The sequence below is a fragment of the Onychostruthus taczanowskii genome, unplaced genomic scaffold, assembly GCF_017590055.1.
Source record: "Onychostruthus taczanowskii isolate IOZ18803 unplaced genomic scaffold, ASM1759005v1 scaffold8, whole genome shotgun sequence".
Classification (NCBI taxonomy): domain Eukaryota; kingdom Metazoa; phylum Chordata; class Aves; order Passeriformes; family Passeridae; genus Onychostruthus; species Onychostruthus taczanowskii.
Window position 1 is genome coordinate 8191565 of NW_024505892.1, and position 60948 is coordinate 8252512.

Consider the following 60948-nt stretch of genomic DNA (forward strand, 5'->3'; position numbering starts at 1 on the left):
AGATGCTTGGATGGTCTGTCTTCCTAGCATCAGCAAGATGCTCAAAGGCCCCACCTGGGGAGTCTGCATGAATCCCATTTGCCACGTTACTCTACTACCTTTGAAAACCAAGCCTACACAGGCCCTAAAATGACCTCTGCCTGCACTCTCTTGCAAGTCTCCTTGAAATCAGTATTAAAGTATTAAACCTAGCTCAAAGGTTGGACTTGATATCAGGTCTTGCATGTATTTTCCAACCTTAGATTCTATAATAGTGAGTAAAAAAATGTATTTCTATTGAAGATAAATGGGGAAATAGTTGGGCTATCCAACCTTTTATTTTCAGCTGCTGTTTAGTAAAGAAATGCAAAAGAAAGAATGGGTTTCACAGTTGCAAGCCTCCATCTACACTTTGTTGTTCCCATTTTTCTCTCATTTTTATTATGTATTGCATCCTCAAATAATATTGTAATATCTCAGTGCTGAGATTTCAACATGTCTGGATTCCCATACTATGGTAGTCAATATACAGAGATTTCTTAAATCTGGACCTAGTGCTGGGCTCAAATCCCACTTCTGTTCAGATGGGCCTTTCTGCAGATGTTAACCCTGTGTGCACAGGAGCGGAACACATTCTTACAGGTGTATGCAGGGTGAAAATGGCAGGCACAGCTTTTCTGTGCCTGTCTCAGTGGCTGCTGTGCTTTCCTGTAGAAAGGGTAGAGCGAGGTATGCCAGCAACTAGATTAAAAGTCATGATTCCCTTAAAATAGCATTTTTGAGAGAGACAGGGTAACTGGTACAAACAGAGGAGAAAAGTGGGTAGAAATTAGTAATGTCACAGTCTGGCTACCCACAGCAAGGAACTCTGCCTGATATTAGGAAGCAGTGCAGATCTGTAGGAGTCAAGTGCGGTGTACTTCTTTAAGAGCCTATGAAGAAGAGAAAGCTCAAGGGAAGTGTTCTGGCTGTCTGCCACTGCCTCATCTGAGAAGACAGAACACATGAGAAATTTCTGTTAGATATCAGTAAAACATTTTTTGGTGTGAGGGTGGTCCAATAGTAGAACAGGGCCCAGGGACATTAAAGAACCCCCATCCTTGGATGACCTGACTGGACACAACCCTTGGGAAAGGTAATCTGACTAGACCTCAAGCAGAAGGTCAGAGGAGAATGGACCTTAGGAGATGCCTTTCCACCTAAATTATTCTGTGATTTTTCTGAGTCTGTTTCAAGACACACAGAGCCTGTCAGGGATAAACCTTCATTCTTCTGTCATGAATTGTTTTGATCTCTTTCTGAGTAACCTGGTCCAGTTGGTGTCCCTGCCCATGGCAGGGGAGTTGAAACTAGGTGATCTGCAAGGTCCTGTCCAACCCAAACCATTCCATGATTCCATGATTCCTTGATGTACTGAACACACATCACCTTCAGCGTCCACACATACAAGTGGACAATCTAGACAAGGTCATGTTTTATTTTCTTTGAATATGTTCAGTGGAATCAATCAGAAAAAAATTAATTTCTGGATTTCTGTGCAGTACTCCTGCAGATAATAGTGGAATGTTGATCCAGGCTTTTTGAAGGTTAAAAAAATAAAATTATATTCCAAGTCTGGATTTCCAAGATGAGACTTGGAGCCTGATAGAGACCTCACTAATTCCAAAATATGAGTTATCATAGTTTTCAATGGTTTTTTGACTGAAGAATTTGTGGAGGTAATTTCCACACAGATTACTAAATTTGTTGTTGGAACATTAGTACATTATGGATGAACTCCTCCAATGCCCATTGCCATTTACATGCAAAGGAGTAGGATTTTGCCTGTTTTGCGTGTTATTTGTAGGTACTTACTGGAAGCCTACAGAAAATAAATTATCTGAACATGATTAAACAGTCACACTTTTGAAGTCTGCCCATTGTTCATACAGGCATGCTGCAAAAATCTGATACAGAAGTAGACATCAGTTCAGAGGAGGCTGATATTAATTTCTCCTACAGCCTGCAGCAAGAAGGAACCTTTGCCCCGAAAGCTTGTGGTTCCTGGTGGTCTCTCTTCAAGCTTATGAGCCGTGCCTGAGCTGATGCAGACACACAAACTTCATATTCTCATCTGTTCCCAATCTAAATTAATAAAGCCTTAATTATACCAGCAGAGGAACAGAAACTATTTTTGAACAAATTAAAATACTCCATCATGTGCTTTGTGCTTTTTTCTAAGCAATAGGGGTTTTTTTTCCCTCCTCATTAATGCTTTTCACTGACTATGCTAATGACTCACTCAGCAACAATGCCATTGCTTTTATTTAATCAGTGAGTTAGCAGCCACTGCCGGTGTCAAAAGGAAACCAACCTCCCTGTCTCCCATTGAGAACAATTCACACTGTGAATGTTAAGCAGTGGAAACATTCACAACAAAACTTGTGTTGCAAGGTGCCTTTTACCACATACTTTTCTGTTGCAACTATCAAGCCAAACTCATCTGGAACTATTAATATTTGTTCTCAGTAAGAATAAATTCCTCTGCATTTTCTTCTCATCTGTAGAGGGAAACATTTACACAAATAGAAAGGAGTCAACCCCTCTATAAAATGGAAATAAAAAGTTTTCAGCTGAATAATTTCTCTAAAAATTATTTAATACATGCAAGGAAACAGGAAACAGTAGAAACTTTTGAAAATTGTGCATTTACATATTGGTATTGTCAAACTTTGACAGCTGGAACTAAGGATAAAGAACTTCACAGAACCACAGAATCAAAGAATTGGAAGGTTGGAGGAGACCTTTAAGATCATCAAGTACAACCCATGCACTGACCAACTCAACCATGGCACCAAGACCATTCCAGTACTTTATCACTCTTTCTGTAAAAAACTTTTTCCTAATATCCAACCTAAATTTCCCTTGGGGCAGCTTGAGCCTGTGTCCTCTGGTTCTGTCAGAGAACCTGTCCTTGTTGCCTGGAGAAGTAGACCAACCCCCACCTGGCCCATCTGGTGCCATAGCTTTATGAACACCCAAGCAGCCCAGCAATTCTCTGACTGCCTCCTTCTGGATAACAGGATTCTGCTCTCCGGCACAATTTACTTGATACTCTCAGTTTTTTATTAAGGTATAGGTATCTATTTTTACAGTAATTTATCATTAATAAAGATGAGAAGAATACTGATTTCAGATTACAAAAAGCTTGAGTAACACTGGCAGATTATGGTGAGGACAATTGTCAGTACTGACTCCTTGTCTCACTATCAGGGCAGACAGAGAATATGAAGAAAAACCATGAATCATTGAGGAGTGGACTGAATTTTACCATTTGGTTCTCTTGTTATTACTTCTATAGGTAGATTGGCAAGAAATCATTGATAGCAGGACTCCCATTCAATGCTGAAAGTACAGAGACACCCTGCAACAGGTAGAAAATTAAATTAAGTGCTAGCCATAACACTGCTCTTGTGTTCCCCAAGCTCTGTGCTTTGCTCTTCAAGGGAAAGGATTAGATAGAGGGGTTGGAAGGATGTCTGGGAGGTTCAGGGCAGGAATCAAGGTCTTTGCAACCCCAGACCTCAGAGGTGCCTCAGAGGAAGGACTCCAAGTTGCTGTTCCTCTGGAAAGAGGGCACAAACACAGTCTGAGAAACACGCCCATATGTAGTTACACTCACAAGACACAGAAAGAGCTTTTGCTCTTGTAAGAAAGGCATGCACCAGAATTTCAGACAAGTGTGTTTCCAGTGTGTTCACAAAGCACACCAGGTATAAATGCTGACTGGTGGTGTTTTCCTTTTCTTGCGTTTTCTGAGTCATTTAAAACTGAACTCTAAAATTAGAAAAGTATTTATAGCTTGAAAAGTCAACCTTGCATCTTATACTAGGCTGGATTAATTTCAATCTCTTCTACTTTGCCTCCATGAATTTGCCATTCTAAGTACTGAGTACTGCTCATTAGTGGTTGCTTATTCCAGATTTTATTTTAGATTTTACCCTACATTACTGTAATTTGGACACTTTGCTCTGGACTTCTCACATGTGTCTTCTTCCATTAAAATCCCCTTCTCTGACCCCAGGCTGAGGCAGCCAGACAGATTGCCCATGAGTAAGGACTAGATTGGAGGGTACAGAAACTTTTGAGGATGCTTTTAATTCCAATCATTATCTCCTACCACAGCCAGTGGAAAGACTCCCATGAACAACAGACAACTAAAGTTCATCAGTAAAGAAGGCAATTTACAACTGATCTCAGGGGTATTGGGTAAACAAATATATTTGTGGTTATTGTTTGTAAGACAGCCCTAATTATTACTCAGTTCTGTCTGAACTTCCACAGAAAATCTTTTTCACAGCTAGCCTTTGTTCTTATTGAAACTTGCAAAACAAAAAAGGTAAAGCAACCAAGGGGATTGTTGACAGATCATCCACTCGAACAAGCAGAGCCTTTTGAACGGTCTTTAAAAATACATATATGCTCCTTGGGACAAAACAAGTCTTGTACATTACTGTGTACCTTTAGAATAGTCAAAAGTACCTATTTAGAAAGAAGAGCAATTATGAGGATTGTGCAGGACACATTTGTTATCAATTCCTTTTTCTTTATTGAGATGCAGTATCTATGGGAGCATTTGTGCCACAAAAGCTTTATCTCCCTAACATGTATTGTGTTTCTACACTCACACTTTCAAAGCTACCTGCCTTTGCTGGACCTTATAAACAAATAGGTGGAATTCTGCCCCTCTACAGCTTTGCAAGAAATGATTGCATGTTTCAAAAAGGAACTACACCATCAGAGCATTTGTCATCATGTCCCAAGCAGCCATAATAGCCTCATAGCTTTTTTCCACCATTAGACTGTGGTGCAGTTGGTCAGTCAGGCAACCTCTCTCTCTCTCTGTCAAGGCACAGGCTGTGAGTATTAGAACAATAACATAAAAGGTTTCTTCCTGACTTTGGCTTCTTGCGATATGACTGCTGATGAATACAAACTAGAAAATTCACCGCTAATCAACTCACTAGGTAGCTGCTTGTTACATAACTTTCTCTATTTGTGATCAAAATTATTTAAGGATAAAAATAAGGCTGTTCTTTTTTATAATTTTTTTAAAGCTGGATTGGCAGAAGTGCTGCTGTTGTTCTACTTCTCCATGTCAAAAGCCAAACAAAGGCCCCTACTGAAAAGATATTTCATCATAGAGGATGCTGTTTGGTAAAATGATCTTGCCAGGCAGGTTTAGGAGGGGCTGACCCTGATGAGGGAAAATGCACAGAAACCACTGCTAAAGAATGAGTCTTGTGCAAAAAGAAACTCTTCAGTGTGCTCTCAAGCTACATAGATAGTAACCATTGATTAGTCCAAGGATACGTATGCATTTTTGATGGTCAATTACTTAAGGAAAGACTCATGGGGAAGCATGGCAGGGTCAAAGCACAGGGAGGTATTGAGATCCAGAGGGCCAGGAGATCCAAACCAGGCTTTTTGGATTTTTTCAGAAAGGACAAGGAGTGAGCGTGGGTCAGGTGTATAAATGCAAGGGTTTAGGTCCACATGTGAACTGCAGAGACTACTGTCCTCCCCCACTCTTTGTAACAAACATCTTTAAATACACCAAAACAAGTATTTCCCTCTCAGATGAAAACAACCTAAACAAGTTGACGATTCATTCAAAAAAAACAAAATAAGTTGTGCACAATTAAACTCAGTTCAATTTTGTTTTTAATTTTGCTTCCTTTCTATATAAAAAACTGTTGCTTTGAATGAAACATCAAACCATTGTAGTTCAACATCATTAACATTAAACACTTTGACATTTTCATACCAATATTTTGTTTCCATGTCCTCCTTTTTTTATGTTGAAGGATTTTACAAGTCTATGTTGCGAGTAGAGTGAGTACAAGCAGAACTGACCTATATATATACACATACATACATATATATATATATAAAAATATATACATGAGTTTTCTGAGGTACTAGTATGCTATAGCACAGAAAGCTATATAAAATTGTATGTGTGTGATGTACAAATAGATTTAGCGGAATTAGACAAAAAATCATTGATCATTACTGTACAGGACCCTATAAACACCACTTTCAGCAGCAAATTCTTAAATCGCAGATTATGTTTTCATAGATTTATTATTACATGCATTGAGGTATGAAATAGTGCATATTAAATATGCAATTATTGAATTATTTAAATGTAAATATAAAATATTTTAACAGGATTTCAATTCTACTAAATTAATGATTTTTTTCCCTAGTCTGATAGAAGCCTACATTAAAACCTCTGACTTTGGTCCATATGTTGGTAGAGGGGAAGAAAAATCCTTCCAGAAATTACTTTTGCGAGTCTGGCACTCACAAAGACTCCACATGGTCCAGAATTTCTCTTGCCCTCCAATAGCTTTTCCATAATCAGCCTTCCACAGCTTTTCTATTGACAAGGGAAGTGTTTACAGAAATGGGAAATGTGCAGTGGCAGTGTAGCAGAAAAGGCTGCTGGTAAAGCCACATGGCATTTGTCAGAGCAAAAGGTGAATGTTCCTAGTTCGTATGAGGAAGATGTAAGCTGTGCTGGTTAAGCTCACACAGTTTGGCCATGCTGGGCATGGCGCTATGAGCTCACCCTTGGGCAGGACTGGGCAATGTGCCCTGTGGTCCCTGACCAGCCTGAAGTGTGGCAGGTCACAGGGATGTGACTAGACATGCCCACAGTGTTTGCTGCATTGCAGGTTTGTCCTCCCTGCTCTGCCACTTGTGACACCATGCTTAGGCTGCAAGGAGCAGCAGCACGGGCCACCAGCACCAATCTTGGCTCTTTTTTGGCCTCTCATCCCAGTTCTCCTGGAGCTATCTCACCAAGCTTGTCTTACCTGGGGAGAATGGGCATTGCCTGTCCCTCTACCTGTGCCACTCAGAGACAATGTCCTGCCACTAACAGCCCATTCAGCCTGAAAAAACTTTTAGGCAGACCAGCCAGTGGTCAGGAGACAACAGACTGTCCCAGAGAATCTCCAGTGCTCTGTTGGGTTTACTCTACTTACCTTGGTCTCCTGACCACCAGCCATCACAGGAAAACTCTCTGCTGAGCAAGAAAACAGAGCAGTACATCTTATCTTCCTTTCTGTTTTGTTTTAAACCACACTGACAAAGAACCACCTTCTGCTTTCCTTTTCATTTCCTTGCAATTCTACATCCTAATCAAAGCACTCATTAATCCCCCACTGTGCTACCACAGTGTTTATGAGTTGGAAAAATTGTAATAGTCTTTCCCTAGCTGAGAAGTAATGAAGGAACATCTCTGATCTTTATTGCTAAAATAAACCCAAGAAAAGAAACTGATGAGTATAAAATCTTGCATGTCATATACTTCCTTGCCTTAATGTGGGATTTGCATTTGTGTCACAATTTGACTGCTGTTCAACACATGTGTCTGACTTTTCTCCTTTCTGGAGGAAAACTGTGAGAACTGTGCTGTTTGAATAAACTCCAGAGTTTCATTTGCAACTTTTGTGAGTTTTTAAAAAATTTTCTGTAATGCACAAATTTATGATTCTGCATGTTACTGAGTACTTGCAACATTTCTACTTTGCTAAAACCAATGGTTTTGAAGCAAAACAAAGATTTATCAAGGTCAAGATTTATGTCCACAGCACTATTTTATACAAAAGCCAACACCCAAAACTGGATGAGTGATCTTTAGAATATATAAAATGAAAACATAACTAAATTGACATCTATAATTTGCTGGGAGTTTATATGACAAGGATAACATCTTGAAAGAGCATGCTTTCTGAAATGGACCATGTACCCAGTTTCATTCTTCAAAAATATTCTTAGTGAGGCAAAATCCATTTCCCCTGGAAATCAGGCTTTTTATTGAAGTGGCAGCATTATCATTATGATGAAGGTTGCTATGCCAGCATAAATACCTGGATTTAGTTCCCCCTCTTCTGGAAGCTATAGAATATCCTTCTAAATTTCAATTTATTGACTTGGTTTCAAGACTCTTAGCCAAAAGCATGAACAGCAGAGGACTATTTCATAGCATTCTCAGTAAGACAAGCAAGGCTTTTGAGAGGTGCTGTGCAGACATCTCAAGGAAAGGGAAATGTCAGAATCTGCATATTTCTACATCTTTGAAGATCTTAGGTTTTCAAGCACCTAATGCTACAGTATAGCTGTGCCTAAAAGCCCTGCTGAGGGCAATTAAAGCTCTGCTTTACAAGTTACTGAGAACAGATTCAATAAGAAAGAGAATTTCTGTCCCAGGGAACTTTAATCTCATATGTGATGAGACACAATGGACAAACACACTAAATATGTAGGGAATTTGGCCAATGTAAAATGATCATTTAGTATGAGCATCAATTGCAGTTGGAAGATAGTTTAATATCTCACTTGTAAGCTGAGGGGAATAGTAAAGCTGAGCATAATATTTCCATGTGACTACTGGGACTTCTAAAGCATCAGTATGCTGTCTGTCTTCCCTCACACACTCCTGAACCTCCACAAAATATTCATGTGACACCACTCAAAAGTTTTTCCCCTCCACTACCTGCTGATACGAACAATTGCTGTTTTGGAAGTTGCAACTTTGGCAAGGCTCTGCAGTACTCTGCAAATGAACTCTTCTTCTGAGTGTTCAGAAAAGTAATGGAAATGTCTTTGTTATGAAAGGGAGAGGAGGAAAGAGGGAGGAGGAGAGCTGGTAGGTTAGAAAAATTCTCTGCACTATAGTTTCTGACAACAAATTCTCATTGATACCTGTTTTTGAACAAAAGGTAACAGTGAGATGACAGAGTGTGGGGAAATCAAGTCTCAGCTCTTCATGTGATCAGAAATTATGCTCTTCAAGTCACTGTAGTCTTGCATATCTGCACGTGGGAAAACATGAGCTCTATCTGTGTAAGGGGTAAGAGGGAAGAAAAGGAGAAAAAGAAGGGAAAAGGAGAAGGTAAGTGTCTTAATCCCACCTTTCATTGAAGGGGTAATTAAGTGTTAGGCTTGACTTTTTTTTTTTTTTTTTCCTAACGCTCAGCTAGGAAATACTTGCCCAGAAAAAATGCTGGTTTGAGAAATAGAGACAGTGTAACCTAAAGCATGATCCCTGCTACCTCTTAGGCTCAGTTGGAGAAATCCTCCCTGAATTGCTTCTTCACCATGAGGAAACAAGGACTAATATTATCCATGAAAAAATCCATGTTGAGTTGAAAGAATAGTAGATATCCATACTGTCCAGTCCTGACTCACTTGGCAGCAGCCAGGGCCATCACACTGTCCCCAGCCTGACACCAGGCAGGGACTACAGAGAGATGTTAGTCACAGGCTGCTCATGCTCCCAGTTCATATCTGCCTGCTTGTTCATCCTGTTCACTGGACTCCTAGTAGTAACTCAGAAGTGCTGTTCACAGGGAAAGCAGCTTAATACAGAGCTGAGAAAATGATGAGTCCAACTTTTCCTCATTTGTAGCTGTACTGGTGCTTTACCAGTTTGTAAACAAGGAGGTTAAAGAAGCTTTAAAGCGCCTTGGCACAGCACATGGAAGCACAAGGACAGTGGAAGGACAAGGACAGCAACTTCATTGCAAGGTGGAAGAGTTTAACAAGGGGCATCATATATCATCCACTACATGAGCTATGGAGTTGCACCACTCCAACACACCAGCCTGGCCGAGCAGCACAAGCTCTAATATAAACAGGCTCTTCATTCTGTTCTGGACAAATTCCTTCTGACAGTTTCAAATGGAGGGGCTTGACTAAGCAAGACAGGGATAAATTTAATTGTTTGGTTGTAGAGAGGTTTTCAACAGTCTTCCCATTACATTACATACTGTCATTAATTTTTTTTGTCTTCTCTCTGTCACCTGGCTTCAGGATGAAAAGCTCAGGAGTGAGGGAGCCATCATGCATCTCCTCTGGCTGAGTGGGGTTCCTGGTCATGGCCTGAGGCTGGAGAGGGTGGGACATGTCCTGGGGGTGATAAATAGGATTGTGGACAGTGATTTCAGTGAGAAATGTCACTCACTTTGATGAACAAGGGGTGTGTGAAAAATACATAGAAGAAATACAATCCTGTCCTTTGAATGCTTATGTCCCTATCTGAAACTGCTTTTTCTACCCTTCTTCATTAAAGGAAAACACAACCCACCTCCATCTTGATGGTCATTTTAGATTATGCCCTACCTCAATTGTGGTAGATTCAGTTTGGGGCACTTAAGGATGATTTCAGATACCACAGACAACTGAAAATTTTCTCTAACAGGCAGAACCCAGGCAGCAGCTGACAGTGGCAGTGGTGACAGCACAGGAGCACAAATCTGAGAACCTCTGCAGAAGCTAAAGAGGACAGCATCAGGCTCAAGGGGAAGGATGCACTTAGCAGTTACTTCGTGATTTTTCCTGTTATTTCCCTATGGCCACCATATGGCCTGAATTACTGCTACGTACATTAATACTTCACAGCCTCCATGGCCCAACCAGGAGGTAGGGAAGCATCATTTGCCAAGTTTTAATAATGAATTCTAAAGCTTTGTTTAAGATCATTTGGGAAGACTGTGTCAGAGAAGGAGAACAAACCTGCAGCTCCTTCCCATACCTCAGCCATGAGGTTGTCAGCATTTTATACTTTAATTTCTCAAGTACTCCCACTCTGTAGTGTTTTATCCTAATGCTTTTTTAATGCTGTCCTACTTTTCTGCCTTTTAGTTTGTCTAATTTCAGGGAAAAATATAGACAACTGATGCCAAGGAAACATATAAATCACTTTATATAATTTGTAACACTACTGAAAAATCTGTTTGGGATTTATGTCACTGCAAATGAAATGTGCCATTTGCAAGCTGCCTTTTATAATTTATTAAGCATGCCGAAATGTTTGCTAAAACAAGCTTTGCTAGCATGTCATTTACTGGAGTAGAAGAAATATTTTGCTGACGGATCATAGAAATTGGATTTTTATTGTCCCCCATCGACTTCAAAGGGTTGTCTTTTCTCTGACAGGGTTGACACAGGATGCTACTTCAGAAGCATTGCATGTGCTCTAGGGGACCATCTCTGTTTTTAATTCATACAACAACCCATCCTGCATTTTCCTTGAGTTAGCTGAATGCTGTACATTCCAATACATTAATCTGGAAAAAATAGGTTTATAGAAACACAGGTTAAATGTTTTAGGCTGATGTAATGCACACTTTGAAAACTTTAAATCAATTATTTATGCCACATAACCTGCTTTGGGTCCTCACTCAATTGCAGGTAGCTGCTGAGCAACCCCAGCAGGCAAACCTAGTGACTGAGCGGTGTGTGCCAGACTGAGAAGGGCAAATCCCAGACCCAGATCCCAGTGAAGTGATGACATGATTTCCATGGGCTTCACCGAAGCTTGACAGAGAACCCAAAGGAACAGACATCTGATCAATCTCGTCACATCAAGACTTTCTTTCATGAGCCCAAACATTGAGGAGGTGACAGGACTGTCCTAGGGGCTGTACTGGTATTTTGGGATACAACATTAGAAAAGCCTCCTGCGCAGGACAACTTGAACACCCTGCATACAGTTTCCAATGTAAGGCCCTGACCAGGAATGTTCATAAATAGATGTGTTCCATAGCTTGCAGTGCTGCAGCTCCTGCTTGCACACTGGCTGGAAATGTGCTCAAGCCAACATCTTCTCCAGTGTTAATTCCACAGACTGAGAGAAAAAGAGGGTATACTACAGCACTCTGTTATTTTCACTTTGGTGAAGAGTGCTCATTTTGAAAAGAAGAAAGAAGTGGCCCAAACTGCCTCTGAGAGAGGTGAGAGCACCATCAATGCTCAATAAAACTCTTTGCAGGCTGGAGGTTGGACCGCTGCCACAGCTCATGTGGTGGCACATCTCCCAGAAAGCTATGGAAAATAAGATTAAATTGTGGCATTCCTTTCCAGGTGGCAAATATCCTGTTCCTACTCACATGTTTTGGTGACTGAGAGAGGAAAAAAACCAAAGAAATAAATAATTTCTGTTAAAGTTCCGTGCCAAATATGGGTCATTGCATTTTTCCAGAATTCTCAAGGGATTTTTGTACTTTCTCTGAAAATAATAAAGAGAAATTATAGTTAATGAATCTATTTTTTTCTTGATTGTTATAATTTCTCTTGTCCTCTTCTAAAGACAAAAAGTGTCAAGTCTTCACCAAAGGGTTACTACTATTTGCAATGTGTATGCTCAGCTCTTGGTTGACTCCCATGCTCACAAGGGTGAGCAGCTCAGAGCAGGGGGAGGTTGAATCCAGGGGAAGTTGTGGTTGCTGGCCACTGAGGTTCTGCAGAGGAAAGCTGTGATGACAGCAATGACAGTGGGAGCCTGGAAAAGTGAAAGAAATGGGATAATGTCAGCATGGAGGCTGTGGAAAACCGCGAGCCTGCATTGCAGTGGCTCATGCATTATAGGGCCACCATTCATGGGCTGCTCTGGAATCTCTCCAGTTGCTCACTGGGTGAGAGAGGAGAAAGCTCAGGGGTGCAGGATCCGAATGCAGGGGAGCCTGGGGAGGCAGGCATGGAAAGGTGTCCCTACTCCGCAGAGCCCTTCCCAGGTGTGCGTGCCCAGTTGTGCCCCACATCTGGGGCAGAGCTTCTCGCAAACACTGAAGCACAGGAATTTTTCTTTGATATGTAGCAATGCTATGGGGAGTCATGGAAGTCCTCTGGCCTTGATTTTGTGAATCTTTTCCTACAGAAAGTGCTGAGTGAAAAAATCAAGATAGGAAAATCCCCAAGGATATCTCAGAGGGAATCTGAAAGAGTTGCTAGAGTACAAGGGTGACAGACTTGTTATCTGTCAAGGGTTATCCATCTTATTAAAGCAAATGCCTAAATCTGCTGCAAAATGAAGCTGTTGAGGGAGAAAAAGAATAAGGGAAATGAGAAAAAAAAACCAAAAAAACTTGACCTAAATTATAAATAGCAACATGAATCACAACCTGTGAATGCATTTTTCCTTCAAAGATACTCAAGAGGTACTGCCCAGCATTGTATGTCATGGAAACATGTATTTCTTAAAATCTGCTAAAGTGGCATTTCAGTCATAAGACAGACTGCAAAAAGACAGTCTAAGAAAAGAGTAGAACAATTGCTACCCAGCAAAAAAGCTCAAGGAGAAGAAAGCAGTAGCAGCTGCTGCTGGGTTTGTGCTGGTTTTTCCTGTAGATGACAAAAACCCCCACATTCCTCCTTAGAGCAACTGCACCTCTGTTGCAGGTGTCAAAATGAGTGTCAAGCTGAAGCAGTGAGCTGGAGTAATTGGAGCTCCTCTTTCCAAGGGACAAGCAAACAGCGTCTCTAGCTTCTGTCAGACCAGCCTAGAAACACTTTTGCTCAGAGTGTGTGAGGCTGCAAGTGATTGAGTTGCCACTGCCTGTGACCTTTCTTCAAGGATGTTCATTCTTTTTGCGCAAAATAACCCCAGAGATTCATGGAAAATACGGAAAAACTCTCAGCCGCATTTTTTGTAGTGGGAGGAGAAGGAGTTTTTGTAAATATTTCTTTCAGGATTGACATTTTTTTTAATTTTCAGGATTGTCTTGGCTTTGAACTTAAGACAGGAGTTGATTGAGGAAGTGAGGGTGGGGGAATGGGGAAAATGAGAATTAGTTTTGCCCCGTGTTCAGGTCAATTGGGCCTTCCAGAGTATCTCATCTCACTCCTCTCTTTTGGCTTGTTTCTCCAAACCTCAAACCTCAAAGAAGACAAAAGCAGCTATTAACATATTTAGAACTGACTCTAAATATTAGAGAATGCATTTTTATTAAGAAAAAAGGAGAAGTTAAAATGAAATTACTATGGTGGCTGTTCTCTGCCCTCTGTAGTGTGGGAGTTTTACTTATCCTAGTGAATAAAGAGAGTTTAATGTTATCCACTTGAAGAATGGAGATAGCTGTGTGCCATAATATAATAATAATCTGATTTGAGGCTGCTTCTTCAGCTAGGTACAGCATATACAGTGCTTCTGACATATTAAATTTGAGGCCCACAGAACTCCAGACAACATCTGGGTGCTGCTCAGGCTGCCTTCAGTTGCTCCTTTAATTCTAAAGGTGGAAGGCTCAACAGGGCTTGGTAGTGCACTGTCGAAATTCAGCTTGACCTGCAACATGTGAGCCCTCAGCACCTTCCTCTCTGCTCCTCTGAGGGACAAGCAGGGCATGGGCCAACAGCCAGGAGGGAGCAGGAGAGGTGAAATCCATCCTGTCCTGTACTTGGGAAGGCCATGATATTTCCAAGGCATCACAAGTTTCAATCTGAGATCGTAGGTAGGAAAGAGGCAATAAAGACTTTGTTTTCAGCTTCTCCTAGAATTTCTCTGGAAAAAATCTGATTCACCAGGCAAGCTCTCATAAGGAAAACAGGCACAAAGCCATCAAAGAAGAGGAGGTGACATGGCTGATGTGTGACCTGCACTTCCAAAGCGTGGGCACGTGCAGGCTCAGGGACCCATTACCAGCGTGAGCTTGGTCCTCTGCAATTGCACCAGCACCAGCCTGTGCTGTGGCTTAGTTAGATCAGCAATGCTTCCTTTCCAACCTCACAGGGCTTCCCCCCCGCCACCATCCCTGCTAAAACTACTAAGTAGCCCAAAACATTCCTTGTCCACACCCAGGATATAGTCCTCCAGCAGCACCTTCATCGCATGCTGCACCTCCTGCAGCATGGAGGCTGGGAGATGCTCATGATGCTGCTCTTCCTCCAGGCCCTGGCGCTCATCCAGCCTCTCCCACACCAGATCCCAGAATCCAGGATTCACTCCCAAAAGAGAAAAGCAATTTAAATTTTCACAGGGTAGTTCTGCAATTAGAGAGGAGAAGAGTCACTGGAGGCACAAATGAATAGAATAGATGGGAAGGGAGAAGCAGAAGACAGTGCTGCTGCTGAACTCTTTTTATCATGTAGTTTAACATGGTTTCACCTACAGAACAATGCTAGTTCTGCAGTGGTAGAGAGGATACATTCCCTGACTTTCCTCTTTCTATCCACAGTCAGAGAACTGCTGCTGCTTAAGGCACTCAGTGCCTGCTGAAGGCAGATGACAATCTGCTCTGCTATCCTGCATGGAGTCAATCTACAGTTCTCTAGTCATTTAATCTAACCTTTTAAAGAAAGACAGAAAAAAAAAAAAAAAAGGAATTACCCCTCTCAGGGCCCTTAAAGGCTAGTTCAGCTGGGGCTTGATAATATGAACACACAACAGAAAAGATACTAATGTGATAAGCTACAGCCTTTCTTCTAAATTACATCTTAGCAGAACCAGAATCAAGCAAGGAGAGAACCTATGAGGATTTTTCTCAGAGAATTTAACCTCACAACTCTTCAGAGAACATTAACAGTTTTCCATTCCCATGTTCATCTCATCCTCACCTCTTAAGGCCTTTCTTCTTTTGCCAAACACCTCCATAAATTCATTCAAAAATATCACACATAGCACACATTTTGCAGCACTCACAGGAAAATTGATATTCTAATAGGAAACTCAACAAATTTTTATTTCCTCAAGTATATGATTTTTATCTTTCTGCACACTGTCATTTATAGGTTGAAAGTTCCCCAGGGCAGGGACTGGCTCATTCAGGACCTTGTCTAGTGCTCTTGACTTTGACATATTTACTAAATAATTGCATGCCTTGGGTTATAGCTGCAGTGGGAATTGCCACTGAATTTCTCAACTCCTCTCAAATCATACAGATAATGCTATGCTGTCATTTCATACAGAACATGCTAATTTTATTTTATGCAACTTTTAGTAGAACTGTACTAATTTTAAATATACCTGCTGTTGATGTCATGACAGATACAGTCTTCAAATGAGAGTGGAACAGGCCACCTCAGTACAAAAGTTATGCAGGACTGTCAGACTGCTTTCTGTCTGCTCACTTTTCACTGTAGCTGCCTGTCATCTGTTTATAATGATGTGAGACATAACTCCTTGACACTTGCATGTCCTCTCCTTGCTTGTTTTGCAGTATTTAACATGCCCTAGAGCTCACTAGATATTATATCCCATCAGCAGGACCATAAAAATATGAGGTGTATGAAAGTTGTTTTGTACATGTGAGGAAGGAATTGCACCTGAGACACAGTAACTGTGACAATGGCTCTTCTGGATGTGAAGGCTGATTTCACTGTAGGCTGAGCTGAGCTAAATCAATAATGGAATCCTACCTTAAATCTGGATCATCAAAGTTTCAATTTCTTTTTAGAACAACAATATGATCAGAGCCTCACACAACATGTAAATGACATACCTAGGAACTATTTAATAATAGTTTAATAATGGGGTTTTTTTTGCCTGCATGGCCTCTCTCAATCTCTCCTCCTTCGTGCAGTATTTTGAAGCCTTTTGATTCAAAGGTACCTGGGTTGCTTAAGAACTTCCCATGTAGCACTGATGTGGGGGCAGTTAGATGGAGGGACTTTTCAGCTTTTTAATTAAAAAGTAAACTGTGAAGCAGCCTGGGCCTGCTCAAGGCTGAAGCAGGGTTGGGACAGAACTATAGATCCTCTCCCTTTGATGGCTGACAGGAACCCACTGCGTTCCTCTCACCAGGGCACAGGATTCTATCACATTTCAGGAGAAAAATATTAGAAAGTGCTGGCTTACCTTTGAAACAACTCACTCCTATTGAATCTGACATCAGACACACACACCAAGTCGTAGAGCAGCCTCTGTGTGAAACACTAATGAGGTGAAAGACCAGACCTGAACAGCAACACAGCTCACAAGAGCTTATACAGAACAGATATATGGGGGAGGGAAAGGAAAAAAAAAAAGAAAAGGAAGAGAAAGCAAGGAAAAAAAAAGATCAACCTCACCTCCTCTGACAAACACCTTTCATAAAATTGAAATTATTATGAATGATTACATTATAAGAATGATTACATCAATATAAGAAATTCTTCCTTTCAGGAAAGGGAATGAAATCTTGAAATTGGAGGACAGAGTTGAACAAACACTACAGAAAGGAGACATGGTCCTTCAAAAATGAAATTGAAAAATCACAAAAATTTAAAATGGAGTGACTACAACCAATTGCACTGAGATGAAATGTGATGCAGGAAAAAGGAAAAAATGTGCCCAAATTATTCCCTTTGAAATCCCTAAAATCAGGAAAGAAAGAGAAACAAAGAGACAGAAGAGAAACAGAAGAATTGAAATTTCAAAAGGAAAAATAAACCAAAACCTGCTACTAGGTGACAACAAGAAAAGCCAATGGGATGATCTGAAGTGCAGGAATATGGCCCAAAGCTTGCCCAACTGATCCTCACAGAAGTCACAAGATCTCAATCCCTTTCCTGAAAGGAAATTCTTCCTTGTTTTGTATTTTAAATTGCAGGTAGCCAGTACGGAAGAGACATAATAGTACTAGACTTCCTCCATCCCATCTGACTCTTACAGAGTATTGATTAGGTAGGACTTGAAAGTATATCAAAACGCGACTGGCTTAAAAAAAATTAGGTCAGGAAAAATTCGAATTCCCTTTTTAGCCACCAGAGGGAGATTTCTGCAAAAAATATAATCTGGTCTTCAACTGTTTCTGAGTATAACACCATATTCTGAACACTCAGATCTTCTTTGGATCTACCAACATTTTTATCTAAGACTTGTCAACATTTAGGCCACATTACACTGTTGTCCTTAATGTTTGAAACATGTTTTGTTTATCTTCCTCAAAAGCTTGCTGAAGGACCCCAGAGAGCGATAGGATTTGCAAAATCTTCCAAACAAATTCAAAGATTTATAGTCTTTCAGAATTGCCTCAGATTTATTTTTTTAATAAAAGCCAATCACTTGATTCATTCAATGGCTACCAGATTTAATGAAAAAAAAAAAAAAAAACAAAAAACAAAAAAACCACCACCAACAACAACAAAAAGTGCCCCCATGTATTTTAGTTTGATTTTTAGCACGAAGGCTTTTTAGGAAATAAATGGATACCTTTGGTGTGGCAGGCTGTACCTGAAATCATGCAGCCTTTTCTGAAGGTGAACCAAACAGGGGTAATATCTCTGCAGCTCTAGAAGGTGTTGAATATTTTTGGCTTTCTCTGTGCCTTTGTTCCTTCAGCAAACACAAGCACAGTAGGGATTCTTTCTCTGGTTCAGGATCCAGAAAGCCAAGATGGAGAGGTTCCCATCCAACCCCACTATTTATTCACTTGTGCACCTGCTGTTAGCCACAATCAGAGAGACACCACTGTGCTTCTCCATCCATTCTTACAATCATTGTAAGATTTATTATTATAATCATAATATCATTCTTAATCATGATTTCTTTATTGATTATAAAAGTCAAACCCCGAACCTCAGACTTAGGTTACTCCTCACTACTCTCAACTACTTTGAGTTCAGCAGACTGACAAATTTTGCCTGACATATTTTGAATTTTAAACCCAAGCCGTATGACAGCCATAATCAATAACAAACATATGTCTGAAACTACACTGGAATTTTGTCTTGCTGTGCTAGCACTGAAGAAATTGGTTAGCTGGACTTTAAAGGGCAAGATGTTTAACTCAAATAGCAAGTGTCAATAAGAATTGATTTTTTACTGCTGCTGAAAATGCAAATGTAGATTATTGCAAAAGAGACACCTTATTCCAACTAGTGAGGGTTAACACCTTCAGAAACTTGGTGAGTTTTGCAGAGAAAAAGTGTGCATGCTAGGAAGAACAGATGGTCTTCCTTTGCATTTTGCAACATATAGAACATGTAAATGTAAATCCCTAATCCTACTAGGTGAGCAAGGATCCCAGTTCACAGCACTGTTAGTGGGATGCACAACCTTTAAGCTCTGGGACAAAAGTTAAAATATAGTCCAGTACTGATGAAACCCAGGTTTTTCATTGATTTGCCAGTGCCAGGCCAGTTGAGGCAAACCCCACTCCCATAGTGCCAGACCAGTGTTCCAAAGTCAGCTTAACATAACTGCATATGTGGCAAAGACAGAGCACAATGAGGGAGCTTTAAAAATTCTAACAGCTTTCAGGATTTGCTGCTGATGACAGGTACTCAACTTCCTCAGTACACCCTCGGAAATCCCTTTCTGAAAACAGGTGACTGAAAACAGGTGCTAGTTTAAATATTAAAAGGGATTCTCTGGGTGCCACATATAGCATGTAAACTATTTCAATATGAAATAAGACAACTCAGGAACATGCTCAGAAGAACAGTTAGAACATGGAATAGCAACAAAACTCTTTCTACAGGCTTTTTGATTCACGCGCTGTGAAAAGTTCTTGAGGAAGAAAAGTCTCACTGCCAACAGAAGTCTGCAAACCCAGAACCAAAATTTTGCTTCTTGGGTCTGCCTAGAAAACCTTTGGGAAAGCCTGCACAGAACAGTTCACTGGATTTTTGGAGACCAACTGTTCGACCAATTTGTGTCTTGTTATCAAAATGGAGCTCAATGGCACAAGAGCGACTTGACCCTGGAATGGAATACAAGATGTTTAAAAACAAACACTGAATCATGGAATTATTAAGGGGTGAAAAGCCCTTTAAGATCTTCTTCTTTGACCAAGCACTCTGTGCTCACCACTAAACCACATCCCCAAGTGCCACATCAATGAGCTTATTAAAACGCTTCCAGTGATGGTGATTCCACTTCAGTGACGTATTTCAGTGCATGAACAACCCTCCAGTGAAAGAATTTTTCCTAATATCAAATTTAAAACTTGAAACCTCTCCTGGCACAACTTGACACCATTTCCTCTTGTCTTGTCACTTGTTACTTGGGAGAAGAGACCAATCCCCACCACACTACAGCCTCCTTTCCAGCAGTTGTAGAGAGCCATGAGGTCCCCCCTGAGCCTCCTCTTGTCCAAGTTAACAACCCCATCTCCCTCAGCTGCTCTTTGCAAGACTCCAAACACTTCACCAGCTCCACTGCCCTTCTCTGGACACGATCCAGCACCTCAATGTCTGTGTTGTAGTGAGGGGCCCAGAATCAAACACAGATTTGAGCTGTGGCTTCCCCTGTGCTGAGTACTGCTGACACTGTAGTATCCCCTAGTATCCTGCTGCGTCCTGTGCAGGATACACTATTCCTGATCCAGGCCAGGATGCCATTGGCCTCCTTATCCTCCTGGGAACAGCTGGCTCATGTTCAGCTGCTGTCACCAGCACCCCCAGGTCCTTTTCTGCAGAGCAGCTTTCCAGCCACTCTGCCCCCAGCCTGTAGAAGCTATTGTTGTGACCCAAGTGCAGGATATGGCACTTGGCCTTCCTGAACCTCATACAGTTGACTTCAGACCACGGATCCAGCCTGCCCAGACCCCCCTGCAGAGCCTTCCTGCCCTCCAGAAGGTCAACATTGCTCTCTAACTTGGTGTCATCTGTGACCTGACTCAGGGTGGCCTCGATCTCTTTGTCCTTATTACTGATTACACCAAGCAGGACTGGCCCCAACAATGAGCCCTGGAGAATGCCACTTGTGACCGGCAAGGGTCAGCACAAATGTGGTTTTCTGTCAGACTGCAAGTTTATTAAAGAGCACTCACAGTTCTGTTACTCAAATTACTCTTGGCAGAATTTAGAGTCCAAGTACAAGAACAGCAAAAGAGCAGACTAAAGAAGTTCAACCCACCAAGTCACCAACTTCTTTCCATAACTGCTAAATTTTTAGAGAGATATAAATCAGATCAGTCCTGAGTTTATTAATCTGGACTCTATTTGTAACATGTGAAAACTGCCACTAATGAAAATCTGACAGAGAACTTTGGACATGGAAGTATTCTTGCTACGGTCAATCCTTATTTTTAAGGTAATGAGTATGGAAAAGAAATAAATTTAACAATACTAATATAGACTTTTAAAGTGTGGGGGTTTTTTTAATTACAAATTTGCCCAAAAAGATGAGTATTTACAAAACATCGAGCCTTTCAATTCTGTTTATCAAAACCTGATGAGCCCAGTACAGACAAACCCTAAAGCAGAATATTATACATATCCAAAATATAGTAAGATCAGTAAAATTGATGTAATTGATTTAGTAAAAACTACACCATTTCCAAAACAGGAAAGATCAAATATGAAACAGCACAGCTTGAAGTGAATATGCAGACTTCCAAAAGATACATTGGAAACAGCCTCCAGAGTGTAAGCCAACAGTCTAGAAACTGACACTACATCAAACCCATTGAGGTGTGTTTAATGAAATCTGTACACACAAAATTTACAAATATTTTCAAAGATTCATTCTTAGTCTTTGGAAAGATGTCATAATTAACTCAATTAAAATTGATGCAATCTCTCTGTCTAGGAGTGTTTCTGTGTAAGGGCTTAGATTGTCTGCCCAAAAGACAAAAAGGATTTAAATTCTCCTGTTGAATGAAAAAATAGAAATTTTTAGTAAGGCAGAACCAAATTTTAAAAGGCTGTTTTACACACACTGAGAGTCTTTTTATATCACAGGCAGAAAAAAGGAAAAATCCAGATGACTCAACCCAGGACAGGGAGAAGAATATGGTAAACTCTTCAGAAATCCATGTATTTGCTTGCAGAGGATCTTTACTCAGTGCTTTCAGAGAAAGGCAACATATCCCTTACCTAGTGTCTAGCATAAATAGCTAAGAAGACTGGCATGTACAGAGCTAGGCAGCTTCATGATACAAAAGGAATCAAAGCAGAAGTCTGTGTGTGGCTCTGTCCTTTTATAAAGCATCCGGATTTCAGATCAGATGCTGCTCCCCTTTGGTCAGTAGAGGAGGAAGCCCCCACACCAAGGTCAGCCCAGCACTTCATTTCACTGGGTTACTGGCAAGGCCACGTTGACGGGCACTTGGCTGGGCTGCTGAGCTGGGGACCCATTGCTGAGAGGCTGCTGTGAAACAGCAGCTGGCTCCATTTTGCTGATGTGTGTTATGAAGCGCAGACGAAGTTTCAAAGCTGGTCTTAAATTACAAATTATCTTCTCAACCTGTTTTAGAAATAGAAAAAAATGCATTAAGTAAAAAAAAGGGGTATTTTTACATGCCACTACTGTATACAAACATCACACTAGCACAACAGAAAATGGAAAAAGATATAGCAAATAGAGGTATTTACATAAATATTTAATTAACAATGCTAACTTTTGGACCTCTTCTGATAACTAATATTAAAAAAAATCCTTTCTGTTGTAAGAGTTGTTCACCAAAGCTTTGTAAAACAAGTCACACAACTCACACTTTTAAAAGTGAATTCTGTAATAAACTAGAGATAAATTGAGTGAATGATTTTTCACTGAACATGAATGAAGCTGTCCTTTTGTCACACGTCAAGTTACACTACTGAATAAGAAATTACATAAAATTTCAGTGAAATAGATTTAAATGAATAAAAGTTATGAAATATCCAATAGCTTTATTTCTAGCAATAGCTCTAATAACAATATTTAAAGCACCCTGAAGCTGTGTCTTAAATCAGACTACGTAAATTAATCTTGCACTCTGAGATATCCAATCTACTCCATCTGAAACTTCTCCTGCACCAGTTTCTTACTTTGCTTATGGAGACTAATCAACTGTTGAGCAACTTGTTGTACTGCTACCCATAGGGAGTTCACAAAATGATTAAATTATTAAATGGGAAGAAAGGTAACTGAAGTATCAATATCTACTGTTTACTTACTTGGTCTTTCACACTGTCACCTGTAAACATGTATTTCATATGATACAAGAAATCACAAATGGGATCCATGTAGTTCAGATGAGAGCTGTACCGATCTGCATTCAGGAGCATTTCATAAAATGCCACTCCAATCTGTTTACACAAAGAGCAACCCAAATGAAAACAGGTTTTAAAATGCTTTAGATTAGCTATATAATAAATATGTACTGCTTTTTAAGTAGCTGTGATTCCTAATAATTTACTTTCTTACACAGATGAATGGACAGATCTAAGTCAACCCATTATGCTTCACTAAATGATTCAGAAATTAAGCTCTTCTTTCTAGCAGGGTCTCTGATATCTGACATCTTTCAGCTAATCTGCCTCTTGATGAGCTCCATCTCTTCTTTCCTCCCCTAACCTTACCCACACTGATATGACTGTAAGAAACAGTTCATGTTCCCTCAGCCTCACAATTCACCTCTTGCATACAGGCACTAAGTCTGATGTATATTTTGCAAGTAGTTTGAGAGCCAAAGAAAACATCTATTGCTTGATATTTCTGCAGGTTTATTTCTTTTCTTGCTTGAAAAGAAATGCACTAGGTGTTTTATTCAACAAGATTCCAGTTAATGGGGAACAACTCAGTAACACAGGTCCTTGCTATTACTGTTTAATCTGTACAGAATTTAATTCTGAATAGCTATTACGGATTTCTATCCCATTCTGATTCACGAGTTAATTGCAAAGGTAAAATAATCCATACAGTATAAAGCGAACCGTGAGCCAGACTTTACCTCTATCATGCACCGTGTCCTCTCCTGCTGGAACCGCTGCAGGAAGGGGCCAACGAGGTGGTAAACGTAGAGCAACTGGAACTCTGTTTTCACAATGGGTATCAAAGCTTCCGTGAGGAACCTGCAGTATGTCAAGATGTGATGTACATCAGCTGTCTGGTTATTTGGGATTATTTCTTTCACCTGTACCAAATTCTAGCCAAAACATCACAATCTCTCTCACAGATTGAGACCTTTATTTCAGGAAAAACCAGTGTGCCTCTGGAAATATGAGCTATTTGAAATAGGGCAGCTCTAGAATTAAGAGTAATATTTACTGTTACAGTTACAGATGCTTTAGGAACATTCTACAGTCCATGCTTTAAGAAAAATTTAAATTAATGAAGCATAAAAGCTAATCTAGATTTAGCTAATCTAGAAAAAGGCTTATTAAAGGCTGTCACACCACATGACAATCCTAAAGCCTACAGACAACCAGAGTTCTGTCAATAGAAGAGGAAAAAATGTTGTGATCCATCTGGCAAGTCTTGAAGCTCCCCTGTACATATTTATTCGCTGGTAAAAGTGCTTTGTTATCTAAATTATGTGTGGAATTTAGAAGACAAATTACATTATCAAATATCATTGCACCTACTTAGGAATGAGAGAAAGCTGTCCAATGCTGGAATGATGCCAGACCGCATGTGCCAAAGCCAAAGTGTAGCTACAACTCATCTCGGAGTACGACTGGTGACACGCTGTGAAGTCAAACAGCTGGAATGGGTAACCAACCCACTCTGTCTCTGATGTCAAGCTGGGACTGTTGATGACATTCACAATGCAATCATGGAGAACAATCCAGTATGGCTCCTGGGGGAAAAAACCAAAACAAAAGAACAAACCCAAAAATTCAAGAATTGTTTATAAAAAGAACATCGCCTAAGACAATGTTTCCTCAGCTCCTTCTGCTATTATGGCATTTCTAAAACGTGTATATATAAATGTATATGTATATAGGAAACTGTTATAAATGACATATGGTATACAAATGGTAGTTGATAACCATAAAGATGAAAATTTAAGATGCACAGTACAGATAGCATCTATGTTAATGGGTATGGCACACTCAAGGGTGTGACATTATCAAGATATATCTCATGGATTTAATTATTTAATCACCTGATATAAAGTTCTCTAAAAGAAGCAAAGACAAGGCAAAAAGCCTTAGTGAAAGAGGTCTAAGAATTACCTAGTTTTCTGAGTGCAGGCACAAACAGACCAAAACAGATGAAGATGGAACAGGAGATGGAACAGGAAGAGTAAGTAGCATTATAAAAATAATAAGGATTAAATTCATGTTGGCTTCCCTCCAAGAAGAGGAACCATTTTATTGGGGAAGAGAGGTCACAAGGGAAGGACAGCTGTGACACACATAAGCAACACATATGGCAAGATCAAAATTACTCAGGCAGTCTTTGTCAAGTACCAAGAGTCAAGAAGACAAAAGTTTCTACTGATACACAAACTGCAGTACTGCAGACATTTCCTTTTGCAATCTCAGCTCAGCCACATCTCATTTACATGATTTAAGAAGTACAGGATGTGAAAGCACAAGCAATAATCAAAAAATAACTTTGCACGAGAACCTTTATAGATCATCTTATTACATAGCTTCAGTTCTCAATACTACACACATGGCATTTAATCATACATTTAAACAAGAGTGATTTACTTCTTTTCATCCCAGCCTCAAAACATAATAGAAAAATAAAACACCTGGTCAATTTTTCTATGCTGGAGGAGTAGATTTTTCTCTAATATGCACACAGCCTTGTGAATAGCTTGATGTGGAATCTACAGACATTGGCTGTAAGTTTTTACAATGTACTCTAGAAAGATGATAAATGTTTCATGGAAGAGTAATTTTTTTTATTTTAAAATACAACACATTGACTCACCGGTAAGGCTGTGATAATCAGTCCAATCGCATTCATCCAAGCTGTGATGTTCTCTCTTGGCACCAGAGGCTGACTAGAGACAGAGAAAAAGAAAACTAAAGCTCCAAAGTACACAACTGCAATTTGTGCTTCTCATGAGTCTGCAGACCAGCTGAACTTGCACTGAGAATGTCTGTCAATTTGAGAGAACTACAGAAACACACACAGGCCAGAAGTACAGAAACACATACAGAGCCAAAAGATGGTAAAAATGCTATTGGGATGTTGTGTGCAAAACTTTATGCAGGTGTGTTTTGCATTAGCAGCAGGTTTCGTTCAAAGGCTTCAAACTTCTTTCCTTAAGCTTTAGAGCCTAAGGGTTGTTTGTCCCTTTATTGACTCCTTACCCTCATATGCCCCAACAGAGCTAACAATAATATATTACCAAGCTGTACCCAAAGGTATTATAATATATTTGGGTACAGCCTCATAATATATTATTATGAGGCTGTACCCAAACAATTCCAGTTTGTCATTGCTCAGTGATATCAACTGAATGGCTACAAGAATACCAGGTCCTGTCTCTCACTGCAGTTTTTTCAGTGGTTGCTCAAGAAGCAGCTATGGGTCAAATTTAATGCATCATGACAAAAGGTCAGCCTTGGCACAGCACGGTTTCAAAGTACCTCTGATCTACATCAGCATCAGGAAGATTCAGAGTCCTGCCAATGATTCCTGTCTCCTTCTTTGCACCCAGAGATGCTGTGTTATCAACTGTCCTCCTTTCAGCACTGCTCAAAGTGTAACAGACTTTCTCCAGGCTTTCCTGCTGAGCCCAATGGAGAAGATCTCTGCCTGCATGATGTCTTCCAACTTTTATGGGCATCATGCCATGTCAACTGTTCCTGAAGCACACAATCCACTACATCACAGGAATCTAACACATGATTTTTCTTGTGTCACCTTGTTTGTCATCCAAAAATACTTTATATATAAAATGTTACCTATATATACATATTTTTTTAAAATAAGAAATTTAGTATCAGAGACTACCTTAGCAATCTCTAATTATGTATGATTATTGCAGAAAACCATTTCAGAAAGCCAACATACCTCTTCAGCACAACATTCAGCAGAGCATTGCCCACCTCCTTCCCTGGAACAGCCAGAGCCATGAGCTCAACACAGGTAACGTGCAGAGCATGGGCAGCTGGGTTAGGAAACTCATTGAATCTCCAGTCACAATTTGGAAATGGACCAGGTGATTTGCCTGCCATAGGTGCCAATGGTTAAGGAAAAAAAAAGCTGCCCCAACACAGACAAGCATAAGCAGCACAGTGATTAAAAACAGACACATATACCACATACTACATTGAACCAAAAATTATTGAAAACAAGTAGAACAATCACATTTCATTAAAAAGAAAGTCATACAGAAGTATGAATATATAAGATGCTGATAATCATTGAAGGACTGCATGAATACACAGATATAAATATAATACACATACACAAAGCCATGCAAAGGATAAACTTTCCTGATTAAGAGGTGGAAAAAACATCAACCATCTCATTCACTGTCTGCTTCCAAGAGGAGAAAATATAAATAATAGGAATTTTCTTTGTTCATATTCAGAAACCATTAATTTGCCTCTCTGTAAGATCTTCTAACAGACTTCTAGGGTGACAGTGTACGCAAAAGGAGCATCTGCTTAGTCTCTGAAAATATTCCACTTTTCCAAACAAGACTTACTTATTTGAAATACATACAGAAAAAAGTTCTCCAGAGTTAACATTTGCATCAAAGGAGGGGTTTATATAATTTTAGCTTTCTTTGGAGACACCAAATAGACTTCTTTCAAACTACACATTTAAGAAAGGGAAGTTCAGGAGAAGGAATGAAAAAATTTGTAACACCCTGAAGACTGGTCAACTCTTGTAAAGCTGCTCCAGAAAGAAGCCAAAGTCCCAGAAGATTCCTATTCTCTAATTTGCCAGCTTTTTCCAAATCTTAAATGTGGCACTGCTCTCAATATTTTATTCTCAGTAATACCAATCAATTAGAAAACAGTAATAGTAATCTCATTTTCAAAAAATTCTTTAAAAGTCACACTTTGCATCAAACTTATTTTTAGTGATGCTTAAACAGTGAAATACTTATGCAGCTGTACTGTACTTCACTTCCACCATATCATTTTAAGATGCCTACTAGGGCAGCACACCCCTGTTTAGAATAGCAAAGAAATGGAACTTCATAGTTTGATGAAATGAAACTGTAAGACATTGTCACAGCTTAATTGAAGCAAACTTTTACAAGGATATTGTCTACTAGTCTTCCAATAAGCTTGCAATAGTAAGCATCATCAGGAACCCAAGGATTCTCTTCTCGGGGATTCATGGCACATTTGAGGTAAGTATCACTCAGACACCAGCCTGGTGGGCGATTATCTTTGAGAGAGCCAATTATGGCATGAACAAGTTTTCTCTTGAGGTTTGTGCGCTCTCTCAGATGCCCCTCATAATAGTGAAGAGTGTTGTACAGGTAGGTCACTGGTCGGTCTGCCAAGGAGAAAGAGAAAACAATGAAAGCCAGAAATAACTTCCAGCATCACTCTCCGTGGCAAACAAAACTAAAATCAAGAGCTCTGCAAGACTAAGTTGCATTTATTTAGAAACACCATATATGGAATTGATTAATGCTCTTTATTTCAATATACTCTACAAAACTGATTTTCCTTTGTCTGGTACATGCTTTAGTGTTTGTGCAGAACAAAAGAAGTGGAACAAAGAAGATCAGTATTACTAACAGTTCACAACTTAATGGTAATATAAATATATTTGTAAGTAAACTGACTAAATCATCTCTTCATATACAAGGTATTAGGTAAGAAGATTCCAGGTATGAAGTCACAGTAAAGAAAGAGTATTATAAATTGTCTGAGCATAACATAGCAATGACACCTATACAAGAATTAATATAAAAGTGCATTTCTAAAAGTATTCAAGTATCAGGTCAGGTTATTTGAATCTTAAGTAAGGACAGAGAGAGGAACTTCTTTTCAATTGTTTCAGTCTTGGTAACAGAAAGTTTGTTAGCACACAGGTCCAAGTATTTACTACTAGAAGGGAACAGAAGGGAAAGGTGTTAAGGTAGCATGAATGAGCAAGAGATACCTGAATAAAAACAAGTTCACTGTTAGTAAGCTGAAATTCACTAAATAGGAAATGCACTTCTCTGTGTAAATGTACGCAGGGTTTAGAGAACAGGAAAGGAATAAGGCACAGCTGTGTTAATACATGAACATTATGAATGAAAGAGGTGAAGAGGACACAATGATCACAACAGAAATATATCCGACTGTATTCATGGGTAACTTACCATGGAATTTGTATAAACCTCCCAGATGATCCAATAAAGTTTCTAGTGATTTGGACACTGGAAGCAATTCCAGAAATCTATGAATTACAATGTCAAACACTGGCAAAAAGCGCAGGCATACATTTCCAAAATAAATTGGCAAGTACTGGGGCTGGATTTGAACTGGGGGATTCACTTGCTCTGCCAAGCCTTCAAAATACAGCTTTTCAGGGTATTTCTGGAAGGAAAGAAACCCACCAAAATCAAAATCTCTTTCTTCATAAGTAATGGATTAAACATTCAGCATCTACATTGCTTTGAAAAGACACTTCAGAACCCTCTTTATCACATTTGAATTCAGTGAAGCTTACTGTAAGCTTACTGAAGAAAACTGAACTCTGACTTAAATGGATTATTAAAATAGTAGATAACATCTTCAAAAAAAAAAAAAAAAAAAAAAACCAAACCAGAACCAAGTGTCACCACCACTCAAAATGGGCATAAGAGAACATTAAGAGCCCCAAAGCAAAGCTGAAAGCAGCCAGTGCTAAAGTGTCCTTTGTCATGAACTTGAAGAGAAAACCTAGAGGAAATAAGCACTAATGGAACTTTCTGCATCATATGCTAAATTAGAACACTAGAAATAGCATGAATGTAATAATTCCCTTGGAAAGAACTACAGTGTAGTCAAATAACAGATAGGTACTGCTGAGGACTGAACTTATGTTTTACCTGTGACTGAAATTTCTATATGCCAGGCTGGGTGCAGTGACTGTGCAGCCATGTCAGAGCACTTCCCAGACTCATTTGCTTCCCTGCTACCCTTACACTTTTAGTTAGGCACTGTCAAAGCATTGCACAGCCAAGTCAGAGGGCTAATATAGACCAAACAGCTCCAGGATCAAACTAGATGGCATGTATTGAGCTACATGACAGCTTGTTTGTATCTGTTCTATCTCACTGTTTATTTTTTGACAGAACAGCTCATTGGCACATCCTTTTCTAGTCAGCAGGAACCAGTATGTTTACAGGAGCATTAAAATCTCAGCAACTCTCTTCCCTAACATATCAGGCTATCATTTTCTTGTCACACAGAAGACAGAAGAAGTTTTAATAATTAGAAGAAAATGTAGGTTTAACTATTGGTATAGTCATAAAACACCAGAAAAAAAAAACCTTCTCCCTGTGCACAAAACCTCTGTTTTAAGTGAATTTCAGTATAAACGAGATTTCAAAATTATTTGATTTAGAGGAGCAAGAATGAACACCCACCCAATTCTTAAGCTACTCCTATTTTTTAATATTATTGCATTATATTTTCAAAGTCATTACAAACATGATTTATTATTTTTATACTAGCCCAAACAAATTACAGCTTATTAGGCAAGTCCAAATATTGATAATGCCGTCCTGTAAATAATGGCTGATATCAATTCCACAGAAATTATTACAATAAAAGGATATTATTAGCTGTGATACCTTGTGGTAACTCATATGCTTTGTATGCCAGTCATTCTGCAGCCAGTGTTCTGGAGAATTCTCCTTCACAAAATCACTCACTCTGTTTCTGAAATCATTAGGCTTCAGTAAGAGTAACTGGATTATGAAGTAACAAACTTGAGCTTCATTTCCTTCATGACTACGCATAGCCTTAAGTGAAACAGATTAGATAACATGAAATTACAGTTGACACTGCTGTCTGCTCTATTGCCCCAAAACACAGCAGCCAAATTTGCTACATCTGCACACAAATTCACACTGAATATATAGTCTTTCAACTCTGTTTTTCAAGTGAAGTCATAAAAAAGAAGCAGATTCAATCCCTGTCTCATTTTCTGTTCCATGGGCAGAAGGTCTTAAAAAATTCCCAGTGACAGCACTTTCTGAAGGAATTCTAGCTCATTCTTATCTGTCAGTTGTCTTATTGAAAATAACCAATTAAGTGACAATGAAGTTAAGACTGTTTTTAACCTCTTGCCACTCTGACGTGATTGGACTTAGTCTGAAAACCAAATTAGAATTCAAACTACCAGCTTTACATTGAGATGAGATTTGAAATTAAATATAAAGGACAATTACTTAATGCAAATGTAGTTCTCTCTAGGTGAGTACTGCTTCATTTTATAGGATGACATGAAAAGCAAGAGAATGCCATTTCTGTCTTACTATGATGGAGGCTGATTTCTAAGGAAAGAAAGAATACTCAAATGGGTACAAGATTTTCCATAAGCTTGTGAATCAATTAATATCATACCATATCCTATCTACCTTTTAAGGTTGCAGGAATCGCACAACCATGGAATCATTTAGGGTAGGAAAGACCTTTAAGATCACTGAGTCCAACCATTAATTAAGCAGTGCCACTAAACCATATCCTGAAGTGCCACACTACACATCTTTTAAGTATCTCCAAGGATGGTGACTCAACCACATCCTCAGGCAGCCTGTCCCAACACCTGACAGCTTTTTCAGTGGAGGTATTTTTCTTAATATCCAATCCAGCACAACTTGATGCTGTTTCCTCTTATCCTATTACCTGTCACTTCTTATGGGAGAAGAGGCCAACCCCCACCTGCTCCTTTCAGGCAGCTGTAGTGAGAGATAAGGTCTCCCCTGAGCCTCATTTTCTCCAGGCTAAACACCCCCAACTCCCTCAGCTGCTCCTCACAGGACTTGTGCTCCAGACCCTTCACCAGCTCCGCTGCCCTCCTCTGGACATGCTCAATGTCTGCCTGGTAGTGAGGGGCCCAGAACTGCCCAGCCTGCAGCACTGCACGGGGTTGTGACTCAAGTGTGGGACCCGGCACCTGGCCTTGCTGAACTTCAGACACAACTGGCCTCAGCCCATTGATCCAGCCTGTCCACATCCCTCTGCAGAGCCTAAATAACTAAATAAATAGCATGGCTTGGAGGTCAGAGACTCAAACCACCAATCACAACATTTAATAATATCAGTTCAATGGTTGCCATTGAATAACCAAGAAATGCTTCCCTGAAGACTCAGAGAACTGTAAGAGCTGGAATTTTAGTTGCTTAAGGAAGTAATCTACTATTTTCTTTATTATTAACTTAGCAAATAGTCACTATTTAAGACCAATCCATTTTTAAAAGATTGCTCCTAAAAAATGAGTCAGAAAGCAGACTGCATGAACTGTCATCTTATCTTCTGAAGTGATACTTACCAAACAGAGTATCAACCTATCCAGTGTTACAATATTGTATTTCCACACCATGTCATTGAGAATCTCAATGCATTTATTGAGCTGCTGTCCTCCTGCAGATGTAGAGAATTCGTACACCAAAAAATCTGCAAATGTCCTGACATGTGCCACCAGCGCTCTGGCCCCAATTCTTTCTAACACTCTAGTAGGAAAAGAAAAAAAAAAAAAAGGCAACAAGAAATTGTTACAGTTCCTTACACATTCCTAACTGGTCTATTTGATATGAATAAGCAGTTTTTAACACAACTGTCTTAAACAAAAAAAAAAAAAAAAGACAAAATTCCCTCCCTTTTATTAAATTACTGAAGTAAATGCCAAAGCAAAGCAAAAGAAACCCCAGCTCTAGAGCAGGATAACTCCTAAGTTGAAATACTATTTAGGAGAAATGCTTCAAGTTCATTAATTTAATCTGTAGTATTCTGCTCAGAACCTATGCTTTACTTATATAATTGCAGTTATACAACTCTCAGGACAATCTTCTGCAACTCAACTTTATTTTCCTATGCTATGCACTTTAATATAGCTATAGCATTATCAACTATTTCCTCATTGCACACTAGAGGTAACACATGCTATCAGAAATACTGTTTCAGCAGACCTAGGAAGGACTGAAAAGAAATAAAACTTTTTCACAGCTGGAACTGATGCTATTTCTATCAGGAACAAATTTTAAAAACCACATGATTACTACTTTTGTAATGAATTTTCATCTTAATCCAACATTTGTTCTCTAAAGGAATATTTGTCCCTTATTCATGTACAAAGGATAAGTAAATGAATGTTTTTTATTTTCTATTTACTCTTTCAGATTGCTTGAAACACTGCTATTACAAGTAAACTGCTTAATTCAAACACCTCACATCCTTGTTCCTCACCAGGAAAAACATGCATTGCAGACCAATGCATGGTGGAACCAATCCTAAACACTGCAAAATTATTATGGAACAATGGCTACTACCTAGCTCCACTCTCTTTTTCCATGCTATGCATTCTCCAAATTAATTAAAAGAACAAGATGTTAACTGTGAATTATGTCCTCAAAGCTGAGAACGCTACTGTAATGACTTCGCAACAGCACTTTTTAAGCTCACCTGTAACCAATTTGATTAATGTGATCAGTGTCTAACAACATCTTCCACAGGAGACAAAGGAAAAGCGGGGATGAACCTTGAGCAGAGAAGTGTGTGATTATTTCATTCTCACTGGTCATCGACTTCCACTTACGGTATTCTTCTTCCACATTCTTCTTCAGATTAAAACGGCTTTCCTGAGGCACGTTGTTCTGCTTGAAAAACACCTGAAAAAAGCAAGCTTTGCTGTGACTGAGAGCCTACAGTAAAACATGTGAACAATAAAATTTTGCCTGATTTAGCACTGTATGGGTTCCTACTTGCTTGTACCATACAGCCTACTAGGGGCTGTATGTTATTGCACTGTGATACCTCATTGACTGTTTTGTCACAACAAAGCTACCATGGCAAACTGCCACAAGGAAAAATGGTTTTTCCCACTTTTTATTTTTTAATTTTTAAACCATCTGATCTACCTTGCACCAGAAGTATCAGCTGACCAAATCTGACCTTAGAATTCTCTAGGGGAATGTAGCTAACACATTTCTAAAGGAATAGCAATGTTATAATCATGCTGCATTCTTTAGGGACTTGAGATTAATGCAGTCTAGAGCACGGAAGAATCTCACCAACTCACAAAAGGCAAAAGATCTTGTTAAGAGAATAAATGCACTGTATTTACAATTGTAAAGTCTTCAGGCTTAAACTATTACCTGCAGAGGAGCTGGAAAACAGCTTAGTGTATGTGATGCCCAGTTATGCGGAGTGAAACTCATGATAGTCTGCAGTATGTCCTTGCACCAAGTTCCCTGAATTGAATCAGAGCCTGTGAAAAAGTCTAGAAAATGGATTGATGGTATTAGAATTGCTCCTTTTGTCATCATATGCATCAAGGCTCTTCTAGTCCAACACAGTTTCCTTTTTTTGTCCAACCTCTCCCAGCCCCTTCCTTTAACTTTATTTGCTCTACAGAAGATGATGGATATTACCTTTCTTATGCTGTTAACAATTAGAAAATTATAAGGTTTGAGCTAGAAATAAAGCAATCATGATTTTAACATTTTGTATTTAATTTCCTGTAATGTCACTAAAACAAGCTTCTGCTGATTAAATGATTAGACTTTTAGAAAAAAATCCCGAGGAAGATAATGATGGTGAAATTGCCAGGCACCATTTCATACTGCTTCAGAAAGGCTGCTCAGAAGTACCTGCCCCAATCAAGCTGTAGAAATGAAAGCCTCATTCCCCCAAACCTTGGGCTGATTTCATCAAAGCTGAGAAATGGTTAAAAAAATAAAAGAAACCAACACATAGAAGTTCTTTCCCTTTCAAATCACCTCCACCTCCAGTCTTTGTGAATCAGTTGTTCTAACTCTCCAGTGTGTCTGCAGACTAGAACTATAGAAAGGAGAGAAAAACATCTCCCTCAAATCTAACAAAAATCTGATCCATGTCACTGCACACTGTTAAAACTTCAAAAGACACAATGAAAGCTTCCTTATTTCTCTTCCCAAAAAAAGAAACTCAACATTCAGACTACTTTTTCTTAAATGCAAGTTATAGAGGCGGTAGTTCCTGCATGATCAGCACAATTGCTGTGAGTATTTCATGCTATTTAAATAGCATGTATCTGTAATCAATCCAAGCATTTAGATTTAAAATAATGAAACTCAAAATAAGACACTAAAAAACCTCTAAAACCTAGTCTCAGTGTGCCTCTGAATAAATTTTTAAAGAATGTCTCATTGTCTCTTCAATAATAGCTTTTTGCCTAAATACAAGTAGTTGGAAATTAAAATTACACTTTTTTTTCCAAAACCAGAAGTGCATGGGATATGTTTTATGACTAGGTCATTACCATGACATTCTTTTGAACCGTACTTTAGAGAAATGGTTTGACTACAGCTTTTACTGGGATGTACTGCTATTACCTGTCACATGTGTTGCCCTTGCCAGAGTTAAGATCAAAGCCCTGTTGAGTTCTTCTGATTCTGCTGAAAGAACTGTTTTGGGATCATTGAGGAACCGTGTGAACTGTGGTTGGACTTCTGAGCTGCCCAAAGCTGTGATTAGCCTTAGAGCAGTACTCTCAACACTGAAAGAAGAAAACAGTCCAGTTAGCAAGTAATATTTATGCTGATGCTTCTAAGAGCCCAAAAATACCTATTTTTTTCCTCCATTTACTCCTTCAAATAATACAGAAACATTTTGTTTTAAAAATTATGGTCTTAGCCTTTTGAAAAAGTTTGCTTTTTCTACTGTTTAATAAATTTATCAAGTATTTCAGTATCTTATTTTCAAATAAAGCACTCAAAAGTAGATTTAGCAAAAATTCCAAGTGTAGAGACCCCGATAAAGAGCCTCAAGTATGTCCAATTTAGTCCCCCTTTATTATTTTTTGCACATCTTCATCTAAAGAAGATAATATAAATAAATATATGTAAAACCAAAATAAAAAGGCATGGATAATACATAGGAAGCTTCAAAGCTCACTACCATTTCCAAGCAGACAGCACTAAATTGTCCTTATTAAAGCAATTAGGAAGCTGAGGAAGTATAACTTTTGATTAAAAGAACTTTAATTTCCAGTGCTTTAGTTGGAAGCACTTTTCACACCAGGTAGTTTGAAGTCATTGGAAAGATTTTTATAACATTGTGTCTTTGAAATGCCAAAGCCATAGTTTAGTTTATTCTAGTTGCATGCAGTGCTCATTAAAATTGACTAACATCTGTATTTTACAGACTAATTGACAAAACCAGATTGAGGTCAATAAAGACATCAAGGCCTTGAATTTAAGGAGAAACTCATCTTAACCTGTTTTCCTTGTGCTTAAAGGATAAGCAACCAGGCAATTTGAATTTGGACTATGAAACTGAGAAGCCTGATCCAGTGAAAGGCTGATCCTGTTCCTGCCCACAGCAAGAGTTGGAACTAGATGAACTTTAAGGTCCCTTCCAACCCAAACCACTCTATGAATCTATTAATTTACTGTATAACTAGACTTTCTCTATATGAACTGATAATAATGAAGTTACTCTGTCTCACATACTCCCACAAGATTTATTGTACACTAAGAGTCAATGGACACTATTTTCACCAATTTCTTGACAACAAGCCCCAGATTCTACATAGAAACTGAATCTCATGCTCTTCAGCTTAATTAACAGCAAGGTAAACTCAAAGCTTTTGCCTGGAATTACCTGCATAACCTCTCTAGACCTTCTCTAACCAGCTTTGCCACCCTTCTGTATTCAAATTAGCCACTGTTTTCAGCTATCATGACACACCATAGGAGGGACTCCACTCAGGTTCACGAACAGTCACCACAGCTTTGCAGAAACTCTTTTTTCAGATGCAGTGAACCAGATTAATTCTCTGACCTGACTGAAAATCAAACTTGCATAAAAATTAAGTGGAGCCAACTTAACTCTTGTAATGGCACAGTCTCACTGGCAGACAAGCCAAGCACTGATTAGAAGTAGCAGGCATGGCTCTTTACCTATCATGCAAGGAGCACTTCTTGGACATGACTGTCCTGTGTGCTGACCCATGACACGGCTGCCATGTGTGTGCAAGACACTGCCTCATGTGTCTCTGCAGAGCACTACTGCTAACATGCAACTGTACTGCAGAAACACGCCCTGCTGAGACACCCCAGAACAAGTCAGTCACAGAAGTAAGACTGCGAAATGCCATTTAAACAGCTCTCATGAAGCTTTCAACAAGAAGGAATCTGACTTTATGGACAATGTCACTCACCAGAGATGAAGCTGGTTCTGATTAGTTTGTGGCACAGCAGCCAAGGAATGAAGATGGCTGAGGAGCTGGACTCTGTAATGAGGCTGGATGTGATGCATCCGATAGCTAAACATTTCCAGCAGAGTATGCAAAATTCCCCATGCATGAGATTTGAACACTGTTGGCAGGAGCTGACCTTATGGAAAAAAAAAGTTTGAAAGGTAAGTTTTACAATTGACCACACCTTGAAATACAACTACAGAGTACAATGGTTTTATTGGGCTGTAAAACACAGATATTTGGTTTGAAAAGCGTGTTACCTCCAAGGTGCATATGTGCAAATGCTGTCTGAAGATGCTCTGTATGTATACAGCTTAATAATCTTTTGAATGAACACACACAGCAGACATACAAATTATTTTAACAAGAGCAATTAAGCATCCTGTGTGTCTCAAAGTAACTTTGCTTATGCTTTTCCACTAAGCATGTGTTTACACAACACAGCACAACCAGAAAGGTCCTGGCCATACAAGTGATGGCATAAAGCGACAGCAGCACAACCAGTCTGGAATTTACTCCAGCACTAGGACAACTTTCACAATTTCTTTTATATTATACTAATTTATACATGCTGCATCATTATATTTTCAGTTTTACTGTGATCTCCAGTTGCCATTAAACAAAAATACTACTTAACAGAAAGAAAGGGGGGGAAAAAGTTTTTCTTTCTTACTGATGAAGCCTTTGATGCCCAAGGATTCTATTTCCATATAAACCAACAGGCGACTATAGGTTTCCACAAGAGCAGGAGCCAAGGCCACACTAGATTTTGCATGAGCCAGCTTAATTACCCTTGTAGCGATGCTGTGAATCAGACTGAGGAAAGAGAGAAAGTGTTTCTGAATCAAAAACACTGACTTGAAACTTAACACATTTTTAAAGTAAATTAATAGATCTATATATGACATGTCCAGCCACAGGAAGCCTTTCTCATGATTAACTAGCTACATACAGATTTACAGGTTAAAAAGGAAAAGGTATCTGCATATACTGTACCTCATTTTGGCATGAACTGTGAGTGAGTCCAAGAGGTTCATTGGCAATGGGGTGATAGACCCTGATGCCATGCAATTAGTCCCTGGAAGAGGTGTCCTCATGTTGCCATTTCCATAAATAGTCTCTACTAGCACACCCATTGGCAAAGTGAAACACTCTGAATTGGTTGAGTAAGCATTGCACAACAAGGCAATTTTGTAGTCATTCATCTGTAAGCTCTTATTCCTTAAGCTCTGTTGCAAAAACCTGTGTGCCAGAAAGATTAAACATTAAGCAGAAAGAAGAATACACATGCGTTCCAGGAATACAGCTACAACAATCCTAGTCATAAAACCCATTATAAAATAGTGGAAAAAAATTCAAAATAGTTATTAATTGCACTACATCAAAACAACTACTTCTTATGCCACAGTTTCACTGTGTTATGATTTTTCTATATTGGAGAAATAACTCAGGAAAAACACACAGTTAAAAATCACCTTTCCAGACAAAAACTGAACCCAATGCACTGCTTATCCACACTTTCCGAACCACAGCGCAACAAAACAAAATTGTCCATTTACTTTCAGATTCTCTATCAGTAACAAAAACTGATTATTCTGAGATAAAATATATCATTTCCGCTAGCTGGATAACAACATTTCACTTTTTATGAAATATTTTGATTTGGAGCTCTGTCTTTTTGAATGACTTTGAAGTCACTCTACAGATAACCTTCCTACAGCATCCCATCACACAATACATTCTGAATACAGACTTGGAACTGCCAATTTCATTATTCCTAAACATAAATCAAAACATAACAAAACCCCCACACTCACTCATGGTGAAGTTTAAGAGAATGAGGAATGGGAATCTGCAACTTGGAGTTGTCACTATGGGCCTTCCGGTTCAGATGAATCCAAATGCAGGTCATTGCAAAAGCATGAGTTGACTGGGGTTTGTTAATGTCAGGTACAGGAATATACTGAAGAAAGAACACATGAATGTGACATACCACATGGATTAACGTGCAGAAAACCAACTTAGATAGCCAGTAATTTTCAGTAATATCTAAGACCTTGGCAAAAGGAAATTCATGCTTAAGAGTATACAGTTTCCAGATATATATAACTGTATATAGGTACAAAGCAAATGCTTTTCTCTCAGCCTCACACTTACACATTAATCAGAAACCAGTTATCTGCTTCCCTAGTAGATACTCAGTGGTTCAACAGTATTTTCTGAAAACTCTGAATTGTTCAGTGTCACAGTTAAACATTAATACACTTCTCATGAAAAGGTAGAGATACAACCCAAAATTAAAAAGTTTCGGATCCAGACTTAGCTACAGTACTGCCATTGGAAAAGGAACTCTGGCTCTCTCCTTTTGCCAACATCCACATTTCTTTCCCCTTGATACAGTTACTGCTGCACAAACACCACTGACAGCGCAAGTGAGACAGCACCAATACATATCAACAGGATAGCAAGGCAGATTCTTTTAAGAGCAACGTCCAGAGATAACATTTTAAGTGCTTGTGAAACAGAATCTTAAAAAATGTTTCCTAGGATTCCATTTCACAAGCACTTAAAAAGCACTAGTCAAACAAAGACTTTGAATAAGTGTAACTTGGAGCCATCACTACCGCTGAAGTAAGTAGTCCTATTGCTCTTCCTGTATCTGATGCTGACAAAAGCAATTGAAATCTTCTGACACAAATTGTACTGAAGAATTTCTGTGGGTCAAAACTAATGTAGCAGGGAGAAAAAACCGCTACATGAGTTTGATACATCACACACCTGTAGTTTTCTATCCATTCACCCAAAGTAAAAAGCACTATGATAAGAGTAAGCAATCAGGACTTCACACTGACACTGCTGCCAGAATTAAAGTTTAAGAACTTTGTCTAAGTCCCCCTTCCTCAGAAACTTTAATTTTAGAGGAATGTACAAAGCATGGATATGATTTGATTTGCCCCTGCAGAATGAATTTAAAGTACTATTCTGTTTCAGCCCAGATGTAACAATACAATTACACATTACTCCTTTCCAGTCTCCTCAGTGCTTTAATAAACTCCTCAAAACCTTAGTCAAACCAAAGCCAAGGAAGAGAGGAAGTAACACAAGTCTTTCTTGTCCCTAAAAACAAACGTGGTTACATGGATATGAAATCCTCAAAAAAACTTATGAAACATCTCCCCCCAAGTACGCAGCACGCTGTTCTAACAGGACTCAAGAAGGATAGTAGTATTGACTATGAAGGTCCCAAGTTTAATTAAAAATAAAACTTTTAATATCAGAGACTTACTTCTTTCTCAGGATACAGGAGGTCAAACAGCTTCATAACTGGGAGGAAGTCAGCCAGTGCATTCTTCTGGATGCTGCCAGAGATGAACTGGAGTAGCACCCACATCAGGTGGTCTCTCCCCTTAATGAGACCACGGCCTGCCAACTGTCAAGAACACTCAGTAACAGACAAATACTGTGTGCAGAAGAAAAATCACTGCAAAGATTCTTATAAAAGTAGAATGGCAGACTAAAACAGTTTAAGCAGAGAATTTTACAGCATGATTTAGGCAGAAGCATACATTGTTTCAGAAAGAAGGGAAATAGGCACATTACTTGTAACACATGAACAGACTCTGTGAGGGCCACAACAATTAATGGTAAGACTCAAAATGCATTTAACTCTTGAGGACCACTGCATTGAAAAACTAGCAACACTTCAATATTGGTCTTAAATTGTCACCTTGTAGCCCTGTACTCAAGTACAGGGCAGTGAAACTGCCATTCCTAGCATCAGGCCACAGGCTTTATAAACTCCTACAAAGGAAGTCCATGAGACAGAACAACTTTGGTTCGCTTCATCTGGACTCATCTGGGTTGTTCGGGTTTTTTGTTAATTAACTACTTTATCTGTAACAGCAACTCTCTAGTAACTAATATTCTACTCTTATCTTGCTTGCTGTAATTTTATACTAGATTTGTACAACTGTGCAGTGTAATGCCTATTGTTTACATGGTTTATAACAGTAATTACAGGAATATAGCCCTGGTAAAATTAATTTCAGGGAAAACAAAGACAGCAAAGAACTACAATCCATCACAAGTGGAACACAACATGTATAGTAAATTTTCATGTAACATGGAACTGTGGACAAATGAAGACAGAGCAATGTGTTGTGCATGTTGGAAACTGCATCTAAATAGCCACAAGCTGATCCTACAGCAAGGAGAAAGAACATCCCTACCCTACCACCAACAGCATACAGCTCTCTCAGCAAAGAGCTCTGGAGGACTGGCATGACCACCTTTAGAACTATAACCTTGAGCACCAGAGAAAAGGGCAAGTACTAGTATCAGTTCAAATGGAATTATTACCAGGAAATAGTATTAACTTGGGACTGTGATTGCCAGTACCACCATAATTGGACAAATTGCCTTTGATTGCTTGAGTACATTGATTAGACAAACAGCAAGTTCCTACATGACATGTTTTTTTAGTCCACAAACAGAACAGGGCATTCACTCTGTCCAAAATTTGTCTGTAAACTGGATCCAACAGCACAGTACTTAGGTCTTATGAATTATGCCAGTTTATCTCTTTACTCTAGTTATTAGCACACTTTGAATCTGAATAAAATGCAATATCCTGTAACTGAATACACTAAAAACACACCTAGCTCAAAGCATCGTAACTTGAGAATTTGACTTCTAGAGAGAACAGTGATTAAAATTTTAATTAATTCTTACACATAAGGGACTTCTTGCAGGGATGAGTGACACTTTTAAAAAAAATCCTGGTTTTGCTGTTTAAATCCCTCTTACCATGTGGGAGCGATACAAACAATTTACCTTTTGATGGAGTGACAGGACCATATGAGGAAAACTTGCAAACTGAAAGAGCACAAAGAAAATGAGCTGGCTGGAGAGATGCTGCCACAGAAGCTGACTGGTTCCACCATCATCAAACTTCTCTTCAGTCTCAGACCGTTCCATGGCATACACCACAAGATCCACCAGCTGGTCCTCCAGCACAGGGCAACGTTGCTTGTGCTGTAAGGCAGAGATCAGATACAGTATTCCAAAAGCCTTGCCATTAACTCCAGAACTTGCACAGCTGCAGTTACAGTACAGTATTTTGACAGAAGGCTGGGAAGCATGAGATGAAGTCTGAACTTAAGTTAAGGATAAGCCAGTATATTAAAGCTGCACTATGTTACAGGTCACAATGATTTTTTACATTTTATCATATATTCCATAATTCCCCTACTCTGTTCCAAAACACAGCTCATCAATGCACAGATAACATCTGGGGTTTTTTGCTGTTTCCTACAATACTCCGGCAAAATGTTATTTCTCTGATCTCACACTCACAGAAAACAAAGCCCATTCTTTAAACACACAGGTGGGGGTTCTTTTATTTGGTTCGGGGTTTTTTGCTGGTTTTTTTTTTTTTCATTCCTTCTTTTCTCCATTAAGTCCATTTCAAAAGTAGGGATCACCATAAAGAAAATGTATAAATTATACCATCAAATTCAGAGAAAGCATCCCAATACGTAACGAAAGTATTTGATGACTAGTCTCTTTTTCACTCTCATATTGGGTTCACCTACTGCCTGCAACAAGCAGCAGAATTAACATCTGGTTAATACCCCTATAACTAGATACTGTTCTGTTGGCACAGCACCATAGGTTACAATATCAAAAATGTCTGAAAATTAATCAGTGCTGTGTTCTACACACTGTGAATAGAACAGAAATTACACATCAGAGTGAGGAGCCCCTCAGATGTTAGACTGCCACAGTCTTCACACTGAGCTATGCAAACCCAGAAATAATTTAAAATACACACCATCTCTGATGATTTTTAATAATGATCAAACAAGGAATGCATTATATATTCAGATATATCCTGTTAGTACAGATGTATATAAAACAGGTCCACTACCAGTAATTTGGAACTCAGATTATAAATCTGCAGTTCAACACTACCAAGTATAACGTGACACCTTACAAAATCCTCAGTGCAACAATTTTTTGTTATTATCCTGCATTTGTATTATTACACTCATTTAATGTACTGTAACTAAGGGGAAAAATCCATGGAGACTTTAACTTGTCTCAGAAAGAGCTAGCACTTTGGAAATAATCTAACCTGATTGTTTCAATGCAATCTGTACTCAGGACTGGTCACATTTATTCATTTTTTAATTTGACCTGATGCCTGTAAGATAATGCAGCCTTAAAGAAAAAAATATTACTTTATGATACAAAAGAAAAGGAACTGAGCTGCTCAAACACTAGTCATGAAAATGCATTATCCCTTTCTAGAGGCAAAAAGGTGTATGTAAAAAAGTTTTAAAAGATCACCCCAATATTCATAAAACATTTCAGGGATGCCTTAGATGAATTCTTTGACTTACTAGCCAGGCAGCCTAACAAAAGGCTAATATAAAGATATAATACAAGTAAAGAGAGATGCTGAAAGGAGATGCTTGTTCTACCTTCATTGATGGTACTCTTTAGCTATGAAAAAAAAAGAGATTCTCTTCAATTAAAAATAGAATGCAAGAATTGGAAAAGTTGACAAAATACAGTGAACAGCATCCCCTGTTGCATGCTCTTTGCCAGCTCAAAACTGCAGAAAGCTACAATTCCAGCTGTGCTTTCTTGAAGCATGCTTAACACAAACCTCTAGCTAAGACAGAAAGCACCGATGATACCTTTTCTCCCAGTACGCAATGTCACTACCACAGACCAACCACGGTACAGGTTACAGAGAGCAGTATTGGCACCATCCGTTCAGAACACTTGGGGTCTTTTGTGGCTCGTTTTTCTCCCCCTCCCAAAGCAACTAATTATGAAGCAGAGCAGGGTGCAACAGACAACACTACAGACTAGTTTATAATCCAGCATGCAAAACTACTATGTACAGGGCTTGAAATTTAATACTTTGCTAAGCACTGGGTTAACGTCCAAAAACCTAATCATGTTAAGCTATATTAATTTGGAATAAAGCTATTCAAAGAATACAACAGGAAAAATATTACAGTTAAAAGGAGAGCCAGAATTTCCAGTAGGAATTTTTGCTATTCTGAACAATTCTAAGACTGGGAAAAGTTTAAGGGCCAGGAAATTAAATAAATGAATTCAAGCTTTTATTCTGAAAGCCACACTTTCATTGCTTTAAAAACAATTTTCCATGAGAAAAATAGCAGTACATCACATTCTATCCTCATTAATTTAATTTTCTGGCAATTTTTCTTTTCTGTATTTTCAGTGAATATACATTTTTGCAAAGAATTTGCATCTATAGTTTCGGAACTCTTGGAAATAAAATACTATACTGCACAGGAATTTGCAGGATTGGGCCCTTGTTTTATTAATTGCTCATAAGTGAAATAAAAGCTCAGTATAAACTGAGATGAATAAAATTATAGGTAAGAGCTGATTACCCTCATAAATAAGTAGGAATTCATGTTTTGGCATGGCTTAAGTAAAACAAAAACTAACAACAAAAAAATGAACAGCACTCCAAATGCTGTTCTCAATTATGTACGAAAAAATGTAGCATTCAAAAATCACTGTGCTTTTCCCCTAAAGTAAACATGACTCTAATTTCCACAATTTGGTTGAACAAACACATTCTCTATTTTGTTCTGAGAATAACATTTAAAGATCTGAAAATACATAATTTCATTTGAAACATTATTAAACCAGAAAGAAATATGGGGCGGGGGAAGGGGGAAGCGCTTCCATGATGACTTGACACTAGAATTTCTTGAGGCCAGCCCTCTAATGGACTAGTGGTATTTCTTTAAGTGGATCAGAGCTTCATTTGGATGGTGGCTTGTTGTTCTAATTTGGGTTTGAATTTTTAATTCCTTCTTTCTTTGGGGTGTTGAGACAAGATGGGTAACAAAGGGTGGGGCAGGGGCACGGCTAGCATTAGAAGATTTTCCTCAAAGAAAAATATTTTAAGGAGTCAGTAAGGCTGGCTGATGACTATGACAACTTTTAAGTATTTCAAAAAAAAAACAACACTTAGTAAATATCTACACTTAAGAAATGGACTCAGAAGACCAAATCACAGAGGCCAAGATCACTATAAGAGTAAATGGTGCCTCTAAAAGTCCAAGTCAAAATGCCCAAAGTAGTTAAAACATGACAGAACTACTCCAACACTTCCATTTTCAAAAACTGTATGCTATGAGGACACAAAACCTTAAAGCTTATTGTTTATATTATACCTGATTCTATCATCTCTCCCAAGTCTGGCAGCCATTCTCAAGTTTCCCTCATTAAAAAAAGGAGTAAGTTTCAATAAGGAACATATACTTGAGTGCTCTCAATGCACACCCGTACAATCAGAAACCTACAGAAAGTAATCACACCCCTTAGACTAAGTACTTTGCTACGTCATCACCAGTAAAATTGGATAGTAAGATCCCACCATCAACCAGAATTTTAAAAATAAAAGTCAATTTTAAAATATTGCATTATGACATTCCTTTCACTGAACAGCTCTGCTTACAACAGCTTCCCCATGCTAATTATCCTGGTTTGTAGCTAGCAGAGAACACAACTACACATTCACCTGCACAGAGTAAGGCACAGATAGCTGCAGATCACCACTGCTGGTTTAAAAGGTGACCAGCCAAATACACTACTTAAAGAGCAAAATCATTAATTCTATAGCTGCTAATTAAACATTACAGAAACAAGACATCTGAAAATTACCTCCTCTCTCAAATATTCCCCAAAATAACAGTTTTTGATTGATTAGAGGACTGCAACAAGATCTTAACTGCAACTATGCAAGCAAAAACAGCATTTTATTCTTCATGCTAGTCTGTACATACAGAGAAAGTAAAGATATAAACCAAAACCTCCAAAGAAAGTTCATGTCCTTAAGACATTGCTTTAGTTCCATTTTAAGAAACAACTATAAGATCCCTAAACCAAATCTTAATGCGGTATCAGCATACTATGACACTCTGAATGTTAATCCTTTTCCAAAAAAACCAAATTGTTATATGGTTCAAAAAATTATTTTAAAAAATAGCTAAGAATTGAAATTCACACCCCAGAAAGCAGGAGAATATAAATTGGCATAGAATTGTTGAGTTATTTAGGTTGCAAAAAGACCCTTAAGATAAGATTTCAACTGCAAACCATGATAATATACAGGATAAAATACAATTTAAATCTCTGCTTCCTATAGACCAGATACACAAGAGTATGTACTGTCCCACAGAGAAGTACACAGTAGCAAAAACTCAAGAGTCCCCAGACAACAACAAAGAAACATTTTGAAGTCTATATTATTACATTTGGACTTAAAACCATATACTTGATAAGGTTATTGGAAAACCTCATCCCATGAGAAAACTTATAATCCTGAAAGGAACACATGAATCTATAAAAATATGACATTTTACCTTCATTTTTCTCCCTGAAAGGTTAACAGGACAGCTGGATTTGTGTATTTTTTACACAACTCAGAGATGGCTTGAGTGAATGGTTTTCTAATACAGATCTGCTTAATTAAGACTGAACCACAAAATTTCGTTGTTCATCTTCAAGAACTAGGACCAATCTGGCTGAACCATACCTAGATTGTGATGCCAAAAGATTCAAATGAAGGCTCCAATCCTGCAACTGGATCTGTGTAAATAGTTGACAGGGCATACAAGCAACTCCACATAAATAATTAATGATCATAAATAAATAATGATCATTGCGTTGAGGTGTTTCTGTATATAATCTGAAACAAACTTGGCACTATTTGCATTTCTAAGTGTCTCCTATTATAGTGACAGTTCAATTTCTGCAAGTTATTTCTCTAATAATAAAATACAACATTATCAGCCATTTTACTGAAAGCATTGATATAGTTACACAATTTCTGAAAAGCATGCTACTATTTTTGTCAGGCGGCTACATTAACAAATTGAAATATAACATAAAGGTAATTTGTACCTAAAAACAAGGAAAATTTTAATGCTTTCCACAGTTTTATGCAGAGTATAATAACATTTAAATGGAACATATTTTCAGTTCTATACCACTGTACCACCCACCTCTACATCTGTATTTTCAACTCACATATTTTCAACTCACAAATTTTCAACATCTTTATGCTGGTGTAACTGTAGTAGCACAGCTATAGTTCATGTTCTGTCAGCATTTCCTTTATAAGCTACATTCTTCACGTTTGTTCCTTGGCCATAAAAGTTCATGCCAGGATGAAACTTTGTGTAGGAATTCCTATACTAGCAAACAAATTTTAAAAGTATAATTTAATACATTCTATTTCTTCAATTACTTTTAGAGGACAGTGAAGTAGAAGTTAAAACCCAGCATTTTTAACATAAATGGTATTTTTTTACATGAAAGGACAGACCATCCATAGTTAGAAGAATAAAATGGGTTGAACATAATTTTTGTCTGTATCTTGTATTATTTACCAGCTACAAGATGGATAGAGGAATAATTTTGTTTATCAACTCAATGCAATGCAGACACAGAAAGACACACAAATACTACTCATTTAAACAGTAAACCTAGCAGCTCAATTCCAAGGTTTAACATTTCAGCTGCTTTAAGTCTCAGGTACAAAAGGTCGTCATATACAACACAGAGTACTGTCAGCCAAGATGTAGGAATCTGTGCATTCAAAAACGTTATCCCAGTTCAGAAAATGCACTGGTGTATTCCATTACATTGGGAAATGTACACAAGGTTTCAGGATCATGTAAATTTTATAGTCAAGTTACAAACCTGAAAAAAGTTTCTTAAATGGAAACACTGACACAACCTTCACTATAGTATTGCAAACAGCAACGCTATTTTATAAATTTTAAACACTGCTTTTTAAAGTAGGTGTGGCAATTATTAGTGCAATGAGAGATAAACTATAACACCCATAATTTAAAATTTCAAGCAGAGTCCACTTGGTTGACTTGCTCAGGTGTTTATTCGTTTAAACAAGTAGTCAAAATTTCAAGGAACTACTTTTTGTGTGGCATTCTGCACTACTCTTCTTTCACCTAGACTGGAGAAGATTATAATTGCCTGTTGGGAAGCTCTTTACAGAAGCTTCCTAATGATAAGAAAATTCCACTAGTAAACCTTTCTTTTTTTAAATTATGTATTTACAGCCTTATATTTTTACAATTAAGTCCAGTGGATGTTTTTCCACCACATTAAGGAAAGAAATTTTGAACTAAAAATCTCTCCTCATCTGAAAATTCCAGCAAAGTTGAAGTTATGACTGGCAAGGGAAATGGTAGCAGTCCACTCCAACAAAAATTTTAGTATCAAAGGACCACTGACTGTCAGCTTTATGCTATATCTCTTGTATCTCTAGAGAACTGTAGTGAGAATTTGCCCTTGACTAATGGTCCTGCCAATTTCAAGCCCTGACTGTACATGTATTCTCTACCTGGAATCAGTGGCTACAAAGCGGCCAGCGTATCGTTAGTCACAATACAACAGTAAGGTTGTGAACATACCTGAGCAATGTTCAAGGTCTAGAGCATTGGAGGATGGGCAGGACAAGACAGGACAGAACAAAAATAAAGGAAGAAAAAAAGAAAAGACAAAACAGTGACTATGAGGCCAGCCTCAAGGATCCCCAAGTCAGACTAAGCCCCCCCATTCTAAGGTTTCAAAAGAGAAAATGTAACAAAACAAACCCCAGCTTCCAACTATTCTAGTACTAGAACATTCCAATACAACAGAGTACAACAATGCTTTAAAAACCAACGAACAATAACCAGTCTCCTACTGTCTGTCAAAGGTGTACTTGAGGCTGGCCTTATAGGAAAAAAAAGCAATGCAAAAAAAAATCATATTTTAAATCTCTACTTTTCAATTTAACATTCGTAAAGCAATATATAAATGATAGGAATAACAGTGTCCAATTAACCTAATATGATCTCATAAAAAAAAAAAAAAATTACTCTCTGTACCTAAACTGTTTTGCTTAGTTAGCTATAGCAAAGAAAAGAGAAAAAGAATAGTGCAGATTCTATGCAGAATTAAATCACATGTTACAGCACAGTACAGTACCTGCTTATTCAGACCTAGCATATTGCAGACCATATCCCTTGAATACGGTTGTTCCAGCACATATCTCAACAAAGCAGTCTGTGGCTCAAACAGATCCTTGAAAAAGAAACAAGCAATCACATAAAAACCTATATTGCCTCAAGATTATGTTTAATACTGAGCTTACATTTAACTGAAGAAACAGTGTAAGAATGAATGTTTAATTTATGCAGGTATGTATTATCTGAGAAATCGTTTTGCTCTCTGGTAACTAAAAGAAATGAGGAGATAATCATAGTTCTTAAGAAGTGGCAGATTTTATGTGGTCCAAGTAGAAGAACATTCTTCATCCAATAGAAGGATGGTACACTTCTTGGAACAGCCTTGAACTCAAAGGAAACGAGGTAAGACAACTGAAGAAATGCACCAAAATGCATAAAAGTCAGGACTGATGTGAAGAAATCAGACATGAAAAAACTGATCACTGCATCTTCCCACAGCCCGAATCACTTTAAATAAAAACGTTATCTGGAGTTGGGTTCAAAACAAACAGAAGGAGCTGATTCTTCATGCAACGTTAAGCTGAAATGTGGCATTCCTTGTCAAATGAATGTTGAGGATACTAAAAGCTTACAGGGGCTCAAGAAGAGTCTGAACAAGTATTTGGGAGATGAAGGTTTACTAAATACAGAGAAGCCACATCTGTGTCAGGAAACACACAAAATTATAATGGCTGTAGATTAAATTGTCTTTCCTGTAGAACAATGAAGAACACAGAAAAGAAGAAATTACTTTCCCATTCTCTTCCATCTAGCCAATTTTCCAATCAATTCTCTGCTCTCACTTGCTCTCTCACATGCACTCACCACAAAGCACATTAAATTATGTCTCATGTTCTTCAGCCGTTATGCCAAACACTACTTTCCAGGTCCTCTGTACACAGATTGAAACCACTGAAATATAAAACACCTACACCTTCAAAGTTTGTCTAACTGGAACAGATATTCACAGTTGAAAATTTTCCCCACTTTAATGACATAGAAATTTTGTTTTACCGAATGTAACAGGTTTAAGAAGTTTAATAAGGCATACCTTATCATATGGTAAGAGACCTTTCAAAGGAAAACGAAGGGTTGTAGGATCCAGCTTCCATGAGTTACACATGGCACCAGAGTTATTTACCACAGGAAGGAGACTACAGCGACCTACGTGCAATGAAACATAAATTCTCAACCAGTGAAACTGGCCCATTGCCTAATTGTTTTGATGCAAAAACTGGCCTCAGCCACTTTTATGCTCTCCTTAAATTTCCACTGTTTAAAGGTTTTACCACAAGGATTGCTTCAAACTGATTTTATTTTTCTAATCAACTTTCAACTAATAAAATATCTACGCAGTAAAGTCCCCATTTATTCACACTGGGTACCCCAAAAATAAAAGTATTTGCAAATATCAATCTATAAGTACCCTTAGATATTACCAGAATATTATTCCCCTGCCATTGCTTGACCTAGGGATTTGATTTTGGCAGACTGACCCTTTCCACAAAGAAAATAGCCTTATAAACCTAAGTATAATCTAGTCTTTCAGTTTCCCTTCATTGACCCTGTGGGCAAGATTGCACTCACTAAAGCAAACAAAAATGTGTGTATTCCAATTAAAGTCAATGAAAATCCAGTCAATTCAGTCAGTGTAGCCCAGTGACACCAAAACACATGAAGTGTTTTGGTAGGCAAAATTTACACTTTTTAGTCAGTGTAGATTAGACATCTAGCTCTTACTTCAGCTGCTTAAACATAAGCATCTGAACTGAGCCCCAAGCAAACCAGTATATCAGCATGTAAATTGAGGTGCCTCAATTCTGACCTCTCTCCAGTTCAAATTCCATGACTTCTATTATTCAAACTGGCCATATTATTATCAGATAAAACAAGAAGTAAATAAATATTTATTTCTTCTCTTCAATTTTATTTATACAGGTCATTTACACACACAACACTTGGAAAAATAAAATGTGATCCCTGTCAGCCATATAAATAAAAGCTATGCCACACTTTCAATACTTCTGATGCATCTGACACAAAATGCTTTGGGAGCATTAGAGATGAATTTACATTTTTAATCTCTGCACTAAAGAAGCTCCATCACAATAAACCTTGCTCAGAACTAATGCAGTTCTTATTAAACTACTCAAAGCGGAAGACATTTTTATCTTTTGAAGAAAAATGCAGCAGGAATCATATTAGAATAAAGCAAATATTGATCATCAGATTCCTAACAATAAATTAAGATGAACATTTCTTTCACAGAAAAGTAGAATGAGTACCCATCTGAACTAGGAAATCTTCATCCAGAAACCAGCAACAGCGAAGAGGCTGAGCAGCTACAAAAGCTCCAATGGAAACTGAAGTCAAAACATTTCAAGACTAACATCCCAGTGGATATGTATTAACTTGGGCACACAAAACTTACAATTTCCCTATTCTACCAGTGACCCGTAGTTACAAACCATATGACCATTTAAAAACTGGCACACTTCCACTACCAGCAGGTAGCAAAGAATTATTTTGATCTCATCAGTGAATTCTCCCCATCAAAACAAAAACTGAAAGGAACCAAGTCTAAGAACAAACTGACAAGGGCAGAGGTACTACATGAAACATAAGACCTGAATTAGTTTGCTTAGCTGATATAGGTCCCAAGAGGTTCTAAGAAAAAGATAGTTCAAAATAAATCAATTCATTTTAAAGTTATTCATTAAGTCATTGTCTTACCACAAATAGAATTTATTCTTGCTGTAGGTCTGAAGGTATCCACAAAATCTGATACCAAATTACCTAGTAACTGGATAAGAAGAGGAGAAGAAAATTAGGGTTTAAGTTCCAGACATTGATAAGGAATATTTCAGACTTAAAAATATATATGTGTATGGATTTTAATAAAATATGCAGAAATTTACTCAAATAACTAGCTTCCTATTTCAAAAAGTTGAAAAAATCATCTGGAATATAAAACTACAAAATTAAAACTGTGGCATTAGAAAGGAGGTGCAGGAAGCACTCTTCCCTGTTAGCACTCAAGTAGGAGTTATATAAGAAGTGTCTCCTACGCAAACTATGTTACTTGAATGTATAACACTTAGATTATTTAAAATAAACCATAATTTCTCTTCATAACAAATCTCTGCTGTGAATAACAATTCCAAATTACCCAAATTAGTACAATCTACTTGAAATCTTCTCTCAAAAGACAGTAACAATTTTCCTAGTAATACAGGGGAATCGGGAGCTGGGATTTTACCCTTTCCCAAACAGCTAGTTATTTTAGCAGAATGCAAAATTAAAAACTGGATCGATATTACATTATTTTTTGGAAAAAATGACAATTTTCACTCCACCAGAGCCCCAAATATCTCTACATAACTCAGTTTAAACATAGAAAATCCTGGTCAGTTATTTAAAGTGATTTTTCTTCTCTTGAAGCTATAGAGAAAGCACACAGTGGTAGGTATGCATCACGTACATTTCCAAATGTATTCAACAACACCAACTCAGTGCTTCAAAAGTTTTGAACACCACATCATAGGTCAAAACTATGTCATAAGTTCCATGCAAGAACACAGGGAGCAGCTGCTGCAATCACATCAAGCCTGTATCTTCATTTATGTGACTAAACACAGAGCTTACTGTTGAGCAGATTTTAAATTTTCACATGAACTTTGTTTTAAAATGTAGGTGCTGTAACACAATTCCAGGGTACATTATTTTATACCATATCATTACCCAGTGGGGAAGTTTTCCTTCAGGATATAGTTTTCTGATTTCTGTAACTGCAAAGTAGGCAGGCAGCAAACAAGCATTTCTTTCCAAGATGTAGGCTACCACCTATAAATAAAAAAACACATCAGTGTAAAAGACCCTGGATAGGGTAAATGAATGTGTAATCTGTCTAATAGTCTGAGACAGCCTACCAAAACAGATACAAGAATTAAAATACTTTTTCTTAAGTTGTATTCTGGTAGCAATACTTCAATAATTCTCAAACCTGTTTTTAATTGTACAAGCATAAGTTAGATTGTTTGAGCCTTAAGACCATGTCTCTATGTCTGCCCATAAAATACTGAAAAAAAATACCGTTCTTATTCACTAAGAAAAATCTATTAATCGTTATTATATCCTATACGTCTTACCTTAGGCAAGTCAAGTATTGGGCCTGACTCTCTTATTAGGAATTTTAACACTTACTTACAATATCCCCCAAAAGCACTTTGTTTACTGCATAAACTGCAATTGCAATAAAGAACTTGAACACAAAGAGTTAAGACTTTCCTGTTGAACTATACCAACAATCAGAGCTATCCCAACCATCAGAAAAGTCACTAATAACAAGAGAATGAGGCCTATCTTCCTCTATAGCGGTATAAAATCCATTTATTTACCTCTCTAGCTGCTAAAAGCTGCTGTACAACAGCTGAGCTCACAGTGTTTGGAATTGTTACAATTTTCTCTAGGATGACTTTCAGCAGATCGCGCACACCCTGAAAGAAAGCACATGAAAATAATGTTCCTAGATATTCTTTATTTCTGGAAGAAAGATCCATATGGTCAGACAATGTTTTGACAGAAAAAAGTTATTGCTGCTAAGTGTCAGAAGACAAATTGCTACTGAGAATACTAATACTGATTACCTTAAAATTTAACACTAATTACATTAAATTCCTTATGGAATGTCTCACTCTTAGGATGCTCCAGAGGAGAAAGTAACTGTTGGTATTTTGACGTGCATCCAGAGACATCCAACATACAAAGCCTACTGCAGCCTGATCAGAGCACAGTGCTGTATTTTGTGTTTTCTGCATTAACATCAACAATGCAGCGAGGTGATTCTCTGCAAGACATGAGTGGTCTGTTAGTCCTTCTGTTGGAGCTGTGTCATGCTAAGGACTCAGCTTTCAAGAGCTTTTTTGCTGTGTAGCAGCAGAGGTAAAGCAGATGACAGAATTCCAGCCTTAATGCTTAACAGTTTTTATTTTCCAGTGTTTACCACTTCTGCAACTGCATTAGGGTTATTTAGCTTGTAACTGAAAATGGAGGAAAGGGACTGTAACAGAAAAGTGTATGAAGAGTTACACTGTAAACACAAAATTATCTCTCAGGGTGAAGTTCAAAAAGCATTGAAAGTGCTCACTGAATTTTCTTTTGTAAGAAAAGCAGATTTTGAAAAATTGGATGTCTCAGATAAAATCATACAAAGGCAGCAAATAACATGTCTTGGCAAAGAGAAAGGAATGAGTGGAAGATACCTTGTAGTCTACACCTCCAATAATCTTCCGAACCAATCTGAATGTTAATGCCCACAGCTGAGTCCTTTCCCACTCAAGTGTATCGGAGTTTATCAGAGATTCACACACCATCCTAGCAGAAGAAAACAATGCAAGAATGAATAGCAGGTAATAAGGAGATGTTTTCCAACAGTAACTGTACAATGTCATTGCAAAAATACCTCCAATATAAGATCTTCCATGTAGCTAATCAATTATTCCAACACAGCTCACCTGGGTGGCAAAAGTGCAGTTTCTACTGCCATTGCTAGGCAGTCATAAAGAAAAGAAATTCTTTTAGGACTATGTTGGCTGTGTATGAATCTTACAATCCATTGGACACACTGTTCATGGGACTCCTGAAAAAAACAACAGAAGGGAGAAAACCTATTTGCAGGTAGTGAAACAAACTATAAAATTCATATAGTATCCTACTATATGATAAATTGATACTATAAAATATGAAATTTTAAATATGAAAAATTGAAACTAACACAAGAACAGGACTATAAATCATTAGAAGTGATTCAGTTGCCCAACCTATAGTTTTTCCTACAAGTCTTTTGATCTTATTTTGAAGAAGCTCACTTGTCCAGCAGAAGTTGAGGTCAGTTGTCCAGTAGAGGAAACACTTCCTAGCTTAACCACTAATTTCTATATTCAACTTTGGTTTTCACAAGTTAGCACAAACTAAAATAAAATAGAACTGTTCTAGATTATTTTTTCCCTTTCACAGTTATAATCAAATTCAGTAAAAATAAAGATAAATAGGCCTCCAATTATGGAGCAGAGTCTGGAGGTAGCTAGCTTTTGAAAGGTGATTTTTTAGCTTCTTAACCATCTTATTTTATTTTTTTCTCTTTCACCTACTTATTCACTTCTACCAAAAATTCTGTAACAAACTACCTTTTACTGTATATTTCTTTACTGTTACACTTCAATTTGCTTATTTTTATTTGCACTGTACACCATCCTCTGCTTAACAACTATATAATCTTACAAATCTCAAAATTACCTTTTTTTTTTCTTGCAAAGTCTTCCTATATTCTTTACTATGCCATGTCTGAAACCAGATTCTGAATGACTGGACACAGACGTTATAGCTTAAGTGTCTATCTACTAGAAAAGTTATGTTTATATTTAAAATTATATAAAGTACAAAGACATAAGCAACAAATCAAACGTTAACCTGGGAAAGACTGCTCCAGAATTGTCTAAAAGCTCCCAGGCAGCTGATCAGTTTGGTTCTCTCATCTTCAGGAGTGTCCATAAACATCCTAATGCAAAACAGAACATTAGTTATTAGCAGCACCCAATGAAACAAGCAGAAAAATACATTTATACATAAAATCTTGCACAAATAAAGCAGTATTACACTTACCCAGGAAAAGCTTCTTCAATTACTTCTGTTTTCTGTAAGAGAAAAACCCCAAATGAGCTACTGTGAGAAGGTTTTCTATGACCACCATGGCCCCAGGATGAAGCACAAAAGACAAAGTCACATGGTTATGGGACCATACCAGAGAACTATAGGTGTCTTCTGCTAAATCACACTATTCCAAAGATGAGATTGCTTTGTTCTCATAAAGACATATAAAAGTTGTGGATCCAGATTAAGGCTTTGTTTTGGGTTGTTTTTTTGGTTTCTTTTTTTTTGTCTTCTAAACACCTAGAGATTAATTCACTTCCCAAAACTGGAGGACATGTTCAGTTGTATTATTACAGCTCTCTTCTGATCATATAAAAAATTAGTATTTTTGAATTCCATTACCCCTCTTATGTTCCACGACATCCACTTACACAAATCAATTACTTTCTCATCCAAATTTAGATCCACTGCTTTTTAAATTGGATTGAGTGGTGTAACAGTCTTGTACTAGGTAAAAAACTAAACATGAATATTCAATTTATCTCCTGTAAGACCTTCCTTTACGCTCCCCTCCACCTTTTTCAACTCCATTTTGCTCAAAGGCTTCGACATTGTTATTCTAAGACTTCAGCAAATAGGTTCTGGAAAATATTATCCTAAAGCCTTTCCTACCTTTTGTAAGAATTTCATATTATACTCAGGTATACTGACCGTTATGTATTTTCACTGTTATATTACAGACAAAAAAGCATGTAGCAAAATCAAATTGTGGTGTTCCTGTTCCATCATTTCGCCCAGAATTGTCTGTCACTGCTACTCAAGAAGCAAAGCAGAAGCTGACACTCATCTGATCTGCACAGAAAGCAAGGTAAGGTTTGCTGCTGTCCACCAAGTCCGTACCAGCAGCAGGGAAAGCAGTAAGTTGCTATTTTATCAGTTATGGCTCCAAAAATACAAAGAAATTTTCTCAGGAACTATTTTGTTGCTGTTCCTTATGAATCTAGGCAAATAACAGTACATAAAAACAGGTAGTGTGACAACACAGGCAAATAACATTAAAAATGTGAAAACAATCTGAATGGCAACGCCAAAATGAGGAATCAGTTACGAGTAGGCAATTAATATGCCACAAGCAACTTAACACTACACAAAGAAAAGTACATCATGCATTTTATAATGCTAACTTAAAACAGAAAGGTTGGGCTTTTCTTCCCTCTTCTGAAATTCATCACATGGAAATAATTTTCAATTGCTCTGAAATCTACAGATTCTTCCACTTCAGACATTTCAATCAGCTTATTTTTTTGTCTGAAATGTCAGTCAGGCTCCCACTCAGGATCAGCTCCTGTCAGCCCAGCTTCCAACTGTGAATGTCTCATATCTACCAAGAAGCTCATTCATTTGTGCACCACACAAGTGTGATTAATGACCCACTGACTTGGCTTCACAAAGGGAAAGTCCTGTTTAACCAATTTATTATTTTTCTATCATAAGATCACCCATCTAGAGAGGATAAAGAGAAGGCAGTGGAAGTATTTTTTCTGGACAATGCTTTTAATACTACCCCTCACAGCATCTTTCTGGACAAGCTGTTGAGCTGTGGGATAAGCAGGTTCACAGTGTGCTGGGTGAAGAAGTGGCTGGAGGGCAGAGCTCAAAGGGGTCCAGTCCATGGGACTGCATCTGGCTGGTTCTGGGTCACCAGTGGTGTTCCTCTGGGCTCAGTTCTAGAGTTCAATATATTTATATAATGGTGCAGGAGGTAAATGCACCATTAGCAAATCTCCTGACGCCACTAAACTGACAGGTGCTGCTGACTCTCTTGAGGGATGAGAAACCTTACAAAAAGTTGTGGATAGACTGGAGCACTGAGCAATCAGTGACATGAAATTTAGCAAATGCCAGATTCTGTACCTGCTACAGAGTAATGCTGGGCACAAGTATAAACTGGGAGAGGAGTGGCTGGAGATCAGCCCTGCAGAAGTGGATCTGGGAGCACTGGTCAGCAGCAGCTCAGTGTGAGCCAGCAGGGAGAGCGCGGGCAGCCAGGAGGGCAAATCCCATCCTGGGATGCCTCAAACCCCGTGTTCAACCATTCAGACAAAAGAGGTGATCATCCTGCTGCACTAAGCTTTAGTACAGCCACACCTCGAGTACTGTGAGCAGTTCTGGGGTCTTGAATGCATGCATGGAGAGGCAGCAAAGCTGGGTAAAGTGTTGAAAGGAATGTCGTATGGAAAACGGAGAAGGCCTTTGGGCTAACTGTGCTTCGTCTTGCAGGCAGCATGGTGCGTGTGTATTTCCACAATCGGATCATGCCATTATGCTGGCTCGCCTGCTCGGGACATCCATCTTCGCCTAGTCTCCATCAAAACTCCTTAAACTGCTTATTTTTCAGCAAACTCAGCGCTCTGTAATTCGGCATTGACTGAGCAAACTGTTTCACGCCCAGTCCTACTCTGTCCCGGCTTTCCTATGAATCCCAGGGGGAGCAGACGGCCGCTCTGAAGGGCGCTTCCCTCACGGCTCCGCCGCCGCCGGGAACAGCGCCAAACACGGCCGGGGCTCCACCGCACCGACAGCGCCATGAAACTAAAAGCGCCTCTCCCACCTGCTTCCCATCGCCTTCAGGACGGCCCCAGCCCCAGAGGGAGCACTGCGGGCCGCAGGGACGCGGACACGGCCCCGGCAGCGGCGGCGCTCCGGGGACGGACTCACCACCACCTCCTCGAAGATGCTCTGCAGCTGCGTCTCCATGGGCACCATGGGGATCGCCATGGGGCCAGCCGGGCCCGCCGGGCCCTTTGTCAGGCGCAGGCGGAAGCGCCCACCCCTCCTCCTCCTCCTTCTCCCGCCCCGCCGGAAGCTCCGTGCCGGATCCCGCTCCCCGGGAAGTGGCTGCTCGGCCCGGCCGTTCCGGCGCCGCCCACCCCGGCCTGCCAGCAACGCGAGGAAGGCAACAGCGTTCTAAAACTTGGGAGTCACTTGGTTTTGTTTTTCTTTTTACAAAAATATTCGCTTAGGCTTTTTGGTTTTTGAATAATCTTTTCTTTGAATAATCTTTTCTTAGACTATTTTGGCGAAATGCTGATTCTGTTCTTACGGCAAGGACCCCTTAGGTTATTGTGAGATCCCTCTGCAGGGCTGATCTCCAGCCCCTACTCTCCCCATTTCTGCTTGCACCCAGTTTGGTGTAATTACTGTGGAGTTATTCATTCCTGTAGTATTTCACAGAACAATCTGAAACTGTTTATCTAAAGACATCCAGGAACACAGAATCACAGCACTGCAGAATGGGTTGTGTTGGAAGGAATGATCTGCTCCAGCCTCCCTGATCAAGCAGGGTCATCCCAGAGCACACGGCACAACATTGTATCCAGACAGTTCTTGAGTATCTCCAGTGAGGGAGACTCCACAACCTTTCTGGACAATCTGTTCTGGTGCTTGGTCACCCACACAGTAAAGAAGTTCCTCCTCATGTTCAGCTGGATCTTCCTGTGCATCAGTTTCTGCCCGTTTACTCTTGTCCGATTGCTTGGCACCACTGAGAAGAGCCTGGCTCCATCCTCTTGGCACTCTCCCTTCAGATACTGATAGACATTGATGGGGTCCCCTCTCAGTCATCTCTTCTTGAAGCTGAAAAGGCTCCCTCAGCCTTTCCTTGTACGATAGGTGCTCCAGTCCCCCAGTCATCCTCTTGGGCCTCCACTGGACCCACTCCAGGAGCTCCATGCAGCTCCTGCCAGAACCTGACACAGTAAAATCCAATAGTGTTACATTTTAAAAAGGATACAATAGTATTACATTAGAATCGTGGAATCATTAAGGTGAGAAAAGACCTCTAAAAACATGGAATCCCACTGCCAAGCCCATCATAAGACCATATCCCCAAGGGCTACATCTACATGTTTTTTTGAACACTTCCAGGGATGGTGATTCCACCACTTCCCTGAGCAGTCTGTTTCAATGCCTGAATACCCTTTCAATGGCATATTTTTTCCCCAATATCCAATCTAAACCTCCCCTGGTGCTACTTGAGGCCATTTCCTTTTGTCCTGTAACTTGCTACCTGGGAAATGTGGCTGGCCTCCACCTTTCCACAGACTCCTATTTGGCAGAGAGCATTTTATATATATATATGCAGAGGTTTTTATACTAGAAAAAAATGTAAAAAGCTGAATTAATACAGTTCTAAAATTTTGTGCGTGTTTGATGCTGACACTGTATTTTCTGAGCCATCTATGGGTATTTGGCTGCAAACATCCAGCTCATGCTGGTAAAGAGGTACAAACTTATGTCTTCAACAGAAAAATAAAGCTAATCAACTCCCCGTCTGATCAACTATCAAGCTGATAACTAGAGGCCTCAGAGCAGTGAAAAATTAACATTTTCAGGCTTGGAGCTGAGCGGAAAATAGCAGAGTTCGGGAAATGCTCACATGGAATTGGATAGACAATTACTTGTTTTAAATGTAAACAGCTTTTGTGTAAATAGACCTGGAAGAATGCATAACAAAAACAATGAGAAATGTTATAAGTAAATTTAAGAAGTACGACAGAAGACAGTGATAGATGGGGCATCAGTGCTTGCACAGCTAGCAGAGATGTGTGTTGTAGCCAACGGGCACAGGATGCTTTGAAGTCAGTGCTTTCTTTTCAGCAATGGGAAATACCCGGTTAGGAAACAAGTAATGCTTACATGTGTATTATTTATCTAAATAGGCATGTAAAAGATGACCATTGAAAACAGAGGGGATGCAATGAAGGTCCGCTTGTGCTTGCTTGTCTTGCTCTTAGAATTGGGTTGCCCTTGGTCTTAGCATGAAGTTATTTATTCTGTAAGAATTGTTCTTTATACTCTTCATTCTGTGTTTACTTAAAGAGTGTTGCACGACAATCTGGTCATATTTAGTAGACAGACTTGGTCTAATCCTAGTTAGGGTTCTGGTTCACAACTTGTCCCAAATACTATACCAAATTTCGAATTTTAAAACTGAGCCACTCAACCATGTAATAGCCTTGAACAAATGTTCAAATGGTGATTTCTGTCCTGAATTAACAACTTGTCTAACTAGATATCATTTTAACAAAACTGAACTACCTGTGATCCTACCTTTGTGTAGAAGAGAAGTAGAAAGAAGGCTCTTGGTCAGGCACAAGCTATATGATGCATTATGTAGATGTTTATGATTAGATTTATTGCTAATACAGTATCTAAATACTGCCAAAGCAGTATACAATATAAGCATGTAATAATATATAAACATACTATAACCAGCTTACATTATAACCAGCTAGAAATGTACAGGTTTACAGTCTTTGGCCTTACAGAATGCACAATGGCAAAGCATCAAAGCACCTGTGAAGATGCTTTAGGATTTCATCTCTTTATCTGACTGGATTTTGGTGCTTTTACTCACCTGCCCAAAAGTGATCGTTCCTCATCTTTGGGCTGGATGTACCCTGCAGG

General features: G+C 38.7%; 1 protein-coding gene across 3 annotated transcripts; it reads right to left on the reverse strand.

Annotated features, from left to right (window-relative positions):
• Nucleotides 1–20641: 20641 nt before the first annotated feature.
• Nucleotides 20642–58332, reverse strand: MED23 (mediator complex subunit 23). 3 transcript variants are annotated; one of them, XM_041423762.1, is made up of 30 exons: nucleotides 58198–58332; nucleotides 55492–55523; nucleotides 55300–55387; nucleotides 54345–54469; nucleotides 54093–54204; nucleotides 53229–53327; nucleotides 52573–52674; nucleotides 51565–51634; nucleotides 49883–49995; nucleotides 48812–48907; nucleotides 48253–48270; nucleotides 41588–41788; nucleotides 40041–40184; nucleotides 38572–38717; nucleotides 37751–37996; nucleotides 37428–37570; nucleotides 36716–36890; nucleotides 34887–35050; nucleotides 33669–33793; nucleotides 32977–33182; nucleotides 31847–32027; nucleotides 30144–30314; nucleotides 28686–28902; nucleotides 27629–27865; nucleotides 26420–26585; nucleotides 25328–25400; nucleotides 24025–24239; nucleotides 23391–23511; nucleotides 22615–22746; nucleotides 20642–21922 (listed from the first exon to the last, which is right to left on the reverse strand). In XM_041423762.1, the coding sequence occupies exons 1-30, from the start codon at nucleotides 58255–58257 to the stop codon at nucleotides 21749–21751; spliced, it is 4152 nt and encodes a 1383-aa protein (XP_041279696.1). In that variant the 5' UTR covers nucleotides 58258–58332; the 3' UTR covers nucleotides 20642–21748. The 3 variants fall into 3 exon arrangements, with proteins under 3 accessions (XP_041279696.1, XP_041279697.1, XP_041279699.1); XM_041423763.1 differs by lacking the exon at nucleotides 48253–48270; XM_041423765.1 differs by lacking the exon at nucleotides 26420–26585 and having other exon boundaries at nucleotides 27604–27865.
• Nucleotides 58333–60948: the final 2616 nt, after the last annotated feature.

What these genes read in the sequence shown, in the direction of transcription:
- MED23 (XM_041423762.1), bottom strand. Translation starts at nt 58,257, where the DNA reads ATGGCGATCCCCATGGTGCCCATGGAGACGCAGCTGCAGAGCATCTTC. An exon ending in TCTCTTAAACTTCACCATGA is followed by an intron (nt 37,997 to 38,571) that starts GTGAGTGTGGGG and finishes TCTGGCACACAG; the next exon opens with GTTTTTGCAACAGAGCTTAA. An exon ending in ATTAATCAAATTGGTTACAG is followed by an intron (nt 32,028 to 32,976) that starts GTGAGCTTAAAA and finishes TTTTCCTACTAG; the next exon opens with AGTGTTAGAAAGAATTGGGG.